A 72,089-nucleotide genomic window follows, 5' to 3' on the forward strand; every position below is an offset into this window, starting at 1 on the left:
CCTGCATGGTTTAACTTGCACCAAGGGTGGGCCCTATTGCACAACATCGGGGCTCTTTTATACTGGATTACTTCATCTCCATTGGTCTACCTGCAGCTAGAACGGGTCCTTATGCACAATTTCCAGGACTTTACAGAATCATGATTCACTGTTCTCCTTTATGGATGATGCTTTATATTCCATAATCCTATGCATGTATGTTGTGATATGGGAAATTGCAGAGTTGGATGCCAAACTTTTACAGGAGCTGTAATATTTTTTTTTTCCAATCACATACCGCTCTAGACGATTCCTTTCGGTTACATGATTCAATCCAGCAACACTTCCCTATTGCTTTGCTCTGTCTGATCTATTGACATGTCCTGATGACGTCGCCTATCCCGAGCCCTTGTTACCATGGCAACCGTCAAGAGTACTGGTGTCTTTTATATCATAATCAAGGTAATACTGTTCCTACATGAAGGAATTGTTGAGAGTACTGGGTACGTGAATACTTGGGACTTAGCAAATCAGTCAATCTATTTTTTGTTTGTTTGTTTGTTTGTTTGGGGAGAGGAATTTTTCCTTTCATCACCGCCTGGGAGTGGGACGAGATGACTTGGACGTGGGTGTCTTTGATCTGGCCGGCGAGGAGTAGCTTGCCGAAGTTGGAACATCCTGCAAAGGTGAAATCACAGAAATCATAGGCTATTTCAGGTCATGGTACATTCAACAAGTTACAGTTGATTGCAAAACTGATTTATTGGTCCTTTTTCACCTGCAAACTGTGCATTGAAGAAACATACATGTACTAACAAAATGCAAATCTTTATAATTCAGGGAACTGCTGATAAAGACATTATTATTTTCACATTGGCATGTCAGTTTAATATAAAATAAGCATATGATTTCATTACTTTTCACATATTTTGCGCTGCTTTTGGCTAATATCAATTCTATAATCCCTGAAAAATATCTTCATGATTTTCTCTGCACATTTTAAATGGGCTGAAAATTGTGCGCTTCTTCAGTGATGCCTTCCTGGTAGGAGTATGTGTGTGTGCTTGTTATGCCTCCGCCAACGAAGTGGCCGGAGGCATTATGTTTTCGGGTCGTCCGTCCGTCCGTCCGTCCGTCCGTCCGTCCGTCCGTCCCGTTTTGTTTTTGTCGATATCTAAAGAACCATGAGGTGGTTTTGCATCAAACTTGGTATGAGGGTATATCCTGGGGGGATAATACTTTCTTTGGATTTTAGGGTCACAAGGTCAAAGGTCAAAGGTCACAGGTTATTTTGTGAAAAAAAGGTTGAAATTTCATGTTTTTCTCCATATCTCGCAAACGGTTCAAGGTATCTTCATGGAACTTAGTATATATGCATGTACCAATGGGCAGTGATTATCTAGGGAAGTTGGGGGTCATGGGTCAAAGGTCATGGGTCAAAGTTCAAGGTCAACTCCTCAAAATATCACTCCTTTCCTTATATTTATGCAATGCCTGAAGGATTTTTTTAAAAACTTGATGTATGCATGTATAACCCAATATATATTGTGGGAAGTTTCTTGCCAAAAGGTCAAAGGTCAAAAGGTCAAAGGTCAAGTGAAAGTGCTAAATTGCACTTCTTCCTCCATATCTCAAAAGTAACTCAAGGTATTATCATGAAACTTACATATTTATGCATGTTCTACCTAACAGTGATTCTCTTTGGAACTGTGAGGTCAAAGGTCAAAGGCCAGGTTTAGATAATACTATTTTACCAGTTGATACTGAAATTATACTTTTTCTCAATACCTTGAAAATTACTCAATGCATAAACTTATAAAAGGGTCAAAAGTCAAGTAAAAATCATCAGTTCCCCCAAATACCTGCACTCTGACATTTTAATCATTCATCCAATTGAACCTAGTTCTAGGAAAGTGAACATTCAGCACATTTGTGGCAAACCTGTCATTTTAATATTTTGCCAATTGTGTGAAACTGTCATCACACATTGTCAAGACATTGTACTATAGACCTATTAGGAGAACCATGCATTATTGCGGAGGCATACACCTGTCGCCGTAGCGACATTTCTAGTTTGCTCATGTGCCCTAGTTAGTAGTAGTAATCATTTGAATGCACATGTGTACTGGTATGCTAGTAGTTTCTGTGCAAGCCGTGCATTGGAATGGATCAGACAACACATCAATTTTCATGCAGGGAGTCCTTTTTTTTTTAAATTGCATGAAAATGTTTGAGTAAGCAATTGCGCGGCGTGAATTTGAAGTACCCACTAGTATGTTTCTGAGCCACTCAGTGCAAAACATCTATTGCGCATAAATACTGAAGTTTACAGTGATTGCTCAGTGGTCGCACAGAGCACGGATAATGGATCGTGTCCTCACCTCATACTGGGAGAGTCGATCCTTGAGCGCCGCCACCTCGGCGCTGTCGGTGCGCTTGGTGGCAGCACCCAGCTCCACGCTGCGCACCCTCTGGGCGAAGCTGAGGCTGCAGTGGGACTCCCCAGAGTTCTTGGCCACGGGGGAAACTTGGACCACCATCAGTGTCTTGCTGTCACCACCTACGTACACAGAGATTGAAACATTGGGGGGGCGAGGAAATGAGAAGTTTCCCTTAAAAGTGCAACTCCATTTCACATGAAAGATCACAAAGTGCACAGAGTGAAATCAAACATGCAAAACAGACATTAAACAAGAACAATTAAAACAAAGATATGGAATTTCATAGAGTTGCACATTCAAAGTAAGAGTGATGCCAAAGAAAGTGATATTCAGCACACAACACATGCATGTTAGACACAGTACTGATATCACAACAGATACAAATCATATATGGTGCTGATGAAATTGCCTCTTATTTTAGAAGGAATTGGTTTTTGGTTTTTATCAAATACTTTATCTACTCTCCATTGCTTGGTTTAAACACAGCACATTGGAACTTCTACCGTATGTCTCCCCAAAAATTACAACGGGACCCTCCGCGATGGTAACTTTAGAAATTGTGAATCAATCCAACTACAATTTCAGGATATGAAACTATAACTTATTACCCACATCTTACTGAAAACCCCATCCGATTTGCTTCAGTGGTCAGAGAGAAATTAGGAGTTTTGTAGAGCATGTCAGGAATCCCTTCCCTCCAAGTTCTGTCCATTGTGTCCACACATTATGCACTACCAAGAACATCCATGAGTGCTATATCTGGAAGAATCAGACCCATGACATGTTTTACAAAGATCCACATTTCTCTGTGACAACTTAGCCAAACTGAATGGGGTTTTGTGCAAAATATAGGTAAGATGTTATATTTTAAGACCCTGAAGTAGCATTTAGACAATTCGATCATATTGGAAGTTTTCAATGCAAAAACCTAATTGTAAATTTTTTTGAGACATACTGTATATCTTTTCTCTTTGAAAAAAAAAAATTCAAAAGCTAAACAGTAGTGAATTATAAGAAGAATTTTCCCTGCTGGACTGCATTCAGCTGGAGGATTTACCAAGTGATTCCTGGAGGAGGTAGGTCAGCTTGGAATTGCGGTACGGGATGTGGCCCTGCTTGGACCGCAGGGCCTGGATCACGTCGCCCAGGGCCGACAGGGACTTGTTGATGGACTGGGCCTCCTTCAGCCTCTGCTGGTCAGTGCCAGACCCTGATTTGTTGACCCGCTCTGAGCCAGCCAGATCAACCAGGTTTAGTTTCCCTGGGGAGGTGAATGGAAGCAAAACGAAAGTCTTGGAGACACGTTGTACCTTTGGCACTAGATTATTCTTCATATGTGAACAAGGGTATTAATATTCCATTTTAACTTTTACAGAGACCCCAATAACTATCAATTTATTGCATATGCAGCTAAGCTCATCTACTAGTCTTACTTCAAGACTTTCAATAATTAAATAGATTACAAAATCTTTGTCTACTAACAGTGTCGATTGCTAATACTTTGTAAAGATTTTACTGTTGCAATACAGCAGGATATATCAAACTAAATTTTCAACGACATGTAACTTATTGGGTACACTTCAGGAGTGCTTTCATATGACTCTTCTTGCGAAGTGATTCTGGATTTCCAGAGTTGAATCAAACCACGCTGAAGTACATTTGCATGATATATAATTTTAAAGACTTCTCCTTAGCATTGTGACAAGAACATAACATTCAACCTGTAAGATCATCTCTTCATCCACTACTGTTAAAGGACAAGTTCACCTTCATAGACATGTGGGTTGAGTGAATGCAGCAATATTAGTAGAACACATCAATGAGAGTTTGAGGAAAATCGGACAATCCGTTCAAAAGTTATGAATTTTTGAAGTTTCTGCTCAGTCACGGTTGGATGAGAAGACTACTATAGCTTGTGATGTCATATGAGTACAACTATATAAAGAAAGTATAAAGAAAATTCAAGATATCCTTAGTTTTCTCACATAATAAAAGAACACTTGACTTCTCTCTTTCAGAAGTCAGGGGAAATAATATTACCCCTAACATAAGTCAGTAACATGTCGAGGAAATGTGCACTTTATTCAAAAAGTCAAGTTTTGTGAAATTCTCTTTTTATTTTCCTTATATTGTTGTATGCATGTGACATCATGCACTGTAGTAGTCTTCTCCTCCAGCAGTGATTGCACAGATACTTTAAAAATTCATAACTTTTGAACGGATTGTCGGATTTTCCCCAAACTTTCACTGATGTGTTCTACTAATATTGTTGCCCTCACTCAATCCACATGCATATGAAGGTGAACTTGTCATTTAAATACCAGGTACACTCTAAGTTTGTTGAGTAACAACACAATTTTTTTTAACTTGTTCCTATTGGAATTGGCGACCATTATAATACCACAGGAATGCCATCCAAAATCCTGGTTTTGGTAAACGTAGAAGTCGCCTCATTGTAAAGGCTTCCTGCTTCTATTTGAAATAAATTGAAACCTTTCATCTAAAAAAGAAAGAAAGAAAAGAGAAAAACCTACTTCCGAAGCATACTCTTGAAGACTGCACAAGTTGTCAAATGTATGCAAAGGACTGAATTTCAAATCCTAAATCAAATTTTAAAGTCTCAAATATAGAAACGTAGAGCATGAAACATCTCATGGCACTTACCAACTGATCGCTTTTTAGTAGCTTTGTTGGTCCCAATGATGTTGACACAGAGCAAGGCGTGCGACCGCGAGCTGTGCTCGTTCATGTCAGTACAGGCTGTGGAGCGATTCTTATGGCCAGTAGCAAAAACCTGCAGAATTGGACATGGTAAAAACACCATTACATTTCATTACAAATTAACAATTGAACTCATGTCTATTAAGAAAAAAAAAAATTAGAGCTTCACCCAACCTTTAACTTGGACTGGCTAGCATGCATCCACTACTGTGGGCTTTCTCAAGTCAGATAATTCTCATCACACCTCTGCTGCCCGTCCAGTAATACAATGTACTTTGGGATCACTGGAACAGAGGCAGGTGATAATGCACATCCACAGTTCCTATTCAGTGCTAAAATTTTTCTGCTGTGATATACATTTCCCTAACAGAGAAAAGTTGTGTGTAACCATTCACCTTATCTTATAAACATATCACTCTGCAGCACAAAATGTTAAGTCATAGCTATAGCTACTCTTTTGCTTTATCGATTCATTGGCTAATACCATAAAACAAAAAACAAAAACCCAAACATTTGCAGCATGAAACTTCAGCAAATTGGAGCCGATGACCTTTTCCACGGCACGAAACTTCGGCAAACTGCCACTGGCATTCAATAAATACATTGTGAAGACAAAAATTTTGCTGTGCATTCAACCTTGAAGTTTGCAAATTGTTGCTCCTCAAGAGACTTGCTGAAATTTCATGCATGCAAAAAATTTCTGGTTTTAGAGTAGTCTTCTTTAAGGCAGAGACTTGCCTCATTGATGTCGTCCACCGAGGAAACCTCCACTTCTGTCAGTCCAGGAACATAAAGCCCTCCCTCTGTTGACATCTTCACATCCAGCTTGTTGGTTGGGTCGCTGCTCAACAGATCTCTGCAATGGCACAAATAACAATGGTAGTCATAGTAAGATCACAGGGCTTCAAATGACGTATGACAACGTTGATGGAGGTTTCCTTATCTATCTGCATAAACATACACTTTTGTTGAAACTTCAAGTCTCCTTGCTCATTGACAATATCATCAAGCTCATTCATCTCTCTCAGTATTTTAGCAACCAAAATTCCTCCTTCATCAAACTTATCAACATTGAATCTATCCAACTATGAAAAAAAGAGCATGATTTATATCTGGATTTTTTTTTTTCAAAGAGGAAATTGAAAGTTTGAGTATGAGAAAATGGGACATTCAGTAAGCAATAACATCATAATCTCAGCTCATTCTGTGTTTTGTGATTGGTGATATCGTGGTATCTTTTGGGATATCACCCAGGGTACCACAACTCCCCCAACCTCCCACAGGATGCTTGCCTATTTAATCGACATGACACTAAACTTGCCCAAATGCCTATTCAGACAAGTGTGTGAATACAGCAATATGTTTTTTTGTGATGATGATCTGTCAACAGTCATTACATCATATGAAAATAAACAAAATATTCCAAGACTTTCATGCTCTAGCAAATTCTGATGAAACTTGCTCTGTTCCATTTGATCTAACTCCATTTATCAGATCAAATTTTAACATGAGAGTGGGGCTTTTCTTTGTGAAGATTTCATGAGGGGGTAACAAAGAGTACCTTAGCATCTCATTATAGATCTCCATACAGGAGACGGTGATGGAGAAGGTAAAGTCCGAGCGGGCGGCAGTCTCATCAAACAAGAGGTGGAGTGCCCTTGGATTGATGCCTGGATTCTTAGCTGGACCCTGGGAGAAAGATAAGACACAAATGATTAGGCATGGTATCTTTGAAGTTAAAATGTGAAATGTCCCAAATCTTCCCTACCAACCCCTAACCCCCACCCCACCTCCTACCCATCTGCATTCACTCCCTCAATTTCCTTTCCCTATCTCCTCTGTTGTTCTCCCCCCCCCCCCCCCCCCCCCCATCTCTCTCTCTCTCTGAGAGCACCCTTGTCCTTTAATATGACATGGCAGTTAGTTTTTGTCTTTTTCTTAGTTTCATACACCACAGGTGTGATCAGGAATGCCAAAGCTGTCCCCAAATATCGAGATCTACTCTCACTCATCATCCTCACATCGGGAGCAAAGGGTGGACATAAGTGTTGACAGAAACCACCAGAGGTCAAATGCCAGCATCACATCTATTTAGCTGAAAGTAACTTTTTTCAGGCTTGAAAATTTACTCGTTGAAAGTGACGCTTTTCAGAGTCTCTGAATTAAGGCATGATTATATCTGCATGTCTGTTTTGTGTTAATTGTATTGTATGGCTCTGTCAGCTTTAATACCTGCATAGTGAATGTCTTCCCAGATCCTGTCTGACCGTAGGCAAAGATGCATACGTTGTAGCCGTCGATGCTGGAGATGATCAGAGGCTGGACCTCATTGAAGACCTGGTGATATAGAGAGAGAAAGAGATGTTGGGGACAAAATTGTGTGAATGCCTGAAAAACATTGGTGTTGCTCCCTATAGCATAACTCCAATGCAGCCTATTGATGTGCAATATCCTCAACAAACACCTGTGCATCACTAATGCCTGGGTGTATGGGTTATACATGATGACAAAGAGTAGACAGCTTGTGGACGTCAACGACTGCTTTCACACTAACTTTCCAGAAATTATACAATTATACTTGTAAAATCAACAATGACAATGAGGAGGTCCATAATGACAGAAGCTGTAACACTTTTTCTTTCTGTTAGCTTCAAGTACGTGCAAATTGACAGTAAGGATGTGAAGACTTAATGCATTCCCTACTGAATTCTGAAATGCCCATAGACTTAATGTACAGGCTACCAGGTTCCCGCAAGGAACGGGTTAATAGAGTGAGATTATCATCATAGGACATCACTATAGAGGCATTAGAGAGCTGCAGATTATTGGTCAATGGCATTTTCATATGGTGTGCTGCTCACCTGATCCTGGGTGGAGGACATGTCAAAGACCCTGTCCACCTCAAAGGTGGACAGTCGCCCCTTGTTGGTCAGGTTCAACAGGCCGTCATCGTCCTCGTCGAAGGTAACCACCGGCTTGGCGGCAATGCCGCTCCCATCCTCCTTGATGAGGGGCCGGACGCGGGCGAAGACACGGATGTTGCCCTTGAGGTCGATGAGCTCGTTGTGGTACTTCTTGCGCAGGGCCAGCTCACGCTGGTACTTCTTGTGTAGCTCTTCGTTGTGCTTGGCAACCTTGGAGAGCTTGGCACCAATCTAACAAGGAGCATGAAGAGGATAGTGATGATGACATTTGAGAGTGACTTTGTTGCTAATGTTACTACAGGGGATATCAACTGATTTTCTTCCAGTTGCGAACTATTCGGTACCTTTTCCTACCTCTTAAAAAAAGGCTAATAGTAATTCTGGTAATACTGTGGGATAATGCCCTGTAAATAATCCCTATTTCATCCAGGAGTGCCAATCGTGGCACATGTCTGCATCATGCTCTCCCTGATTAACAATAGCTTCTACTATTTTCGTTCCTATGGTATTCAAATTAAAAAGAAAGAAAGAAATGGTGAGGCTATTTCCATCCATTACATTTCACAGCCCTGTCTGCAAAATATAGCGTACAGTAAGGGTACCGGTTTTCGACACTTTAGCACATTTCCTTGTTTACCATCAATACTGCACCGTCTTACCTCGGAATTTTGATATGAAGTTGAGCTACAAAGGCCAATAATAATATGCCTTAAACGAATTCCCATTTGAATGCACTCGCGTTCAATTTTTAAGCGATTTCCGTCACGCCTTCGCTGGCATCAGATTTCGACACCCAGCATCATTTTTCGACACAATCACAGCACGCATCACACAGAAATCACATGGCACGTACAGTACGCGAACACTGCCTTGTGGACGCAAACTAGCAATTATACCGGCGCAAGAACTTGTTATTTCCTCTATAACGTGTCTTGATATGGGAATGTCGAAATCTGGTGCCACATTCTCAAAGCCAACTCTTTCTACAGGTTTGCTCATTTATCACGAATTCAGCCATGAAATTACTAAAGACGATTATGAAATCAAACATCAAGATTTGGCAAACAAACTGATACTAAAGCAAGATAACCGGCACGGGTGAATTTAATTTTACGGCGATGTATACAAAATGCGTCATATTGTTTTGAACCCCTAAAAATGGCTGACATTAACATTTCTGCTGACACTGTGTTGCTTTTCTCCTAAATATTCTACCGTCGGATTATGATGACAAGTGACAAATGGTGTTTATATAAGACTAGAAATGTGATTGATAACTTGGTTGATTGCTGAAGTCAGACGTTTGTATTGAGTATAAAATTTTATAAGAATTATCTGCTGGGTGTCGAAATCTGGGTCCTGTTGAAAACTGGTGCACTAACGGTACTATCGCTAGGGTGACAAGACTGTGTATCTCACATTTTGGTGAAACACACTTGTTGGAATTAATTGTCAGACATTCATTTAAGTGTTCTCTTGTCCAAATCCTAGCTATCTTATCCCTAAAATGAAGCCACCAAGACATGTCATAGGGTAGGCGATTCCATATGTAATAGTGCTTTGGCATCCATGTTTTGGGTTTTTTTTTTCTTGCTCTCCTGAACATTTAACATTTCTGAGATACATGGTATCATTGCCCTAACAGCGATATGATATAATCTCCAGCTGGCTCTTGTAGGTTGCAGTTAACTAATAACTCCACATTACCAGGCTATTTCTCCATCTTGCTCACAGAGGCCAATATGCTGTGAAATTAAAGGGACTGTACAGTACTGGTTGAGGTGGGGATTCATGGTTTTAACATTCCTAAGTGAGATAATGAGAAACATCTTATGAAATATGAATGAGCATGTAATTTTAAGAAGGATTCAACGTTTATTTGATGAAAATTGGTTTTCAAATGGCTGAGATATCAAAAAAAGTGATAATAATAAAAGACTACATGCCCCAACTTTATTAGGATCTCTTTGTTTCACCTTGTTTTTGGATATCTCGGCCACTTCAAAACCGATTTTCATCAAATAAACTTTTGATACCCCTTAGAATTGCATGCTCTGTGACATCTCATAGAGTGGTTTCTGAATATCTCAAAAAAAGTTAAAAGCTAAATCCTCACCTCGACCAGAACTGTACACACACTTTAACACTACCAAATGCAGAGTTAAAATAGATTTCTAGAGGGGGAGACAAAGTTATATAAAATTCAAATCTTTCCCCCTCTCTTCCTCCCCCCTCTCCTCACCTCTCTCTTGGTATCCTCAATGGCCTGGCTGAGCATGGTGGGGAACTGGCTGCACATGGAGCGCAGCTGCTGGTACTCCTCCGCAATCATCAGCAGGCCCGGCCGCAGCTGCTGGAAGCGGGTGCGCATGGCCGTGTACTTCTGCAGGAGGAAGCTGCTGCGTTGCTCCGCCTCCTCCCTGGTCTGCCTCAGCTCCTCTTCCTTGGTCTCCTCCAGCACCCGGATCTCCTCCTCCATCTGCTGCTGCACCTCCGCCATCTCCTGCTCCCGCTCCTCCAGCTGTGAGGGGTGGGAGGAAAAACAACAACCCTCCAATGCATCATCCTTACATCAATATGGTAGTTCATAACATGTGGATTTAATTTGTAATCATCATCATCCCCGCGTGATGGTTAACATCAGTATGACAACCTTCAAATCAATAAGTTCACTGAATGAAGCTGTTGCAAATATTTTGTGTTAGAGTGTGTGTGTGAACTAGTAGCCTCTCTGAATGCCACAGGCATCTTCCATTGAATACAATATTGAAGCACTTTCTCAAACAGGCTTTGAAACTAGTATTGTGACGTCTCAACCCATCCAGTCTGTTTTTTAACCACTCCACACATTCCTTTTCTATATCCATCACAGGACGATTTAAATCTCAACCCAATTTCATTAAAGTTGCTATGACAGCAACTCTGGCTGCAACAACAAGTGTCACAGTAATGACAAGATTCCTGCTTTCTGATTGGTTGTTGTTACGAGAGGTTGCTATGATTTTAGCAAGAGTAGGTATCCTAACGTACATCTTTTATGAAATGGGACCCTGGACTCATTAAGGGTGGGATTTCATGGAGCACGCGAACGATTTGCAAAGGACGCGAATGACAAAACCCAACATTCGGAAAAGTTTTTCTCCGAATGCGTTCCGACAATGAAGCCGAAAACTATTCTTGCGCAATTTGTGCGAAGTTTCCATGACGTATGTGCGAATGTCGTGTGTATAATTGCTAAAGTACAGCATGTTACATACACGAAGAACACGCGATGGAAAGTACAGCATGTTACATACACGAAGAACACGCGATGGAAATGCGAACAACGAAAATTTTTTAATAATCATGGGATAAAATGTACCCAAGGAGAGGTGGAAGCTGTCTTGAGTTGATTTTTTTTTTCTTTCCTCTATTTCTTTCTTTTTCTCTCATTTTTCTATCGAGTGCTTGCCTACATTTTTTCCCCTAGGACCTATCTCCACTAGTAAAGCATTTGATGTTTTTTTTTGCAGTTCCTCCAACACATAATCTCTATAGTTCAAATGAAATTTTGCATACTTTAGATTAATATTAAGTGTATTCTGCGATTTTTTTGTATCAAACATTTCTTTCTCTTTGCTAGTCTTTAATTTCTTTTGTTACTGTAGTTGTTAATAATTGTTTGATGTTTAGATGTATGGTACGATTTTTATTTGTAAAAAAGGTATAGGTCATACATCCCCCAAACGTGCGCCAAACGTTCGCGAGAATGTCTCAAAAGGTACGCGAACAGTTTGCGATTACGTCGTAAAATGATTGGAAAAACTTTGCAGATTTCGCGTAACATACGCGAGACATTCTCCAAAGTTTCGGAGTCTGTTTGGGGTTTCACGAACATTTTGCAAACATCGCACGTGTCTTGCGAAGGTCTTGCGCATATGACGAGGCTTTAAAGACACACTTTCGAGAACAATTCACGAGAAAATCATGACCAAGTGTGCGGAAAAGGTTCGCAAAAAATTTCAAACTTTTTTGAAATTCTCGCCGAAGTAAAAACGACATTCGCGAACAATTGACGACGCTTCCGAACCCTCACGTTCGTTTGGCGATCTTTTGCAGCCTAAAATACGAATGCTGGATTTTGCCATTCGCGTCCTTCGCAAATCGTTCGCGTGCTCCGTGAAATCCCACCCTAAGAGTTCAGAGTCCTGTGCCCAATTTCATAAAAAAACTGATATGATAGTAACTCTTGCTGGAATGGCAAATTGTCACGGTAATGACAAGAATCCAGCTTTATACTGATTGGATGTTGCTATGGGGAAGTTGCCATTCCAGCAAGGGTTGTTCTTCTCCCATCTTTCATGAAATGGGGCCCTGGACTCTTTACGAGTGAAAACTAGATTCTGGACAATGAATACAAATGACACCAGACCAGGGTCAAAGGTGACAACCATATACCTTCTGTACAAGTGAATCCACCTCAGTCTTTGACTCTTCCAGCTGCTTCTCAGTGTCTTTGTGTACCTCCGTCAGCTCCCCAAGGTCCTTCTTCAGCTTGTTGTTCTGAAGCTTGAACTGCAACAGCGCCCTCTTTGCCTCCTCTGACTCGACTTCAACCGTCTTGGTAACTTCTTTGATCTGAGCAGCAGAAGAAATGTTTTTTCTTGTTTGTCTGATTTTGTTTTTTGTATTTTCAGTGATTTGTGCCTGTTGACTAAACTAACTCCCAACAACAAGCACAACTACATTCTACAAGGATGTTTGTTTGCTTGTTTGTTTGCTTGTTTTGTTGCAGAAAAAAAGGAAACAACAATCTTTCCAACCATCGAGAAATTCCCTATTGAAAAAGGCACAAGAAAATAAAAGGTTCGCAGGCAAAATTCAATCATGTGCCTATGACTAACCATGACTAATCATGTCTGCTAATGTATCCAAACATGTATGCTTTTCTAACTTAGTAAACTTGCTAGTCATTGTTATCCAAGGCACTTTCTAAATCTGCTCTGTCCATACTAGAAAATAATTTGCATTTACAATCAAGTCTATGCATATCTTTTTTTATCCTCTCTGATATCTGCACACTACAACAACACATCAAAATGCATTCTTCAAGAGAGAAAGTATGGGGAAAAAAAAGGTAGGAAGTCTTGTGCAACTATTGGTTCTCTGAGTACCTAAGCATTGACCATGTGGCATACATAACCATTTACTGTAAATCAAAAAAAAAATTCTGCATGCATGAAACTCATGTGAATTTGGCAAGGAGGCCAGATTTACCAGAAATAAAATGCAAACAAAAGGTTTTTGTCTACACAATGCATTCACTGCCAGTGACAATTTGCTTAAGTTTCTTGCTGAGAGAAAAGGCCGTCAGCTCCAATTTGCGAAAGTTTCATGCTGCAAATATTTCTGGTTTTACAGTACCATTCTGTGCTTTTTCAGAAAAAAAGCTTTATGTCAGACGGGACGATACAGGTGACGACCTCTCACCTCTGGGTTGGCCTTCAGCTCCTCGTAGTCAGCACGCATCTTCTCCAGCTGCTTCTTCTTCTCGGTGAGCTCCTCCTCCAGAGATTCCTGTACCTGGAGCTGTCTGTTGGCTGACTCCAGGAGCTTCTCTGACTCCTTGGCTAGTCTCTCCTCCAGCTGTTTGATCAGTTTGCTGTTGGACTTGTTGGCCGACTGGAGTTTCTGTTGGGGTTTAGACGGAAGCATCGCACATTGCTCACGGATACATGATATTATTGGTCTATTCTCCAAAAGGCAAATACAGGCACATAACAGAGCAAATGTCAAAATCATGCGACACTGCAGAATCATCTACACACTCTTTCATGTGCTGGATTTCAAGTGGAGATATCACGGGTGTGTGAAAGACTAAGTAGCAAATCTCATATGACTTTTACCATCTTTTGTTTTAGTTGAGGGTGAAGATCAACCCTAACCCTTTCAAAACCTTTTGATCTACTTAAACTCAGTCAAATATAATTTGATCTGCATAACCCATTAATACCATTTAATGAAATACAGTATTTTGACCATAAGCTGATGCACGGTTTCCAAACACACCAAATTGTGGTATCTCAGGTATAGGATGGTCAGTGGTTTAATACCTTGATCTCAAGCTCATAGGTCTCTTTGCTGCTTAGAATGGTCGACTCTGATGTCTGCTTGCTCTCCAGCAGCTCTGAGTTGAGTCTGGACACCTCCTCCTCCAATATCCCCGCCTTGTCCCGGTAGGCCTCCAGCTGGGCGATCTGTGCCGACTTCTCCGCTAGCTGGGATTCCAGCTCGCGGATCTTCCGCCGTGCCTCTGCTTTCTGCCGCTCGACATCTTCATTCAGCCCTAGTCATTACCAAGGGAAAAAAGACGCAGAGATACACTCAAGTACAGAGGTAACAGAATCCTTATGATTATTTCACATTTCAGGTGTCATTTTACATCTTCATTGTACGTTTCTTGAAAACATTTTGCCTTATGCTACTCATTTCTACAATGCATTGAGCAAAACAAGCACAGTCACATCGCTAAAAGGTAAAGCTTTGAATTAAATTTTTATGTTTTCACTTGACACACAAAATACATGGCGTATCTGGGCTCCACACTAACTTTTATTTTTGTTGGCCCAAAGGCAAATATCCGACCTTTTTTGGTGGCCCGATCATGCCACCAAATTCTTCATTTCTGAAATTTTGGTGGCCTGACGTGCGTTTTTGGTGGCCCCGGGCCACCGGGCCACCGTTAGTGTCGAGCTCTGCGTATACAGTATGTCGTCTGGCATGGAGTAGGTGTAAATTCTCACCTGCTGTGAGGTTCTGTGCTTCGGCTTGGCTGGCCGACAACGCTTCGAGTTCCTTGTTCTTGCTGGCTATCTCTGCCTCAAGTTTCATCACCTGCTTCTGAAGTTGTTGGCGCTCCTGTTCAGATTGCTGAAAATCCAAGAACATACAGGAGAAAGACTTTTTGAGATGCAGTGCAGAATTGGTCAGCGAGCTCAGTGAATTTCCCTTTTTTCGTGGCTAAACAGTCAAGCCTACTTTGCATTTCCTTCATGAATGTCATCCACACTGAGCAAAGTATCATTTCTGATCAAAGATATACTTTTGTGCTTTTGATTTCAAGTGATGTCATGTCAGAAACACGTTATAATTATTATTATCTTTCTTTTTTTTTTTCTATCATCACAGGCATGTCCACTATCCTAGTTTACTTCTTCTGTTTTATTTTTTTCTACTGCAAGTCTTGAAATCCATTACTCAAATTTGGCCAATTAACATATGATCACAGAGTACCATGCAGAAATACTACTTTATGCACATCTACATGTCACATACTTATTTCTAATATGGAATGCAGGGTACTCAAATTCCATGAAATAATGAGTGGCTTCTTGGTAGGTTTCCCCAATATGTAATGGTGCAATTTATCATCCCCTACATTGGATCCACGGGAGACAATGGGGACTTTACACAACTTTCATCAACTGGTCGAGGCATCATATTAACGCAGTTTCCACAGGATGGGGAACAGGACTTGCATGGTTCATTTAATAAACTGTTAAAGTGCAAGCAGGGCAAGATGGCTTGAGGAAAGGTACATTGGGTCAGTGCCACTGCACATAGTGGATTGTTGAGAAGATTCTCACATGGCATTGAGTGCTTTGTTCCACAGGACAATGACAGGATTAAGGTGAGTAGGCTTCACTACCCCAGATGACTCAAATGCTGAGTTGGGGTTCATGTTTTGTGGCAATTCCTGGTTTCAAAGGATTTAGCCTTCCTCTGCCTCTTACTGGCACATGTGGTCCCCATTGAGTGCGTACCGAGAATTACTGGAGAGAGCCCTTTTGCTTAGTTCAATCCCCCTAAAAATCCAATGAAAATACCACCTGTGAGGTGTTAGGAAGAGCGGCAGACCTGAAGGAAATAAAGCAGCTTTAAAAGCCCAGTCGGGGACATACCCTTTGTAATGAGAACACAAAAGATTTACCCATACTTTTCCTCAATGGTGTTAAAAGTCAGGACTAACACTCCCTGTAGGCCTACACGTGGCAAATACATTGTATGCAATGACTTTAGGTTGACAAATAAACATATCTCAGGCTGACACAGTCAGTTACACGTGTATGTACACCTGATGATGGCACTAATTTTCCTGTTGACTGAGCATGCTGTCACACACACAGAAATATACGATGCATTTGAGTACACATGCGCACACACACATATATACACAAACACATCTACATATAAGAACACAAACACACACACACAAACACATCCACACCCACAAATATACAAAGATACAAAAACACCCATTCTTGCATACGCATCATTATACAAATACACCCAGCACATACACACAGCACATAAACCCACACAAAATAGATACAGCAGGCATAATACTCTGTTAGTCGGGTCCCATTCACACCACAAATCATATGAGGGCTCGGTTCCCACCTCCCCTCCCCTCCCCCCACATTCCTCCTCCTCCTCCTCCTCACCTTCAGTGATTTGGACTCCCTCCTCCGGACCTGCTCCTGGTGCAGGGCCTCCTTCTTGTGCCTGGAGCAGTCCTCCTTCAGCTTTCCCACCTCTTCCTTCAACTGCTCCACCTCCTTCTCGTAGTCAGTCACGCCGCTTAGCTGTCTCTACCGGAGTAAAAAGGAGAAGAAAAGGAAAATGGACGAACAATTCATCAGGGGGGAAAAGGAAGTGTTTCAATCTGCATGTTAAAATACTGTTTGGAGAGCCATCTCACTTGAGGCTGCATTCTCGAGGATAAGAGAACACGAGAAGAAAGGGAGATAGAAAGAAAGAGAAGAGATCTAGTGTGAGGGCATTTCCCTTTGTCCAAGTTTTGCAAAATAAAATTACATCACAGGACAAGACTAGGATTTACGATGAATGAGGACAAGACAAAAAGCTTCAAGTGCATATAACAAGAAATATTGAAATGAAATGGAATGAATCATATTATGACAAAATTGCCAGCCTAAAAGCCAAAATACAAAGCAAATTGAATATGAAAATAACTTGCTTTTTCGATGCTAGCAAGTTTGCTAGCATCAAGCAAGCAATAAGCTTGGCACCTTGGGTGTTGGGGGGGGGGGGGTTAGGAAGGTGACATAAATATGGTCTGTGTATGAAACTAGGTGATCACACAGAAAAATAACACTAGGACCTTAACACTTATGAGATACATATTTCACATCAAAATTTTTGTCTTTTCGTTTATGAAAAAGATGAAACTTGTCCCACATATATAATGAGAAACCAAAGCTGAAAGAGAAAGAAAAATCACCAACAAACAAGAAACACAATGTCATTGACTGAAGTACAAACTGACTGGAGTTTTATAGGACTCCACTGGATCTTCTACATCCATACTCACTTGCTCATCTCGTAGTTGTTTGATCATCTGATTAGCATCCTCCAGCTGCTGTCTAAGCCCCGCCTCATTGTTGTTTGTCCCACCCTTGGGGTCGGCCCCGTCTCCTCCCAGGATGTGGTAGGAGTCGAGGGCGTCACCTCCCCGGTCCAGGTGGCCGTTCTGCTGCTGCTGCTCCTGCTGTCGCCGCTGCATCTCCTGCAGGGCCTCCTCCGCCATGAGTTGCTTCTCCCTCGCCTCTGCCATCTGGGTCTGGACCTGCTCTAGGGCATTGATGAGTTGCTCGAGTCGCTTTGAGATGCTTGGGGACGGAGTCGATGGGATGCTCGTACCTGCGGTTGCAATGAGAGAAGCGTTTAGGCTTGATCAACAGATTCATAAACAGCAGCAATGAAAATGACGCTGATGACAATGACGTTAATGATATTGATGATGCATCTAATAGACTGTGAGATGACATTGATAATGACGATTGAGTAGTAAAAGCAACAAAGTTGCATCTTACTGATCTGTTTGTCTCAACCTCACACCCTTCTTCCATTCCTTGAAATCCTTCCTCATTTTCTTTTTAATTCAGTTTCATATTAATCATTCGTATGTCAATTACTAGTCACTGCTTCAAAAAAGTGCCATATCATATAGCCCACATACTAGTGAGATAGTGTGAAGCCTGTATCTGCATCTGATCTCTTCATCTGCTTGTACTGGCTCAAATGTGACACTCACTGACCACAAGTGGTATTGCATGTGTGTGTGTGGTTTTTTTTTAGCAGCAATGTTTTCTTGATGTTGCAGCCTGCAACGATTATGTAACTATACATGTTGTACTTCATTTTGCCATGCACAAATAATAAATCAACTCAACTAAACTCAACTCAACTCACATCTCAACCCTCCGCACCTGTTCTCATTTCAACTCAACTCAATTCAACGCACCTCATTCCCATCCCACTCTCACCCAACTCATCGCAATGCCATCCCCTCCATTCCACTTTGCTCCACTCCACACAACTCAACTCAACTCAACTCAACTCAACTCAACTCAACTCAACTCAACTCAACTCAACTCAACTCAACTCAACTCAACTCAACTCAACTCAACTCAACTCAACTCAACTCAACTCAACTCAACTCAACTCAACTCAACTCAACTCTACTCTACTCTACTCTACTCTACTCTACTCTACTCTACTCTACTCTACTCTACTCTACTCTACTCTACTCTACTCTACTCTACTCTACGCTACTCTACTCTACTCTACTCTACTCTACTCTACTCTACTCTACTCTACTCTACTCTACTCTACTCTACTCTACTCAACTCAACTCAACTCAACTCAACTCAACTCAACTCAAATTGGAGACAAGGCTTACCGTTTGCCGCTGCCTCCAGCTCCAGGATCCTGGCCTCCTGGTCATTGATGATGTCCTGGAGGTTCTCTACCAGCTGCCGCTTCTCCTGCATGTGCAGCTCGTGGGACTTGCGCAGGATCTTGATCTGTTGCCACTTGCTGGCCTTCTCCTTCTCATAGCTGGATCGGTACTTTTGGGAGCTCTCTCTGAAATTCTGGGCGGGCCAAAGTTTAGGGTAATGGGATGAGTTTGGGTTTTATTTTGATGCCACTTGCTCACATTTGCAGATGAAAAAAAAAAAATGACAAACAAACAAACCAAATGAAAAAAACAAAAGTTGTAAAATGTGAGTTAGGGATAAAAATAATCAACATTAAAATGTTAATCACTATAATCTTTTACATACTGTTAAATATACAAAATGAGAACAAAATTATTAAAAACTGTTCCTAGAGCAAATTGTTGCTGTAATGGTTTATTTAGAAAATTAGTGGTATCTCCTTCAATTTGTGACTTTATTGCAAAAATTTTGTATGGTAGGGTGTTTTGTGATACAACTGAACTATACATATGCATCAAATGTGATAATTAAAAAAAATTGTATCACTGCTCCCAATGTTAAAGAATGGCTTTGAAGTGATCACCACGGAGAAGTGTATTGTTCATTACAAGAAAATGACTACAGGACCAATAGCTTTACAGTCCTTCAGAAGGACAATCCAGTAGGTGATTGATTTAGAAATGTTGGTGATTTGATCAGACATACACATGTGTAAACCATGTGAGAGTCAAACATAACAACCAGATTGCAACAGAGGGATATCTTTGCCTACAAAGGAAATAGAATCGATATCCAACTTGTTGGCTTTCAATTCACTTTGTGATCACATTGTAATCACTTCGTAAAATCACTTTGTACGATACACAGTCAGCTACACAGGCCGGCAACATAACTAAAATAGGGAAATGATGAATGGTTCTAGTACTGAGCATTGCACATAAACCTTCAAGTGAAACCTATTCATGTTAATCATACAAGGGGAACAACACAATGCATTGCTTTTATAAATATAACCCTTAAATACAATGTAGAATACCACAAGACAGTAACATGAACACATGACACACAGCAGATATTTCTGATGACTAATTCCTACAGCAGTCATTACATTACATGAAATGGGGATGAATGTCTGTAGTACACAAAAGAATCATTTCACATCAGTACCACTGTGGGAAAAACAACTCCTCATATACACTGTTGTATCTACCTCTCTCTTTCGTAATGTCTCACCTTGACTTTGAGTAAGAGCTCGTCACGCTGCAAGTGAACCTCTTCTAGTTCTCTGCGTAGGGCGTGCACGTTTGCCGCCGACACCATTGCTGCAAGATTTGGAGTGCAGACGAAATCAAGAAACATTGGCACTGACTTTCTTTACTATGTTGCTCAACCGACATTAGAACACCGCACATGATTGAGTACTACTACTAACAGAGTTTTAGAGGCTTGCAGTTGGTGTTTAAGTAGGTCGCTACGGGATGTCAACTTGGCCAGACAAGCCAGCTGCCTTGAAAAGAGGTTATTGGCATTGATACGGAATATGATCATTTCAAACATGCCCTCCACAGGTGTCTGAATCAACAAAAGGGATTGGGCTCTGCATGTGGTCTGAATAAACATGGCACAGGTTTCACTTTTGACAGTTCAGCCATGCATTGAAAAGTCAGGAATGAATAATACACCGCCATTCTTTCAGCAGAACAAATGTTGCTAGGAATCTTCTCAAAACGTCCTCACCCGAGAACAATCCCAGCCACATGTGAGTATATTCTCAGTGATATTTCTAAAAATATAACAAAATTGACTCTCTCTTTCAAGTGAGGGATAGGCTTAGACATAAAACATTATAATTGTCAATGTGTGAACAAACAGATCAATTTACATTTTGTACCACCACAAACCAAAGACACAAATCTTCTAAGGTATGGCAAATAGGGTTGTTCAAACAAAAAGACATGTAATTCATTCTATTGATTTGCACTTTACATTTTGATGAAGATCTTTGGTGAATTATTATTTTCAAATAAGCTCACTACTTTGATGATATCTTTTAGTGGCTGCTTGCTGGAAACTTTAGGTCCAAGTTCAATTTTGGAAAGCTACTGGAGAAAAGACTCCCAAAATCAAATGTAATGTAGAAGCAGAAACATTAATAAATGGGAGGCGACAGCCTTTTTTCGCATGATGAAACTTTAGCAAATTGCCACTGGCATGCAATACATTGCATAGACAAAGACTTTGTATGCATTTTACCTATGTTTATTTTCAAGAAAGTTTCATGCACACAAAAATTTCTGGTTTTATATACTGCATCTATGCAGGCAAGGTTGAGAAAGCCAGTACATAGCACAATTTCAACAATTATATTGACAGGATTTTTTCTTCAGTTTTGCTTTCAGATTCCTTGTTTTATGAATTTTTGCATGCTTGTTTTGGTAGTTAAGGGCATGAATAGTCAGGAAAAGATTCTTTAATTTGCATCTCTTATTCTGTTTCAATTTAGTACAAACTGGTAGGCCTACATAGTTGTGAGAGAAAACATAAAAAAATTACCTGATTATTTGATTTAAAAAAAACCAAAGCATTATTTTCAGTTACTATATAGCTAGTAAAATACCACTTAATAGCCAAGAGCAGTCTCAGAGCTGAGCAGAATGACCACATTTTATTAGGTATGAATTGACCTTGATCTAAGGAACTCAGTGTGAATGATGTAGTGGTACAGTTAAAAGGACCACTGTGAAAGCAGCACTGCAAGAGAACGCTTAGTTTCTGATCGATCTGCTACTTCTGATAGCAAGACAACTTTAAATGCAGTATTTTAAATGTTGATATTAGACTACAGTCAGACATCAAATGTAAAACGTGATACCTATTATGATTTGTGATCATAGATTCTGTGGCAAACTCATAACCAACCAAGATATAATACTGCATTAAAGAAAACATAATTTGTGATAAACGAATTGGAGCACACACTTTTATATTTTGTAATTGATGTGGGTGGATAATTTTACTTGGCTAGTAATAAATACATGTAGTGGTAAATCATGGCATATAATCTTTGAATCCATGAGCTGGATAAGCACCAAGAAATGCTTTATAAAGGTCCCTTACATGTAAGTACTTCTGTAGTTTTAATATAATACAGAAAGTGTATGCACACAAACATACAGTACATACAGCAAGAGTAGAGTGCTCATCCTCACAGGTGCATTACACAATAGATGAAGTAAAACACTATTGGATTGCCTGGAATGTGGCCATTAGTCAGGAACAGCAACAACACAAAAATAAAATCAATCAATAAAATCAATAAGCACTTCAAACCCTCCATCAATCCAGATGGTCTGACAGTGGAATTACAAGTGCAGCATTGATCTGTGGAATTCACAATAGAGGGTGCTTTGTTAAAATTCAATAAGTTCAGTAAAGGCATCAGATTAAAGCAAAACCAACTCTTAGGAAAACAATACACACTTAATAAACACAAACACACACACACACACACACACACACACACATACAAACTAACACACACATTTTAGAAGTAATAGTACTTGAAAGCATATCTACTGAAGATCTATGGTAATACCCCTGAAAGAACATCCCCCCCCCCCTTCTCATACATACAAATTATTGATATCTGAAACATAAAATTGGTTATTTACCTCTGGGAAACAATGACAACCCCTTACACACACACACACACACACACACACACACACACACACACACACACACACACACACACACACACACAAACAAACAAACAAAAACATAATGTACACACAGGTACAGAAGTATGACAGTGCTCACATAATACTCTCAACAATTAATATTTTAGCTGTTATTCACACATGCACACAGGAAAATGTGGGAAAGAAATAAAAGAACAACATACATGAGAATTCCTTCATCTTGCTGACTGCTACTGCTTTTTCAATTCCTTAAGATTTGTGGAAGAAATTGGGATAAAAGACTTGTTCAGAACATCAGATCCTACATGGAGAGTGATTTTCCTGTATTGTATGTAACCCTTCTGGAGTTTTAACTGTGCTGTCATTACAGTTGTATTTCCCATTGTCCAAAGTTGCCTTGTACTATGTGACCACAATTTGAACCCAAATGCAGTTCCACTTGACTGGGCAAGTGTGAAAATGCCACTCCAAGATCCTGTTTTGTTTTGTTTTGTTTTTACGTAAAGCAACTGTGTCGAGAGCCCCAGACAACAAGCGGTGTGATTGTTCAAGAGCCGCATTCAAAGGGGAAAATAAAAAACCTTTTTTTTTTTCAATAAAAACAGCACAACACTTGTGAATACAGAGAATACAATATGTTTCAAATACATTCATTTTTATGAAGAATGAGCTTATCATTTTGTGTCCGAGTAGCAGTGCAGTACTGCGGAGCTGCTAGCTCTCATGAAATCTTGAAATCTTGAAAATCTTGAAAAGTGATAATAAAAGTACATTTTAAAAATCAAACAAATTAATAACAATGCATTCCCATATGTCTAAAATTGAAGGCTCTGTTCACAATTCAAAGCATGCATCCTAATACACATAATCAAACATTCCACTATACAGTTGAATTTCTGCTCAGTGTACATGAACCATATGCTCACCCGTTCAATCGTTGTGCATTTTCAGAAACAGTGTATTTGTTTACTACAACTTCTCCTTTATTCTGCTAACTGATAAAAATGAACAATCCAGTATAACCCCAAACAAGACCCTTTTAAAACTGTGTATGCTCAAAGTACACAAAATGCACAAATAGTGATACTAAAAGTACATTTAAAAAATCAAACAAATTGATAACAATACATTCAAAATATGTCTAAAATTGAAGGCTCTGTTTGTGTTTTTAAGGAAAGTCATTTAAAAAAAGTATATTTTACCCTTATTGAGTGCTGGAATGCCGGAGTACACATGCCAAAATACAAACCATAATTTAGCATTTTATATGATGGGACAGTTCTCAATCTAGAGTTCAAAGGCTTCATAAGATTGGGAAGATAATGTAAATTAACATTCCATACCTCAGATGAGTGGTCATGTGATTAACTGACTTAGCCCTGGCACCAGACTCTATGCACTCATCTGTACATGTACCCCTCTCTTTTTAGTCTGCATGGCATGAAACAGCTGAACTGGGGGGTAAAAACATTCATCTCAAAGAGAAATTTCACCTGGTATCCTTTCAGATATTTGCTAGTGCTCTATTTATATCATAGGTGAAACTATTTTCCAGCTGAAATTTGATAAAGATGAAATATCAAACAAACACTACGGTGAAATCATAGTTTTGTATCACAATTGAGTATAAAAGAGAAAAGCTACATAATTTGAAGTTTCATATGTTTTCATAAAACAGTGATATCAGCAACCATTTGAATATTGTTTAATATATTGGATGGGAGATTTGATGTGACCTCACAAATAATGATACAATGGTTTTGTTTGGTGAGTAATCCAGCGAATACCTCAGTCATAGCTACAATGTGTATTATTGCAACTCTACGATAAATTGATGTGCAGGATACAGTTTATAATGGTACATTATTTCATTTCCAAAGAAAGTTGGAATGAAGATTCATTGTATGCAAGCCAAAGGGCAACTTGTGAGGTCATGATTCTATCAGCTCATCTGATTACCATGGTTATAATTGTGCCCAATATCAGAATGTTTCATGAAATCAAGTAGGTACAATCGTGTAACTCATATGTGCCTCGTAGGGATTCCGTACATAACTACAATGTACATTCCTCTCTGTATTTAATACTTCCACTGTTTCGGTTGTTTGAACTACATAAACATCTGATGTGAAATTAACCAGGGGTCCATTTCATGAAGTCAGCACATAAAAGTCTGTACATAAATCTCAGAATGGCCATAGTCGCTCATCATGAAGCTATGAGAGACTTTCAAAGAGAAGTAAAATTCATTTCACGGGGTCTCTTGTAAGTGTGTCTTATATGAGCAAGAAGGTCTCTTATATGACTTTCATGAAATGGACCCCACAACATGGGGTGGCATTACACTTCCAAAATGACAAAAACAATCCAGAGACTGGGGACGAGGCTAGATCTGACAGCTGGTGAAAATGTGACAAGCCACATGTCGACTACATGCATGTATGCCTGATCATTAGGAACTAACAAGGCTTGCCAGCATACAAACACTCTTAATTGCTGTATACAGCAGCAGACAAAGCATCACAACCATACAGCAACTTGCAAGGCCAGGTGCATGAGTTATAAAATATGTGAACAGGGTATTTCTCTCTGTATCGTAGAACCATTGGTATCATCTGCTTACATAAGGGGTTAGCTAATCTTTTTTTCCAGCCCTGTTCACATCTAAAATATAACACATTTTAAAATATTAATCCCATAAATATAATGAACAATATACTGTTTGATAACTCGCAGACTTTAACAATAAAGCTTTCCTCAATAATCATTGGATTTCATACGTGGGTATAGATTATCAATGGGCATTTATGAATATGTTGTTCAAAATGTAAATGACATACATTTTGGCTCATTTGTTTTCAAAATCCCAACAGCGATTTGGAAGCGATATTATAGCTACAGAAGACCTCTTTAATGCTAACTCTGCTCAAAAGACAAGGTAACAGTTTCCGTCACAGTGCCCTCACAGTCCCGAAATTATGACATCCACAAATTGACAGTCCAGACCTCCTTGATGGTTAGACGGTATAACATATCCCCAGCTGACATTTCTTTCACTAAGATTCTTCTCATACCAAGGACTTTCATCAATGATGCACTGTTGGATGAATTCCTTTCCTCTCATCCCCGAGTTGTGAGTACACAGTCACACACATGACTGTATAAAAGTGCACACAGAAATTCTTTTGTGTTACATAAACATATAATATGCACTCATACACCATAAATCACACACATGTACAGTATGTTTACACCTTTAGCACATCATACACACACAGGCACAAGCATACAGATCTCCAAAAACCCTCACTTTCATGTTTGCTGAATATCATACATATTCTCGCCATGTTGTATACGTCCAGGTTGCATGACCCAGGATCTGGCCATTATATTAATATGGCAAGCACAAAAAGAACATGCCAATCAGGCATATTCTGGTGTTAGATTCATATTGTTGCTATCAAATGCAAATCACATTCAATATCTAAATCATTTTTTTCTTTTGTTTAAAATACAAGTATACACACAAATATGAACTCATGAATAACTCTTTCTTCTCCTCTCTTATTCTAATGGAACATGATTAATTTCCATACTGCAACTACATGTGTACTTGTACTGTGTATGCTTTGCCCAACCATGTACATAAGTATAATGTATGTGTCCTCTGCAATATCTCACTATTCCACTATAGTGTGAAATTAATTAACTGCAGCAAAACTGGAGGGGAAAAATACAATCATGCATTCAATTTACCATGTATATAGGCAACTTATTCTGGACTTCATACAATGTACATTGGCATGCTAAGGTACTTAATATATAACAGAATGCTTTCAAGAACACACATAGAAATATTTGGTTTGTAGTGAGAGCTATATAACAGAGACTCCTAGAGCAACACTGTAGCAATGGCAGGCAGAAAACAAGTGTGGCTGCTCACATCTGCAAAGAATTCTTCATCATGCCAGTTCTAGTCAAACAGCACCATAATTGGCATAAAATCCCCTTGTAGAGACAATATCCTCATTATACACTCATCCAGCCACACAAAAACATTCACTGACCACAAAAAGAGAGAGAGAAAAAGGAGGAGAATCCCACCTTTTTTGCCTCCGACATCGCCATCTGCCGAGTCCTCGCTCCCATCGCTGCTATTTCCGTCCTCGTCACTAAGGAGGTCACCTGACGCACGGGGAGAGAGTAAGCGAGAGGGGAGACAGCATCTGATTATAATCTCATCTATGTAAATGAAGCACCCTGGACGTGCGTCATCCCTCAGACTCTCATGGTCGAAATCCCCGGGAGCAGTAGACGTCTCCTTGACAAATACTTCATTACTCCATTACTCTGGATCCACTTCCACCTTCAAATTCCTAGATATCTTCTGATCGCTTGAAGTAAACAGTTTGGAATATCCCGGGGAATTGATGTTTGCTCAGCATCCCATAAACAGCATATATTTCCTACTCGTCTTGATCAGAGAGCTGCTTGGGCGGAATTTTCATGAATAATGCACACCACGCTAGAGCAATTGCGAGCATGCAGCTGCCGTTCAAAGTGAACGCTACGCATTCATCATAATTGGTATCTGTGTATTGATTTGTGGTGCATGGCCATGAACTGTTTGTGATTAATTGTTTAGCTGTTTATTGGCATTATGGGGGATGAAATGCTTCCAAGAACAACAAGAAAGAATGCTGTGAATGCAGTAAAATTGTGCCTCTTCAATCGTACCACAAATTGGACAGGCAGAATAGGATCATCGACATTGGAGAATTACTGGGAGATAATAGAACTTGTTCATTAGTATTATGATCTTCTGGGTATCTAAAATGCCAGAGGGGAGAGGATATATATTTTATAATGTACTTAAATGATCACTTTATACTATGAGATTAGATGGAGTACCTCATATCTGAGTACTACTAAACTCTTGCCTTGTTTTACTGTTTACAACATTAGAGTAGTGCATGTATGTTGCACTGATGCATGTTGTGTCTTTTTTTCTGCCTCAAAAGCATTTATTTTGGCTCTATTGACATCAGAATCAACGTAAACCTCATCTTATTCAATCTGCAATCATTTTTTTTTTAACGGTACAGCAAGAGCATATTTGGTGATCATACATCAATCTATTTCTCTCATAAATATCTGAAAATTTTTGTTAAAAAATCACTTTTCCTTGTTTAATCATAGAAGTGTTATAGTATAGAGTATACAAGAAGGTATTTCACATCTACTTTAGAGAAAGCACTGATACAAAATAACTTTTACAGTAGTACAAACTGCACAATGGCTCCTTGGGTGGCAGAATGACAACAATACAATTCAGGCAATGAGTCATACACACATAAAATAATTGTAATACTAATCATTTCTTCTTCTTTTTTTTAATTACGTCAGAAGTAGGCAGAAAATCAATAGATACTGTAAACACACTGTACAGCTGTTGCAAATTAGATCATTGAACACTGGCTGCCTAGCTCTGCTGGAATTCTGCTAATGGTTAATCTCCATAGGCGGAAACACAATGCTGAGTATAGATTTTAGGTAATTAGTTTGGTATTAGATAATTTTGCAAATAATTTTGATCTCAATGTCAATTTTTACTTTGATAATCACTCAAAAAGGCTTTTCTCATGTTTTCTGTGTCTCTTGCCTATTTTTCACTTTTGTTTTTGTTTTTCACTTTTTTATCTTTTATACAGAGTAAATTGCCTAATCAGGAGACTAGTAATACTGTTGTTTTTTAATCCTGTCAGACCTAGCACAATACATTGCAGGGCCCTGTTTTATCAAGAGTTAAAATTGATTATATAGTTGATTTCAACTGTAAGTCTATGTCAGCCTGTGTAGTAAGGAAATTTAAAATCGAATCTATCTTTTGATAAAACAGGGCCCTGATCTATCAAAACATTCATTTCTGTTTGGTACTGTGGGAAAATGTCTCTTGAATGTCTTTCAACTTCCCTTGATTGAGTGCCTGTCACTTTCCAAAGGCTGGAACTGAAAATATACATTAGATCTTGTTTGTACGTTGTACTACTTAATCAAAAATCCTCTGATATCATTCATGCTGAGACCATTATTGGATTTGAGATGTGAATTTTCTTCAATTTGTCTTCTTAGCTGCAAATGAAATTTATAAGATTGCAACTGTTGATATGTAAATTAACAGACATGTCAGAAAAACGAAACCACAGGACTTGAACCTGTCATCTACTGCAGAGGGATACAACTTCAAGAAAATTCACACCTCAACTTTCACCCCTCTGATTAATATTCTCTCTCTTTCACCATTGGATTTTATGCAAAAATTTAGCGCATATTGGGTTGCTTTTTATAACTCACATCCGTTTACCATAAATACAGATGGGAGTTTATGACTATAAACATACTCAATCATTCGGATACAAAACATTTTAAAGTACATATTAATTACCAAGGAGTTCCTCCTTGATGAATTACGTTGGCGGTCATACCAGGCTTGACAGTTTCAAGCCTAATGTACATAATATCCAAGAAGAAGGCCAGATCCTGTCTGAAGTCTGGCTGCTCATTCAACCAAAGCACATGTACAAACTTGTACAGGCTTCTTCAGTTTCCACTTATAGCTGCTGAAGGAGCACTCAGAAGAGGGCATCTATTGTTAGCATGATGAAGGAAGGTCTTTGCAGACCGGGAGCGCAAGAAAGTGTCTGGACACAAATGCGGGGTCTTTTGGGCTGGGTGTAAATGAAAGTGTTATGAGGCTCCATGGGGAAGGGACCAACAATAGTCCTTTATTCATGACCACAGGCATGCTTGATGGGCTTGTTACTGTCTATTGAGCTATTCCTGGCAAAACTGCTTCTTCTTTCATCTCTCTCTCTCCCTCTTATACTCTTTATCAACTTGCTCTGTGAACCCTGTATAATATGTGTATCTATAAATGGAAGGGACATGGTCCTCTACCATAAATTGCAAATTAACAATTACTGGCAGCAGAATGGGCATAAATACTTTAGTGTGAACCGCCTCCAGGAGTGGTTCTACAAGAATATGATGGCATTTCTGGAATGTGATCACTTTGTTTGTAGTGCCTGCATTTTTCAGTTTCCTAGTAACAGTTGCACATCCTTTCAATACTAGTGTGTCAATATGATTTTCATGGACACGCAGTTATTCTCAGTGACTTATCATTTTCTACTTGCTTTTCTAATTCTCTTTATATGAACATACATCAACATATACATTTGTACCTGGTACTGTAAAAGCTGTTATTTTTGCGAGGGTTTAATTTTCATGAATTTTACAAATCACTATAATGAGCCCTGAATTTAACAGCACACAAAATTATTGCGGACAGGCATCAGTGCACTTTTGTTAGTCTTGGCATCAAATCACAAAAACAACATCTCTGTCTGTGACCGCCTCATTCCCACATATCTGTACATAAAAATAACTGAATGCCAATCTCTAATCCTACTACTTAACAAATTGATTTATGATGGAAGAATGGTACCACACAGTTGTGCTAGGTTCTCTCTAGATCGATAGATCTACAACCATGACATCTATCCATCATTTCATCATTCTATCATTCATCTATAACAATGCAGCTATCAACTGGTGTATACATCTACATGTTTGTATCTATCCATCTATCTACATATTCCTCAATCTATTACTGTATAAGCTGTTATTTTCGTGTACAGATATCTTCGCGAATGAGGAGGTCATGGACATTTTGCCGAGATGTTGTTTTCGCGAATAGACACCAATGCTAACATAAGTGTACCTTAGCATATCGCGATATTTTTGCATGTTGTTGAATTCGCGGTCCACCAGTGATTCGCGAAATTCGTGCAAATTAAACCCTCGCAAAAATAACAGCTTCCAGTATCCATCTTTATACCTTGATGTCTTCCATCTTTCATCTTAATGACCAGATTTTAACACACATTTGTGTGTACCTCTTCATGACCCCTCTAAATACTCTCTTACTAATACTACTCCCCTCATTTGCTTGCTTCTATTTGCATGGTCAATATCTGAGCTACTCATAGAGCACTACACTTCAATGATCTACACTATATTGTTTTCTTGCCTGCCCTATTTTAAAGAGTGGGTGTGACTCAATGGACCTGGTAATCAGTAGCAACAGCCCAAGTGTGTACAGCTGGTTGGATAAAGCTATACAAAATTATGGCTAATTATTCTTTTGTTGTACAGATCTACTACACTGGAGATATTCAACAAGTCCAATGAACAAGTTGAAAAATGAAAATGCTAAAGTCATCTGGATAATGCAAATGTCAAAGAAAGAAGTTATCAGCTGTAACTTCACATTATGTATTACTGTAAAAGTGGATATTTTCGCGCGACTAATTTTTCGCGCTTGGCCGTGTCAGAAGAGTTTCGCGTGTTTTTAATTCCGCGGAATCAAGACATCACACACAGGAACAAATGGCAAACAAAAATATTCGTGTTGTTTTTATTTTCTGGTTGCACGAAATGCGCGAAAATTTCAACAACGCGAAAATTTCCATTTTCACAGTATATGATTTTCAGTAACAGTTACTAGACACACACTGTTTGTCATTTACCTTTTTCTTAATTGAAGTGTGTGTGTATTTTCTATGATGGCATACACAAAGAAATCATTACCCTCTCATATTCTTGTCAGAAATTCATGCAACACATCCCCTGTGAATTTCAATATAATCATTTAGAAATTGGTCAAATACTCACAAGAAAAGGAAAAAAGACACCATTCACACCCCAAACTATTCAGGATGAGATTACTTTTCAGGACAGGTCCCCAACTTCTTCAATCAAAGACACGCTATTAAAACAGTTCCCTTCTCCTCAGTAGCAACCTACAGCAAATCAAGGGAATCCTGTTTAAGTCAATCTCTTATGTTGTAAGTGTGAATAGGGTTTGATCAGTCATTCACTTACTGTTGTCAAGTCCTAGTTCTTCCATCATGGACTCTGCTCGCGATGGGGTGGGGGAGGGCCTCGTCACCCGCCCCCCTGTGTGGTAGCTTTTTGGTGTCTTGAAGTTCATCATGTAATTGTCTCTCTCCTGGAAAAATCAATGAATAAATTACTGTAAAATGACCCATGTGCACATTTTGTTCTACATTAATCAATGCAAAGTGTGTCGATTGCAGAAGAAAATTGTGCAAACACAAATGGTACAAATGAAGAGTTTGTTCACAAAAACCGATAAGTCCAGATTTGCCAAATGGAGATATTTGCGATTAAAGGTCAAGAAAAATAAAGAGAATAACACAAAAAAAAATGCTTCTTTTGACCATAACTTCAAAAATGTACCTTTATACGTAGTGGCCAATATATCATTTTAAAAGGTATTATTTTGTACTTTATGACAGAGACCGTACTTCAAAATCTTCAAAAATGGACTTATCGTTTTTTGCGAACAAACTCTTCAAATGCCACAAGAAAAGCTCACAGAGATACTGAATTCCTTTTAAATCCAACCCAACTGTTGAATATAGTAAATAGAGTCATTTTATTCCCTAATAAATGGGTATATCAGTATTGCAGTCTGTGTGTATGTATGTGTGTTTGTCTGTATCTGTGTATGTGTATGTGTATACATGTGTGTCTGCATGTGTGTGTGGTGTGTGTTCACAGCAAAGTTTGTTTGTTTGAAAAGATTTTATTTTCTGCATTTCATATTTTCTTTCAGAATACAAAAATAACAAAGGCAGGTTCAATTACACAAATACAATTCTGAAAATTATTGACATATTACATAGTAAGTCATATTTTGTATATAAAGACAAATGAAACGTTAAATAACATACAAAATGTTTATATGGCCAATAATGACTTGATTCACAGTACAATATATAATATATACATATAATGCAGAGGGCCGCCGTTATAAGCCGTGCTTGAACAGACGGACAGCCAGAGTTAAATTACCATTTTTTATTGTAGTACTTGAACACTAATACGGATGGGCCATGTTAAAATGCGTGTAAATCCAGTTTTATACAATTACTTGGTAAACAGGAGTGGTGCCTGTGAGTGCGTGTGCAGGTGATGAAGCGCGAAAGTGTTGATGGTCAGCACTTCTAAGAAAATGATTGAATATGTTATAATACGGGCGAAGGGTCAAGCAGCAAAGTAAAAGAAAGGGAAAAGGGGGTGGACCAAAATATTGCCTTGTTGTTGAGTATAAGAGGTACATGTTTAATGATTACTGTACCGTATGATATTGTGCCAAGAAATATTTCTTTGTATTTGCCTTAAAGGAATAGAGAGATGTGCACTGTTTTATGTGGAGAGGGAGTGAATTCCAAATATCAGGCCCGTTATGCCGAATTGATTTTTGAGCTAATAGGAGTTTAGGGTTATTCAAATGGAAATCATTACGATGGCGCGTGGGGTAAGCATGGACATCCCTGTTAAGGGAAAATGCGTTGTGGAAGAGTGGGAGTAGATTTTGCGTGTATTTGAACATAAATATTGCTGTTTGAAATTTGTGTATATCGTCAACTTTAAGAACTTTTAGTCTAAGGAATAATGGATCAGTATGTTCTAAATAATGTGAGTTAGTACATATTCTTATTGCCTTTTTCTGTAAAAGAAAAATAACATTTACTTTGGTTTTATTACAGTTTCCCCAGACAACATTACAATAATTAATATACGGTAAGATTAATGCATTGTATAACATAGTGAGTACTTTTTCCGTTACAAAATATTTTAATCTCCGAAGTATTCCAATGACTTTAGATATTAATGTGGTTATATTATCAATGTGGTTATTCCAATTTAAATTGGAGTCAAGGGTTACCCCTAAGAACTTGGTTGATTTTTTTCCAATAATGGGCATACCATCAATAATAATGTTATTAGGCATTATCGGTTGCAAATGTGAAGTATTGAAGTTTATGAAACACGTTTTATCTATATTTAGTGATAATTTATTGCATTTAAACCATGTAGAAATTTTTGCAAGCTCAGAATTAAGTATATCCACTAGTGTGTTTAAACAGTTGTGAGAGTAGAAGACACTGGTATCGTCCGCGAATAATACATAGGTGAGAAGGGTTGAGGAATTTATAATATCGTTAATATATATAAGAAAAAGTAGAGGTCCTAAAATGGATCCCTGTGGTACACCGCAAGTATGACTTAAACGAGGTACTTGAATGAAATGCTACGTATTGCTGACGTTGGGATAAATAATCTCGGAACCAGGAAAGAACTATTCCTCTTATGCCATAATTATGTAGCTTTTTTAATAAAATTCCATGGTCTATTGTATCAAAGGCCTTGCTCAGGTCCATAAAAACTCCTATCACGTGCTGTTTGTTCGCAATAGAATCGATAATTTTGTCACAAGTTTGAATGATTGCAAAATCTGTAGAAAAACCTTTTCGAAAACCAAATTGGTTAGGATTTAAAATGTGGTTATCAACTAGAAACTTATACAAACGTTCATGTGCAATCTTTTCAAGGATTTTGGAAATGACGGGCAATAATGAAATTGGACGATAATTCTTTATTTGGGACGCATCATCTTTTTTGTGAATAGGGATTACTTTCGCAATCTTTAAAGAATTTGGGAAGATCCCAGTAGATAATGATAAGTTACAGATATGTACTATGGGGGTTACTAAAAAATATATTATTTGTTTTAGTAAGTGCATACTTAATCCATCGTGGCCACATGATCTACTCGACTTAAAAGATCGAACAATATTCAGTATTTCATTTTCATTCGTGGGAGTAAAAAATAAAGAATTATTATTACTTTCAGGAAGGTAATCTGTAAAATTTCCAGCGTTTGGAAGTATTGTTGAGGCGAGATTGGGGCCTATGTTGGTAAAGAACTTATTAAAACAATTTGCAATGATTTCAGGGTCGTTAACATCTTGGTCATTTTCGGAAATAACGGTCGGGAGTTCTTTCTTTTTATTCTTAATAAGGTCATTGATAGTTCGCCACAGTTTGGTTTTACTGTCCTTATTTGATTCTAATATGTCTGAATAATATCGCTTTCGAGATGCCCGGATTAATGTGGTTAATGTATTTCGATATGTTCTGTATTTTGCTTTGTTCTGTGGTGTTGGTTTACGTAAGGACATTTTATATAAGCGATTACGGGTGAGTATAGAACGCATTAGCCCTTTGGTAATCCATGGTTGTTTTATTTTTGCGCGATTGTTCTTATTAACTAAGGGAATACGATTATTATAATAATAAAGAAATTTATGCAAAAACATTTCGTAAGATAGATTCGCGTCATTGACCGAAGTCACATCTTGCCATTGTTCGCGTGATAAATCAGATATTAATGAATTAATATTTTCGTGAGATTCTTTTCTTCGCGTTCTATAGCATTTTTGTTTTGGTTGAACGTTTCCAATCTGCTCGTGAATGGTAAATATGGGAAGATGATCAGATATATCTGAATAAAGTATGCCATTAGTATAATTTTTATCAATAATATTAGAGAAAATGTTGTCGATTAAAGTCTCAGTTGACGTGGTGTTACAGATTCTCGTAGGCTTATTAATGTGAGGATAAAGACTACTTAATGATAATGTGTTATGAAATCTAGAAGAATTATGGTTTGTCGTACTTAGTAAATCAATATTGTAATCCCCCATTAAAAACAAACTTTTATTTTCATGAATAATTGTATTTGAAAAAATTTCAATGCTGTCTAAAAATAAATCTATTTCGTTATTTGGTGGTCTATAAATAATACCTATAATAATATTTTTAGTTTTATCATTTATAATTTCGACGAATAAGCTTTCAACACCATTTATGGATAAGTCAGGTCGGAGTTTGTAACGAAGTTGATTATGTATATACAAGGCTACTCCACCTCCTCTTCCAGTCCTTCTATCTGCACGAATCATATCATAATTTTGAATACTAAACATATTTGGGGAGACATAATGCAACCAAGTTTCAGAAATTCCTATTACGGAAAAGGCAAAATGGTGAAGAGAGTTTAAGAGCGTTTCGATTGATTCAAAGTTCTTATTCAAGCTTCGTGAATTGATATGAATGAGGCTGAAGTATTTATCTATGGAAAAACTGTGAACAGATCGACTATCATTTCCAGTTTGGGGGCAAAATTCGGAATTGAATTCGTCAATTGTGAAGTATTCACTATGATGATCTGTTAAATATTGGTCCACAGCTTCGTGTGCAGGTTCGTTATTCATTATTCAAAGGAGAACACGACGGAAGAAATGGAGGCCATTGAACACAGACGCGCGTCGTACTGTGGGTGAGTGCAAGTGAATGAGTGGAAGGTTGCCTATTGTGTGTGTGCATCTCGCGTGCGAGAGGGAAAGATACAAAATGTTTAGCTTTACTGGATTCGGACAGTTATAGCAGACTATCTTTGTGAAGTGCAGGAAATATTGCAAGTCTCTGATAAATATCTTTCTATGATAATTTAGGACAAAACTTGTTATTTTGTTCAGTAGAAGTTTGTAGAAATTTGTAAATTGGAATAATACGAGGAAATAGTTCAGAATTAATGAATACTAAAAGTCGACGAATATGACTGTAATTGTTCGAGAAATATATACATCAAAATTCGCGAGAAACAAAATCTGGCATAAGATACTGTAGCGATTCTCAAAACTAAATTCACGATAGTATGAATGCGAGAAATATCAGAAAAAAAAATATAGTTATCAATACAGTCTCACTAATTCTTAATTTCCGAATACCCCAACAGATAGTTGTTGGAACAGGTTTGTGACTTGTTATTATGTAAATAAACATCTTGGGACCGTAAACATTTGAAAATTTCAAGCTTCTCTTGAAAATTGAAAATGACTCATGCATCTTGGACGATCGGGTACAACAAAATTTTAGTGATGCATGTTGCCTATGCTGCATGCATAATAAGAAACAATCAGTAAGGTGCATGCATCTAGTATCATGCGTTTGAACAAAGACATAAAATTATCAATTGGAAAGTGATAGAAATGTGTGAAAACAGATATCAAGTGGATCTCTTCAAAGTGCATCTCATATCCTTTTCACTGATCAGTGAATGATTGTAAAAATACTGGGAACAGGAGGGAAAACCCCATGATTACTGCTTTAGGGCAAACCTTTATGGTACAATGAAAAATATGGTCGGGAAATAGAGAGATCTGATGAAAGAAAATACCTGACGGTCACCCAACTTTTACACCAAGCTCTTTTCTATGATTCCAATGGGCCATGCTCTTTTCTAAGCCACATAGAGATCCTTGGTATACATACAGGATATTTGGTAAAAAGAACTGCAATACATGCTGTACAACAAAATGTTTGATAACTTTTGCCACAAGCTCCTTTCTTTCAGTTCAGTGGAAATAATTCGTTGTTGTTGTTTAATTGTTGTTGTTGCAGTTATATGACTCAGCAGAAGACGCTACACAAATCTCACGATGTGCAGCTTTTTTAAAGTGAATGTCAGAGAAGATAAGATTACAAGAGGAACTAACGAAGCCATGTCAATTTTGTTCACTATGTTCCATCACCATGGACACTGACACGCATCTATCACCCAAGTCAACAAACAGCAGCTGAATAGGATACAATAAAGGCTGACTTCGTACTGTAGCAACATCATTCCCTTGCATGGTTGTCCCTGGCAATAAAATCTGTTTGTCAGATTACACGCTGCATACAAAGAAGCCACCCGCAGAGGCATTATAAACATGAGAACCCCCATCCCCTATACATACTGTAAGCCTAGAATGGAGGCCAGCTCTGGACAGCAGAGCATCAGGAATTTGATGGCTAGCAGATAAACAAGCAATTGAAGTCCCAAGAACCCTCTCTGAGCCTTGTGTACAAACTATTTAAGTGGCCTGACTTTGCAGCAAAATCAATTTCTCAGTCTAACTTTGCTGCAACCCCATTTTTTCCTCACAAAGACACATAAAAGTAAATGATAAGATGGTACACTGATTATGTGATATATGTACACAAATACATCACAATTATTGAATAAATGGTGAATTTGGCTTCCTACTGCATGCCACACATTATAGATTCTTTTCTCAGGACTTTCCGTTTCATTACTTGGCTGCTATTCAACTTTTGTCTCACATGGTGAAGAAGAATTTCAATAAACCTAGGAACACCTGCAAATTCAGCTCTAAAAATTAACATTCTCTTGTCAATCCAAGATTGATCTTTTTCTTTTCTTTCCCATCTACTAAAAAGTGAGAAATCTCCATCACTCCTCTTTGCTGTTTGCTGTTTGCTAAATATGAGTACGTTTACATATACATATGTATCTCTGTGTGTATTTTTTTTCTCCATCTACTAGTATCTCACTTTTTCTTGTTATTTTTTTCTTACTTTGAAGACTGGTGCTGAATAGATCACCAGGTGAGAAGTGAGGCAATGCTACTTCACTCCACTGAGTAACAGTGAAAGAAACCAGATGGTCCATCTGAATTTCTCATTGAGAGAGCCCTGACCTATGTGTAGCAATTGATCAACACACAAGACTGGCAAATCCATACAAATAAAACTTAAGATTAGATTACTCCTAAAAAGACACTTATTTGGCTCAAAGAACTTTTGTCCTCAAGTGACAGATGCTGCTTTCAAATATTTTGAATAAGTGGTGAATATTGAATCAATGTCAAATTTCAGTTCGTGAAGATTCCAGTATTGCCTGTTGTGTTAACATACAGAGCAACATGGTTGTTATCACCGTCAGATATTTTCTCTTAACCCGTTGAGGACGGGCTGATTTTGCTATCACACGCATTTCCCATAGACGCTTGCCTGAGTATACTCGGGACATGTCCTCATCAGGTTAATCACCTCCACAGGTGTAGATTGAATTCTCATTGCACTAGCTAGAGTCGCTATAGATTAAAGCATAGTAAGATACTATCAAATGAAAACAGACTGATCAATGATAGACAGACTACAATCAATTTTTCAATCATGAGAAAATAAATGTAACCGCAAAACAGCTTGGTTAATGAAGAAATTAATCATTCTAATGGGAGCATAAATGCATTAAAAAGAGAGAAAGAGAGAGAGAGAGAGCGAGAGAGAGCGAGAGAAACAAAACTCAATGGGACTGGATCCTGGATATCAAAGACTTGCCATCAAGCTAAACACAGAAAAACAAAATCCTGAAGAATTTTTACAAGAAAGTCTCTCAGATCTCATTAAAATTTCTGGCCAACAGCTTCATCAAAGAAGCCCCGATGGCTTGTTTGGTTGTTGGGTTTTTTTTGTGTTTTTTTTTCCAAAAAATTATTTGCAAGTAAAAATGTCTGTACATGAAAATCTGTTGAAATGTCATTTGTTCTCAATATCTTCTTTATATGAGAGCTAAGCATCATGCCTTTTCAGAGAATCAATATGTATTAAGGTAATTTCTGATCAGGCACAATTAAATCAAATATTTACAGCCTGTTACAAAAATGTCCTCCAGAAGCTCTGATCACCACCAATTTCACAGCAATGCTGCTAAGCTTCGTACCCAGGTAACCTCATTTTGCCAATTAACGAATCAGCATCCCTGGGACTGAAGAATCAACAAGGGAAGGACACTGTGCCAATATTTTCTATTCGCACAGCTGCAACACATAATGTGGGCCACTTATTAGAATTACTTCCAGCATCATAATGACCAAACATTCTAAGGTCACCGCACACAGTAATGGAATCAGGAACCTACACTGTATATTGCTTTGCCTTGGCTTTTTCTTTGTTTCTCTTTATGCTAGAATCATGCCCTTGGAAATAAATTGCAAAAGTACCATTACTTAAAGCACAATGGGTACTCACACTTATTCATTAGGGATAATGCTTTCCAATCTCAAGTACTGTAAAAGTGGAATTTTTGCGCGAATACTTTTTTTGCGCTAGGAGGGGTATGAAGAGTTTCGCATGTTTTTAATTCCGCGCAATCAAGACATCAACTGTTGGAACATTATGGCAAGCAAAAATATTTGCGTGCTTTTATTTTCGCACTAGTTTCTGGTTGTGTGAAATGCGTGAAAATTTTAACGCCGTGAAAATTTCCACTTTTATAGTACTAGACTAGTACACAAGAGTAAAAAGATGATATTATTGCAACTGTATCCCGTCAAGCAGATTGCAATTAGAACAGATTTGATACAGTGTACACGGCATACAAACTTGAAAAAGCTATCATATAAATGATACCTGAATGCAAATGACCACAAATGACTTTATCTCACATCTCAAACATTTATCATTACAGGTTATAACAAAGTATGGGATGAAACAAATGAAGGGGTCGGTGCAATATAGTGCTAACCCACACTTTTGTCAAAATTGAGTTACATGCATTTTCATAATCCTTATCCTTCACTCTAACCTCCATGAGAATATCATATTTGAATTCAACCAACCCGTAAAAAATGCATGCATTCATGTTTTATTAATGTACAATGTATGGACTTTCCAAACATTCAACAGCGATTATCTCAAAATGACTATTGTGTGGGTTAGCACTATATTGCACCGACCCCTTCAAATATAACATTGTTAACAGCAGTATGGAGTGGTAGATGGGGGGGGGGGGGGGGGGGGGGGAGGGAGAGGAATCTACTGTAAACTTACTTCAATTTGATACATAGTTGATGGTAATTTTCCCTGAAATCTTGGGGATAATAAATTCCAACCATCAGTGAGTCCAGCTCATGCTCATTGACTGTCCCAGAATTGTCAAATGCAGGGATGGGTTGTGGTTCCTGATGAAAGGAAACATACAGGCCTAATCCGAGTTTATCTTCAGGATACAAGTAGACATGGATGCCAGAAATGGCAAATGAGTATTGACTGATGATGAGGATCATGATACTGCAGCTGTTCATCAACAGTCATCAAACCACAACAATTATAATATGGCTATTTTGCTGATTTACAATTTTGCAGTGCGGCTGCAGTGAATAAGGAAAACATTTTTTTGTTGATTCGAACTGCATCTTACTAAAATTGTGTGAAGAAAAATGTTAGACTTCCAATTACTTTTAAAGCATATTCTCACTTTCCAAAGGTATGGGGTGTCAGGAAATTGCTACTTATTATTTCTTCTTGACTTCTTCTTAACTTCTTCTTCTTTTTCTTCTTCTTCTTCATCATCATCATCATCATCTTGAAAATGAACTTGGGGAGTTGACTTTACATGCTTGTTTTGAGGAAGAACAAGGTCATACTTAAGAGGCTTTTGTGTGGGCTATATAAGATCTGGGAATTGACATCCAAAGTAACTTTCAAATCAAGTATAAAATCTCAAAAGAATACCTTGGTACTACAAAATAGAAGACCTTAACTATTGTGGTTGAGGCATGATAAAATGAAGTACAGTGTAGACCACATGCATACTATGTTATCAACCACCTAAGTCACCCCTGGGCAATTCCGCGAAAAATGTTACCTTTCCTAACAATCATAAATCTGCAATAATTTGAAAAATATATGAGCTACAGGGACAAATTTAGTATCAAATGCTAGAACTTGTTCAGTTCTTTCATTACAGTGGTATTTTGATACAATTAAATGCAGTGCGGCTGCAGTGAATAAGGAAAACATTTTTTTGTTGATTCGAACTGCATCTTACTAAAATTGTGTGAAGAAAAATGTTAGACTTCCAATTACTTTTAAAGCATATTCTCACTTTCCAAAGGTATGGGGTGTCAGGAAATTGCTACTTATTATTTCTTCTTGACTTCTTCTTAACTTCTTCTTCTTTTTCTTCTTCTTCTTCATCATCATCATCATCATCTTGAAAATGAACTTGGGGAGTTGACTTTACATGCTTGTTTTGAGGAAGAACAAGGTCATACTTAAGAGGCTTTTGTGTGGGCTATATAAGATCTGGGAATTGACATCCAAAGTAACTTTCAAATCAAGTATAAAATCTCAAAAGAATACCTTGGTACTACAAAATAGAAGACCTTAACTATTGTGGTTGAGGCATGATAAAATGAAGTACAGTGTAGACCACATGCATACTATGTTATCAACCACCTAAGTCACCCCTGGGCAATTCCGCGAAAAATGTTACCTTTCCTAACAATCATAAATCTGCAATAATTTGAAAAATATATGAGCTACAGGGACAAATTTAGTATCAAATGCTAGAACTTGTTCAGTTCTTTCATTACAGTGGTATTTTGATACAATTAAATGTTTTTAGGCATTCTTTTCTTTAAAAAACCATTTTGGGAAAAAATTTTGATAATTTTTGGAAAAACACAGAATCTTTGACTCTCATTATTCCATATTCAGAAACACTTCAGCATTTGTTTCAAAGTAGTTTACTGTTAAGAATGAACCAAAAAATACTAATATTAGCCTTGTCTGAGATATGGACTGAGTTAATGTCTGAGATATGGACTGAGTTAAAGTCTGAATATTCGGAATTTAAAAAGTGGACAAAGTTGTAATGTCCGTAACGCTAATAATGTCCGTAACTCTACATTTGTGACTCTGAAGAGTAAGTACTGAATGTGTTGCACACCATGATCAATCTACAATCTCTAAATTATGTAATGTCCATTAAACGTTGGAATTGCCCCCCCCCCCCCCCCCTGTATTACAAGAGATATCTACAACATCTTAACATTTTGTGTATCATTATTAGTGTTGCTTGGAGGGCTGGGGAAGGGGTACAGTCTCGACACCTGCCAGAGTCTTGTTCTAAAGAGTCTGGTGCTATAGGCCAAGAAATTGGCTGTATCACTAACCCACACAATTCAACCTGAGGAAACACACACATAGTCACTATATAAATCTTTGACTCAGGTCTAGAGTCTAGATTCTATACACAACTGGAAGTTTGAAGTTTGAAGTTTTATTAGCAGCAACATTTTGAAGTACTACTGCAACCAGCCTGAACGCAAAGCATACGGCCACTGGCTGTAGGCCTATGTGTACAATGGAGTGCCCCGGGGGTTTCACACTGGGAGCAGCATTGAAAAGAGAGAGGCTCTATTGGCCTCAATGTTTTTAACAGTATCAACGCCACATCTGATGAACCAAAAAGTAAGCAATGACTTGTCTAAAAACTCAACGCCAATATTAAACACCACGTCCACATATCCAGTTAAAATTCTAGTGGGTGTTTCCGAGACACCAAATCAATCCAAGATCCAGGCAAGAGTAGACACACTGTCACTGAATGGAGATCATGGTCTACCTACTAAAAGTTTTACCTCACTGACGTGACTGACACTGAGCGTGTGACTTCAGCTTCACTCAAGTACATACACAGGCCAGCTACAGCTACAGCTACTGCCTTAAATCACCAGTACACATACACATGTGGTCATAGTGAAACTTCGCCGATAAAATTTGGCTCCAGAGCACGACATACATAAACACTTATACAAAAGCCATAGATTTCATACCGTAGGACCCTAAATGTTATGTTACTACACCATCCAAGAGACAAGACGTTAGATTCTGCATAGTTGTGAATATGTTAGTTTAAAAACTTATTTCGCTTTAGCCTATAGGGCCGTCGTAGGCCTATATTATCTGATCTGACATAAAACTAATTGTTACAGGATGACACTCACCTTTTCGCTATAAACTGGACGACCACAGTGAGGTCCACGAGGGGTTTTAGCATGTCGCTGCGACATGCTAAAATTTTTGCGCGACATCCTTCAAAACTTGCGACATTCTAAGCGCCATGCCAATAAAACTGCGACATGCTAAAAGTAACTAACTCGCAAATGACTTACGAGAGTGCTCCTTGTTGAAAGGAGCAGCAGTTTACAAGCGCCAAAAGTTTATCCACAGTCACCGCACCGATCACAACACAACGCGGCTCAACAACCAGCTATCAGTACAACAGTCTCGCACAACACCACATCACACACTTGCTCACTATCTCCCTCACCTCCCTGCTCACATGTGTATGCTATGGGATTGCGCTCTGATTCGGGATCCACACACACAGCAATTTGTGTGAAGTAACACCTATGCAGCGGCACAGACAGCCGCCTGTATGCATGTGAGAGGGAGAGAGAGGACGGAAAGAGAGGGTCGGAGGCCGAGGGAGGCTGAGGAAGGCTGACACGTGCTCGCTTGTTGTCACGCTTGTTGTCGGGTTACGCAAAAACAAACGATATGAAATGCATGCCCCCCTTCGCCAAAGGTTGTATTTTATATATATATATATTTTTTTTTTTGCTGCTTTGGTTTGTCTGTTCGTTTGTCTGCCTGTCTGTCTCTCTATTCGCAAAATAGGTCAAAAGTTGGGAACAGATTAGGATGAAATTTCAGGAACGGTTGGTTGGTAAAATGGCGCAAGGAACAGATGATTAAATTTTGGTAGTGAGAAGGATTTATGATACCACTGGAATTCAACGTCAGGATATCCAGGATTTTTTCTTAGACTTTGTTTCGTATATTTGAAAGGATTCGTATCAATTCTATAGGAAGCTTGCCATCGGCAATAGCAATTACGCAAAATTAGATGCGTTCAAAGCATTGCCGCAGAGAGAAAATTACCTCCATCTTTCGTTAAAAAAAAATCAAAAACAAAAACGAACGATGGAGTAAGCAAATGCAAATTGTTTAATCTTTTTTTTTTGGTAGATTCAGCGGGTTAGTTTTTCTCTAAAAAGCCATGCGTTCCATTTGAACCTTTAGTAAGTTAGATTTTACTCGAGCGCCGAAGTTGAATTTATCCCAAGGATCTCGTCGCAATACCGAGTTTCCAATGTGTATTCATTTTCGCGTAGCTTTCGGTGCTGCAAAATTTTGCTAGGGCCTAAGTTTACTACTAAACTAATTTCTGTCGTTTCTCGCACCTCGTTTGGTACGATTTCTTCCCTTTTATATCACTTTATCCGTTCCCTTTATACTTTGAAGTAATTAAACGTAATTCCGTGTCTCGCACTGTTATTTTTGTAACGGCGATTTCTCCGCTTCGCTGCAATACTTTTTCGAATCGAAGCGACGGAGCTCGGAGTTTGATCCCAGCAGCCGCTTCGATGTGCTGTTTGTTGTATTTTCTAAATAAAAATGTTTGTGTTGTTGGGAGGTGTTGATACTTTGTATTTGTTATTTATTTTCCTAGGTATTTATCTCGAGGGATTAGGGCCTATGCGTGTTTCTTAATGTTGATAGGAAAAGGCTAAAATGATCTTGAGTGATGTCTGATGGTGATGATGATAACTATGCTGGTGACTGGTGTAAAAAGACGGATTCCTGTGAATGCTGAGCGTACGTGACGTTTGTTTATTTCCCTTTCCCTCTTACTCTTCTTTCCCCCTTACTCTCCTTTCCCCTCTCAAGAATGATAAAAAAAGAAATTACATACACCTCACAACAAAAAGAACCACGTGCTATGGCAACCTTCGTAAAGTTCAATCTAAATGTTCAATATCAGCAAAGAATAAGGGGAAAGCACGAATGACAATAAATAAAAGCGAAGAGATCGTGTATGCAGTCTCTTCGGCTAGAAGAAACTTGACACCCCACCCCTCTCCCTTGTGGAAATTTCCACAAAAGCAGGTGCCACACCCAGGTGCGTGCCAGACGAAAGAATGCGCGCACTGGAATAAACAGCGTGTAAATATCCTGGAAATATCGATCGAAGAACCAGCTCATTAGTTGAATTAAAGGAATCATTGCAAAGATATCATGATTCTATTTCTATAGCCTTTCTTTTGGCGCATAGTAGGAAACATCGAACAGTCGATTATAGTGTACTTGATCGAATATCTAATGTTCCCTGAACAATAAAAAAAGGATTGATTATTCAGTCAATTAAAAATGCAATCACAGAAATACATGAATTAAAGGTCTCGTATGACCAGACAAATTCACTACGAGTACAATTGTAGGTCCAGTGAGATGCAGTCATCACCTGGTTTAATACAACGTGTAATGACAATTAATTCCAGTTCACGCTCATCAAAACTGCTTATTACTTTTCAAAGTTTTGGCTATCAACATTCGTTCGTGGGTGTATTTTGTTTGTTTATTTGTTTGTTTGTTTGTTTTGTGTGTTTTTCTCTCGTGAAAGGCGTAATGATTTCTTCGTATCGAACGTAAACTGCATGTTTACCGTAAACAAGCCATTCAGCTCAGCTCAGCTATGGCGCATTCGATCCATCGAACTTGCAGTAACCTCTTACAGGCAGGATCGAGCACATGGCGCATTCCTTTAAAGTGAAAACTAAGTTTCGGTAAGTGCTGGAGAACCCGTCTAGCACCATTTCATTTTGAACGTGAAGCCACGTGTTTGCATCGGCGCTTCCACACACAGCGCGGCATTTTGCGATCATCGTTATAGCAGAATTTCCGATTCCAGTCAGGGGAAAAGGAATTGGAATACTTCTGAAAATACTGATATTTAAAATCCAATAAAATAAAAAAGCCTGAAAACAACGCATGATTATGTTTAGATAGTAAACAATAATTGGAAACACAGAACAGAGTTTTGCATCCGCTCACACAGAAGCTCTCTTGAGAAGATGAAAGCATTCCCCGTCCCCTGCTAGATAGTGGAAGCTTCCATAATCAGCCCAGCAAGTTTTTGGAGGTACATACAGTTGTACTTGCACTTGTACACATTCATTGCGAGAAAGCAATCAATCAACGCTGAACATTGCGTAGTTTGGCATCTTTATCGTGCTGGTGACCAGCTCGATCCTTCGGCATGTGTCATAACGTTATGTTTAGAGCCTGTAGGCCTCATAAGTTGACAAGTTTAATTCAAAATAGCAAAAAAGAAAAAAAAAAGGAGATTGAAAAAATATGAATTCTGGTGGGAAAATACGAATTTTGCAGCTGCTGAGTACTAATTTTTGCTTCCAAAGGTTGGCAGCTCTGTACTTTGGAAATTTAATTTCTCTCTGGAAAGGCTTATTGTGGATAGAATTATCTAGATCTGAGTTTTTGTTAAATGTCATTCAAGTTAACTAAACGTCTGTTTACCAGTAGGCTGCAAAAGTGCAGTTCTCACTTTTCTACACTCATCTCATCTACTTTGTGAGTACACAGTTATCTTGGCATTTCAATGTGAAACCAGGGAGGTGGCTCCTCCCTGGTGAAACTGAAAGTAAATAATATTAAAGACAGTCAGTGTGCTGTACTGTAGTACAAGTTCAAGATGTCCTTGTCATTTATCATAGCATCCCCATTGAGGAGTATATCTATTCAAGATATATTCAAAAGGTCTTATGAGTAAGGAGTAGGACGATATATTAACATTTCAAGAACAATTTAAAATCTTATGTCATAATCAAACAATTAAACATAATTTTTCAAATATTAATGATTTTTATCCTGGCATTGCAGAGTGATCATGGTGATCAAAGTGTTCAAAATAAGGCTAAGATAGCACCAGAGAGCATCTAGAACCCCAGAGCTTCCAGGGCCCTTAAGCGGGCCCTGGACCCCGGCCGCAAGGGACTTCGCGCTTCGCGCTCGTGATGTGCGCTTCGCGCACATACTTTCATGCGCAATATCACTTTTTTCCCCCTGCAACATGCTAAAATTTCAAGTTGTGGACCACCCTGGACCATATACCGGTAGGGATAGTTCTAAACTTCTTCAAAGGAAAATTAAAACGTAAGATTTCAATCGACTCTCCTCTAGCCTCTTCTCCTTTCCCGGTGCAAGCCCTTCGCTCGTACAGCATTGATTAACCTACACAGATTTTCATTGTACCGTAAATAGGACCGTATTATCTAAAAGTGTGCGGCATCGCACCTTGTGGATGGCGATCGCATGGTCGACACAGGGGCCGCGGTGGCGTTCCTAGCAATCGCAGTTATGGAGACGAGACGCCGAGTGGTACCATGGTACGTCGTGCATTCATGCATTGCTAGCTGCGGCTGCAATCAATGCGGATGCGGGCAGCAGCTGTTCGCTGAGGGCGTAATCACATGACCACTAAAGAGATTTTTCCTCGAGATGACCTCATCGCTTTCCGTGTACTACTCCACGTACCTGTGGAGAGCATTACATAAGAAACATAGTCTCAGAAATAAAGATTTGTTGAATAATTTAGGGTTGCACAAGTGCAGTAGAATTGAAACAAACGAACAAATAGATCTGTTGATGAGTCAAAAGCGAAGCAATTATACGCAATTATATATATTTTTAATAACTGATAAATCCCCTCAGAGGAGAGGATGACGGACGGTATGACAACGAAAGAAAAAAACTGTACTAGTATCCCAGACTAAGTCAACAACACGCAGATGACATATTCGATATGGTATGCAGATTTTTATTTTTGTTTTTTCTAGATGACGTAAGTCTGCAAAATGGACAGGCTGGGAAAAAGAAGAAAGAACCAATACGGTAAATAGGATAAAGGTGTATTATCAGGAGCATTAACCTGCATACAAAGTTTCCCTTTTTCCTCTTTCCCTCCTCCTTGCTCACATGTTTTCTGTCATACCAAAGACTAAGAAAAAAAAAACCCACAAAACTTTATACGACATAATTATAATTTTACATTGGTCCCAATTTTACAAATGACCAGGATAAACGAAGTTGTTGGCTAGTCAGATCAAACGTCTTATCAGTTTTGGCCGATTCCATGTGTTGCCCTCTAAGTACAATTCGTGATATCACATTAGCTGTGTAAAGCTGTTTAAAGAAATTATGCAAAACAATTTACATTATTACTCTTTCAGAAGAAGCGAAAATTCGAATTCCCTTGAATTCGATCAAGGGATATGTCAAGGCAATTTTCTGTGCCTTATGTAGGAGCAATATCTAGAGTGTTCTTATAGAAATATGCTGACTCTTTGAAAATGTCCAAATATTAATTTAGAAGAAAACATAATTTGCAGATTCACTCCGTATTCAAGAGCACGTGATGAATATAGGATAGCATAGTAAATATTAGCAATTAAGTTTCATAGAAATCTGACCAATCGAGTAAGAAGTTGTGAAATTAAGATTTCTACAGCATGCAGCACTACGAGTACCACTCTCATTTTTTTTTTCTCTCTCTGGTCATCTCCATCTTCTTGGAACTGTTTCTGAAAATCTTCTCCATCAGCTTGTTTCAGTGACCGCCTCTGACCTTTAATGTCCGTTCATGGTTTAATTCAAAGAACATTTTTACGATCACTCGACCTGTCTATCAACTGTTTCGTGACCATTTTAGTTATAAAAAGCCTCGCGAACAATGTCACTTCATAATGCAGACCGCCGTTCCTTGCATTACCATCTAGGCCTAAAGCAACGGGAGATGAACAATGCTTTCAATTAATGAGTCAGTTCGTAATATTGGTAACGCCATACGCATGCCCATTACTGGTGCAAATATCATGACCTGTATTCTTCTTCTTCTTTTTTTTCAGTCGCAGGTTAGGCACTTCACTCTTGGAAACGACATGATAGACTTGCCCGACATAACAATGGCATTCACTCACAAAGATATCAGCAAGGAACTTGCGTAAAACAGAGACAATACAATGGCTCGTCAATAAAAAAAAAATGATTTGATTTGATTTTGATTTGATTTATTATCTGTATGGCATGAGCCTACAACCGTCCTTAGCAATTTCATTCACATTAGATATGGCATGGGGTGACGCAATAATATGACTATATATTTCACAAATTTTCGTTACTTTTATATTACAATTCTTGCGTCGAGATGGTATTTCTTTAACTGATTGACAAATACTGCCCTTCACCGACGTAAATAAACTACAAATATCCAGTGTCTGGATAATAGCCATGAATAAAAAAAAAGAAGAGGTAAATATACACATCCTAACCGAGTATAAAGCTATGATACATAATAAACCCTTCAACAAAAGTTTGGAAATATATGAAACTATATAAAGGGTCTATACAGGAGTTTCGTGCGGAGGATTTTTCAGTGGCCGCTATAGACAGGTGGCCGCTAAGACAGGACTGACTGTGGGTCAATTCTCTTCAAGCAGGTCCTGTTCGCAAGGGGGAGGGTCACACCACACCCCCTGGGTGTTTGTTGTAGTTAATGTGGCGAGGTTATGTGAGATAAAATGGTTTTAGTCATGGTCGTGTGTGTGTGTGTGTGTGTGTGTGTGTGTGTGTGTGTGTGTGTGCGTGTGTGTGTGCGTGTGCGTGTGTGTGTGTGTGTGCGTGTGTGTTTGTGTGTGTGTGTGTGTGTGTATGTGTGTGTGTTTATCTGTTGAACGCATAACATGTTTCACTCCATTAAAATGCTGATGTTACAGTAAATGAACACCAAAGAAACAACGGGTAACTTACTCATAACAAGGAAACTCCATTAGGAACGTCAAAAATTGGGCCATTTTGCAGCTTTTAAATTTTGACTTTACCTCATATATTGTAAGCACTGCACCTCCATGTATACGATAATCATAACAAGTATGATGGTACATATTCACAAACAATATTGTAAATCCGTCTCCTTTACTCTTATACATAGTCATCACTGCGGAAAGAGAATAACTCTATAGAAAGAAAAACAAAACAAAACAAAGATGAAGTGATTTTTTTCCCCCGTCCAATAGACCGTTTTAATGTATTACAATTACAATAGATGTTTTTTTTTCCTATATAACAACCTAGTAACGAAGCATTTCACTCACCTGCTCCCTCCCATTAAAGTTAATAGTTGGAAGGAATTCACTTATAGTTATTGATAGGTAGGGCAAGCCTCCGGCAAGTTTTGTGGTTGTTAAGGACAATTTTTGTGAACAAAGCACACATGGATTCTGAATACAGAACTGTCTAATCATTATGAGCAAAGAACAAAAAACATCGAAGTTTTCTGTACAATGCCCGAGAGGAACATCTTCTCTGATTCGTATTTATGGCTGTTCATTGGGACTATGATAGGAAATATCTCTTCTGGTTCCAAAAGAATTTTTTTTTAAACAATCCCTAAAATAAGGGAACGCCCACCCCCTCCCCCCTGGGGTACTCATAAAAAAAAGAAAAGAAATGAGATCATGATTTACCGTAAGGATGCTGATATCTGGCAAGTTTTGTGAAAAACCTAGTGGGTTTTCGAGAAGAAGCTGAAAATGTGAAAATTCCGCCTCCTAGATCCCCCTTTTGAGTATCCCCTCTTCCGCCATAAATGTATGGCAAACTTGAATCTACATTCATACAGTAGCAATAATAACTCTATATCACTTCAAACAGCGGCCCGTTGCATAAAAGTTACAATTATGGTAACTTTGCCATCCAATGGTAACTACCATGGTAACAATACTCAACAGCCAATCAAAATCAAGAATTCCATGGAAGTTACCATTGGATGGCAAAGTTACCATAGTAACTTTTATGCAACGGGCCGAACGGGCCCCAGGTTCTACGGTAACTTCCATGGAATTCTTGATTTTGATTGGCTGTTGAGTGTTGTTGCCATGGTAGTTACCATTGGATGGGAAAGTTACCATAATTGTAACTTTTATGCAACGCTATGGTGGGCCCGAAGTTGCCCTCCCCTCTCTCATCCGTGGATTTGGTGCCCTTTGAATAAATAATGAGATTCTATTAGTCTAATAGGAATGGATATACCTGTCACGTATGGTGAAAATCCATCATAGGGTTGTCAAGAAGGAGCTGAAAATTTGAGAGTTTTGTCCCAATTCCCCCCCCCCCCCCCTCCATGGATCAGGGAGGTGGGAAGTCTCTTCCCACCTCCCTGCATGGATCCTTTATCTTTTGGGGGTCAGCGGTTTGTCGACTCGCAATGCGTGGACTGGGACTGTTGTCACGATCGACAAGGCTTCGCGCTACCGCCATAATAGTCTAGTGGGATTTGGGGAAAATATGAATGTTAGAGGCATTTTTTAGTAAAATTTGGGAACCGGTCTATTTTGTATAATTCAAGTACGCTGAATCCAAATATTCCGGTTCCCAAGCGGAATTTTGAGTCTAAGAGCATCTAATTTGCATAAACAAAATGGCCGCCAATCCATTGCTTTTTAAGGTGTTTCGATGATCTAATTTTCATAAACTCTCCACAGCAATGCAAAAATAGTAATAATTTCAGAAATCAAGGTGCAGAGACAATAGCTAAGTCATCAATTGTTCATATCATTCCCTTATATATGCAAATTAAGAAGTACAATATGCAAATTAGGAGTTGCCGCTAATACAGCAATGCATTACCGCATATGCACATGCATAGTACTTGTTCACTTCTGTTTTTAGTCGTTTTAACTAGTTATCGGGCAAACAAAAAAGTACATGGTGTCATTAGAGTCCAATCAAAATTAGGTCCTGCGATCAATCAATTCAAAAAAATTGAATAACCCATGTGCAAATATCTATGCAAATTAGTATACAAGAGTATAAAGAACTGGCAGGTTTCTACATTCTACAAGGCATTGCCGCAATATAATGAATCTGAATCATAATCCTGATGATAGTTATCATTGTATCAAAACCGGTTCAAGATTCTTTGTGTGATAAAGAGATAAAAGAACCAACTTCAAGCATTAAAATAAAACACGCATCTCATTTGCATAATAAATTATGAAAATATTTTTCCATTTTCTCAACGTATTTTCCCTTTTAAAACAAAGTTTCGTTGTCAAAATGTACCTTGGCGTAGTGACAAATAGATAAGCTATTGGTCAAACAAAGTGTCATTGTGTCATCAGAGTCCGAGGAAAATCAAGTACTGGAATCAACAAATTCGGACAAAAAAATGAATAACAATATTTGCAACTACGTATGCAAATTGGTATGCAAGAGGCTAAACTACGATAGACTTCGAGATTCTACAACACATGCCGCGAAACTGAATCATAGTTATCATATCAAGACCCATAAGTTGATGATTCTTTTGTGATAAAGAGATACAAGCAAAAACGCTATTAGAAATACCTTGGTAATCTGATTTGCATAATGAATTATGCAAATAGTTGGCCATTTATATGAATATTTTCCCTAAAACAAGTCTTGCTATCAAAATGTACCTTGGCGTACTGAAAAACAGCTAAGTTATCGGGCAAACAAGGTGCACATTATAGTGTCGTCAGAGTCCGAGGTAAATCAAGTTCTGGAATCAATCAATAAAAAAGAACAGACTGAATAACACTTACGTAATACGGAAATATTTTTGCAAATTGGTATTCAAGAGGCCGTAGACCAGGCAGGTTTCGAGATTCTAGAACGCACTGCCGCAATAATGAATATGTTTCATAACAGTTATTACATCAAGACTTGTTTAAGATTCCTGTTATGATTGTGAGATACAAAAATTAACTGCAACTACTGAACAACACACCTCTATCATCTCATTTGCATAATAAATTATGGAAATATTTACAATTTTTTAATGCATATTTTCCACCAAAACAAGGTCTTGCTAGCAAAGTGTATCGTGGCGTCATGAAAGAAGGATAAGTTATTGGGCAATCACATCACTATACATTGCTCGATAGATTAGTGCAAGGTCACTTCACCTTTCCCAGTACTTTGTCGTTTTCATTGGATAAATTGATATAAATATTTTCGAATCTGCAGTTGAATGTAAAATCAAGTTTCATAAATGTCGTCTGCGAACATAATTTATGTCTTTTTTAATCTATCTCTTTACCCACTCTGCAGGCTCAACAAAAGAAAAATCCTGGAATATCGGAAACAGAAACGACAAATGACTTTGTAATTCTTCAGTCATTAACACCTTATATTTTGGCTGTCGAAGAAACATAATCTGAGTCGAAAAGTCTATTTCCCAATCGAGCTGAATTAATCTACATTCATGCAAGGTTTGCATCATCACATTGTTGCTAACATGCACACACTGCTGTACATCGTAGGCCTGATTTGTGACATTTGCATCGAAACGTTCTGCATTACTTTCGCATGCACATGAAATATAGATAAATCAGTACAGGCTGTAGGCCAGATCAAAACGTTCCCACCCATTGTCTACTGGCACAGTGAGCAGGTTTTTCTTCTTATTTTTCTTTTTTTTTTATACAGGAGTATTGTCGTTGAACTGTTTCCGCGAGCGTTCAGTTTACTTTTGTCTGTAAAATGGGCGGAACATAACTATATTTTGTGCCAAATGAGCATGATGCCTCTTTTGAATAGAATATAAGTTTATTCTTCCTGATTGATAAGACGACTGATAACAACTATGTTCTCGAAATCCTTTAGGTTTCTTCTCGTACAAGCAGCATCATTGATGATTGACAATTCTTGATCACTTGCTTTACTAAGAGTGCTGCTGTCAGTATCAGTCTGGCAGAAAAAGCACAACTCCAGTATCTATACGGAAGAAGGCCTCTTTAAGGAAGCTATCGGATCGATGTTATCTCTCAAGGGAACAAAAGTAACTTTATGTTTGCAAGGTGGTGGAAAACCCAGGTCTTCCATGAAAAGATCCATATCCTAATTCTTGGGCAGAAATTCAAGTTTTAACATGGATATTCAAAACCTATACTTGATAGGCTATTTGCTAAGAATGTCATTTCTATGATCTACATCACACTGGTGAGATTTATCACAAATGTGTCTTCTAGACTAACGTGGAGCATGGACTTAAGCTCGATATCTAAAATTGTAATGATCAACAGAAAACGACATAAATCAATAGAAGTGGATTTAAGGTATATCACTTCTCGCTGGTTAAGATGCATAACAATATCATTTTTCGAGGAATGGGACCGGATAATTTACCCATTTAGCAAAAGTCAGACAGACAAGAAGGAAGCGTGGCGTCCTCCAGTTAAGAATAAATTAAAAATGTATCAATACCTGGTGGTTATCACTGGCGGCATGTTATCCAAATATATCGAAAACAAAAAACAAAAAGGACCAGGAAGGTATGAACCCCTAATTTCGTAGATTGCACTGGCCGAGGTAATTTCAGAGTTCAAACTGTCTTGGAAGTTGACTAAGTTACATTCTTATAACAGATGTAGAACGATCAAATCTAGGTAGATGTACGCCACATTTCTTTCTTTTTTTTTATTTCTTCTCCCTTACTGCTATTCTAACATCGTTATTTAACTTTATGATGATAAGGCGCGATCAGAGTGGCAAAAGATCGCAAAGTTTAAGATCGCGAAGTCTTCGCAGTCTCAAGTTTTGTTGTCCGGTCACACTGGTAAGAGATCGAGAAGTTTGGCGGGGATGGCATAGGATGAAATATTCCTAGTAAACTTTGTATTTGGAAGTTTCGCCGAAAGTTTGCAGTCACAAGTACTTGTAAAACTTCAAGATCTTAAAGATTGCGATCTTAAACTTTTCGACATTTTGCCAATCTGAACAAACCTTTTGAGATCTTAGAGATCGCGATCTTAAACTTATTTATCTTTTGCCAGTGTGTGATCGCGTCTATTCTACAAGCTTTACTTCCCATCCCAATGGATCCTTCTCCAGTCTTAAAAAAGATATACATTGTGTATATATATATATATATATATATATATATATATATATGATTTCATCTAACGGACTTGCAACATAATTTTGTTTATTTATTGGGACAACAGCAATGTTTGTTGTGAAATTAAAGGTGTTTTTCTTCGACGTGCAAGAAAAAAAAAAGCCTCATGAGAAAATAATATAAAACCATCTATCCCTTTTCAACCTATAGACGAATGTTTGCGATATATATGGTATTATATATATATATATATATATATATATATATATATATATACATATATATATATATAGTATATATATATATATATATATATATATATATATATATATAGTATGTATATATATATATATATATATATATACTATAATAACTAAAACCGAAAGTTATTTGCATGACACTTGTGGTACCCACGTGTGTATTATGAAACATGATGATAATAATTAATGAATACTAATGTGTCATGATCACCATGCTCTTGTTCACTGGGAAATTGAATTTCCGTGCTGATGCTACAGATATGCATATTGGAACAACATCTTGCATATGAACAAATGCATTGACCGATGACATTTTCCATCCCCCCATAAAAAGTTGAGTCATGATCCGCGTAGAGAGAGTTTTCATCAATTCGTTTTGCGATTATAAACGCGATGTACTAGAAAGTATTTTTAATGTAAATAACAATTTGATGGCAATATTGCAGCCATTTTGTATATATTATGCAAATTAGGTGTTAAAGTTCATGCACTTGAATAAGAACCGGATTGCTTTGTTTGTTTGTTTGTTTGTTTGTTTGTTTTTAGGCCCTGGCGCAATCAATCTTGGTTAAGAATCGGGTTCCTAACTTGAATTCAAAAAGAAAATCCACAAGGACCTTTCCAGAGGATTTGAAAAAAAAAATCCCTTCAGGGTATATAGGCTATTGAATAAACTACAAGCACATAAAACTCATGAAGCTTACATTATGATTTGCATACCAATTACAATATTTGCATTTATTTTGATACCACTGAGAAGGAATTCTGATTTTTATCTAACCCTCAAAACCTTAAAGTCTACATATTTAGTGTTCAACTTCCCTCTGAAGAAAAAAAAGGTAAAAATTACTCCTCCAGTCTTGGTTATGCTTATTTCAGTAAGCCTATTTATTTGCATAATATTATGAATAAGATATACTATTTATCACCTGAGAAACGTTTATCCTTCAAATTGCTAATTCCATTGTATATACAAAGATTTCAAATCACCCAGCTCGTTTGGAAAGAATTTATAGAAAATGTGTGTCTGAAACTGACAATTTCTGTGGCTTGGCAGCCATTTTGGTTATGCAAATTAGATGGTCAAAATCGGTGAATTTCGCTTGGGAACCGGATTTTTCCTAACCCTCAAAACTTAAAGTCTACATATTTAGTGTTAACTTCCCTCTCAAGAAAAATTAAAATGTGAAATCACTCTTCCAGTGTTAACATACGTATATATATCATCTGCATATTTCAGTACTAATTTCCATGATTATGAATAAGATATACTATTTACCATCTGAGAAACGTTTATCCCTCAAATTGCTAATTGCATTCTATGTACAAAGATTTCAAATCACTCTTTTCCAGCTCGTTTGCAAAAAAAAAAAAAATATATAGAAAATGCGTATCTGAAACTGACAATTTCTGTGGCTGGGCAGCCATTTTGTTTATGCAAATTAGATGGTCAAGATTGGTGAATTTCGCTTGGGAACCGGATCTTTCCTAACCCTCAATTAAGGTCTACATATTTAGTGTTTAACTTCCCTCATAGAAGAAAAAATGTAAAAATTACTCTTCCAGTGTTGATATACATGTATATATATATATATATATATATATATATATATATATATATATATATATATATATATATATGTATATATTCACCTGCATATTTCAGTACTAATTTGCATAATTATGACTAAGATATACTATTTACCACCTGAAAAACGTTTATCCCTCAAATTGTTAATTCCATTCTATGTACAAAGATTTCAAATTACTTTTATCCAGCCCGTTTGCAAAGAATTTCTACAAAATGCATGTCTGAAACCGACAATTTCTGTTGTAGGGCAGCCATTTTGTTTATGCAAATTAGATGGTCAAGATCGGTGAATTTCGCTTGGGAACCGAATTTTTCGGATTCAGCATACTCAAATTAGGTAAAAGAGACCGGTTTCCAACTTTTACTCAAAAATGCCTCTAACACTTTTTTAGAGAGCCCTTTTTCAGAAATCCCACTAGACTATAAAGTGAGGGCTGAGAGAGGCAGGGATACAAGTACACACGTGTGTGCATGATCCTGATCCTACGGATCTTTGATGTACACCGCGTGTACACATTACACTGTAGTTATGTGTATACATTTTGCATAGCAGGGTACTAGTACCATACCGCGGTACCGCAAGAAAAGTAATGGCCGGGCTTGAGCTGCTCTCCGATGAGGGTTTCCGGCTAGATGGGCGCCGACCATCTGAATTGAGGAAGATTCGATGTCGACTAGGTGTTTTTGACAAGGCAGATGGGTCTGCTTACATGGAACAAGGAAATACTAAGGTCCTTGCTACCGTTTATGGACCACATGAGGTATGCATCTATTGTATTGGCTTCAGTCCCATACGCTGTAATTCATGTTGGTATAGTTGCTGTACCACTTGCACTTCACCCTTCACTTTCTTGACATGTCGAAGATAAGATACAGACAATACTACTAGTGTAGTGTCAGTACAACAGGACAGGTTAGACCTTCGATCATACGCCTGCAGATCCTGCTGAACTAAGTCCACTGGTGCCTACACACAAACCAGAATCAGAGAGTCGATTAGCGTTGCTCAGAAGAGGAGGAAGAAAATGCAGATGATGTCAATAATACGTCATTCACACAGAGTGATATTGGTTCACCACTTCATATGTCGGTAATCATGTAGAAATGCACACCTACCGTTCGCTTCGCCGTTTGTCAATCAAATTTTGTGCAACTCTTGGAGATGCTAAATTCAACCATATCAGAGAGTTTTCATAGAATTAGAAAGCCGAAAAGGGAAGAAAAATGAGAAATCGGAGTTGAAAAGTACGTCGGTCGCGATCATAGTTCCGACGTAGTAAGCAGTGCATCGATTTCACAGAGAACGATGTCAACGATTATAATTCGATTCTGGTAGTCTCTAATTAGCCGCTTACTAACAATATTAACACGACTTGTGCAATACGTGTGGGCCCTAGATCTACTTTCATTTTCGTATTTTTTCTCATTCTTTTCAGTGCCACTATCATGATTATCACTACTTAAATTAGTTTTTTCTATTGATACAGATTATTCATACCAGGATTTAGACGTCCTTCCTTTAGAAATTGTGGCAAGTATTAATGTTATCATGACAAAAGTTAATGATTTAATTTGAATAATGTTGAAGGGAAAAGAATGAGGTTGAAGGAAAAGTGGAAGAAAAGAGTAAGGCTATTAGAAGGAGGGAGAGAGAGAAAGAGAGAGAAAAGAAGATGAGGAGGAAGTTGAATTCGAAGGGGATTTGTTGTTTGTTTCTGGTGATGGTAAATGGTATTAAATTCATGTTTTTAATTGATAAGTTCAATTTATAGTATAAATTATTGTTTTTATGATAGTAACGCTATTCATTATTCCATTTCATTTTATTAATTATGTATACAAGAACTGCAACCCCAATATTTGCTTTTGTTTCGTAGTAAGGTCCATTTTATTATCTTTTATTGTTTTGCACACACATTATCCTCCCATCATTCAGTCAGCAAAATAAGTTGACAGATACAATGTTTTGTATACAGTCAAACGCAGCACGCAGGAGAAAATTAACTAAAACAACAAAAAACAGACGCATCGAGATCACTTTCTTTCTTCAACTTTTTACTGTTAAGCCGAAGTAATTATTGTGGTTAAACACCAAACAAGCGGCTGTATCACAGACTACAACGATCGATCATCATCATTATATCGCTTTTCCCCATAATCGATCATCAATCATGCTACGCTGATACAGCCGTCGGATCGGCGTACTTTTGAGTCAAAATTAGCTACTTTTCTTCTGTAATTGGCTATGAAATTTCATGAAACCATCAGATATGGTTCATCTTGACATTTCTGATAGCCACGAGAAGTTTTTATCGACAAATTAAGGAAGGAAATGGTAGGTGTGCATGGTGTGCATTTCTACATGATTACCCATATGTCTTCACCCAGTAGAAAAGTTGTAAGACCTAGGAAATCTAACTTCCGATCCATTAAGATCCCTAATGTCAACTGCCAAAGTATTCGCGCCAAAAAACAGTCTTTCCATCTCCTGATGCAAATACATGATCCAGAAGTTGTCATTGGTACTGAATCATGCATATGGTTATCGTCATCAGTCAATAATAATGAGGTATTCCCAACTGATCAGTATCATATTGAGAGAAGAGATAGACCTAATGACCCTCATGGTGGAGTATTTATTGCTACTAAGAGAGAACTTCTAGCTACAAGAGAAATTGAACTTGAAACAGATTGTGAAATTCTCTGGTGTAAATTAAATATGGCGGGATCTAAGACTCTACATATAGCTGCGTACTACAGGCCTCATGAAAATGACGAAGAGAGTCTTGCAGAGCTTCAACGATCCCTTTGTAAATTGAATCGCGATCATATGGTAGTCATAGGAGGTGATTTTAACCTACCTGGATGGGATTGGGAAACAAGACAGGTGAAAGCATGTCATCACCCAGCGCTTCATCATGCTTTTGGTTCTATGCTTGATGACCATGGGTTAACGCAGGTAGTTATGGAAACAACCAGGAAAGAAAACGTCCTTGATCTATTCCTAGTAAATAATCCAACGTTAGTCACTGATTTCTCAGTTGTACCAGGCATTTCAGATCATGATTGCCCAATTCTCACGATTGCTGGTTGTCCAACTCGCCAGAAGCTAGTAAGAAGGAAAATTAACATCTACAGCAAAGCGGATTGGGAGAAATTTGCTGATTTCATGCAAGGTGTAGGCAAGGAAATTGAAGATAAGCTTGACTTTTGCTCAGTGAATGAGGCTTGGGTTATGTTCAAGAATGGAATAGAGAAGGGAATGACAGAGTTTGTTCCACATAAGATGACATCCAAAAAGAATGACATACCTTGGATTTCAAACAAGATTAAAAGGTTGATCAAAAGGAGAGATAGGTTGAACAAAAAAAGTCCGAACATGAAATTGAGAAACCACGGGGTAGTCCCTTTTCAATTGGAGGAAGAGTTGAAAGCAGTTAAGAAATCACTGCAACAGGAGCTAAGGAGGGCTTATTGGAATTATGTGGAATCTCTTTTTTCTATCGATGAAGATACCACAGAATTTGAGAGTATGAAGAGATTTTGGGGCTTCATCAAACACAACAGAACTGATAATACAGGAATAAGAGAACTGAAAAGTGATGGTATTACGATCACTGATCCAATTGCAAAAGCTGAAGCATTGAACCAACAGTTCAAAAGTGTTTTCACCAAGGAAACTCCCATACCGAATGACTTACTACCGGAAACCCCAGACTTTGAAGAAATGGAGGATATTTTGTTTACATCAAAGGGTGTAGAGAAGTTGCTTTGTGGTTTGAAGACATATAAGGCCCCTGGACCGGATGGTATAACTCCACAAGTCTTGAAGCAGCTGGCAAAAATTCTGGCTCTAATTCTTTGCAATATATTCCGGTTGTCATATGAATCAAGTGAAATACCAAATGATTGGCGTGAAGCAAATGTTGTACCAGTCTACAAGAAAGGTAATCGATCTACTCCTGTAAACTACCGCCCCATTTCGCTGACATGTATTTGCTGTAAACTAATGGAGCACGTTTTAGCCAGCAAAATTATGAAGCACGGGGACGAAAATAACATCATTTTTCCCCTGCAATATGGCTTCCGTAAGAACATGTCATGTGAACAACAATTACTTGGTTTCACAAGCGATTTACATAGGAACTTGGATGCAGGACGTCAAACGGATGTTATAGTCATGGATTTTTCAAAAGCTTTTGACAAGGTTGGGCATAAGCGGCTTTTACGTAAACTGGACTACTATGGTATCAGGGGGAAAAATCTGAAATGGACTCAAAGTTTTCTCAATGGAAGAAGTCAGAGGGTTGTTTTGGATGGTATTAAATCTTCTTCAGTAGCGGTAGGATCTGGAGTGCCTCAGGGGTCGGTTCTTGGGCCTTGCCTCTTTCTACTTTACATCAATGACTTGCCTGATGGTCTCGCGTCAAAGGTTCGCCTTTTTGCCGATGATGCAATTTCTTACATGACCATCGACAATCAACATCATACGCAAAATCTTCAAGAGGACCTAAACAAAATTGGTGACTGGGCGAAAAAATGGATGATGGATTTGAACACAGATAAGTGTAAGGTTTTGACAATATCCAGGAAAAGAAGTAAGGTGCAACACGTGTATCATCTAAATAACGCCCCTCTTGAATCTGTTGAATCCGTGAAGTACTTGGGTGTAACCATCACTTCTGATTTGAAGTGGACCCAACACATTAACAATACTGTCAATAAAGCCAATAACGTGCTTGCATTTCTAAAATGCAATCTTCGCATAAAATCTGATGTTAAAGCCACAGCTTACAAAACGTTGGTTCGACCAATTGTTGAGTATGCTTCCACAGTTTGGGACCCATCTACCAAGAACCTAATCCACCAAGTGGAAATGGTCCAGAGAAGAGCTGCGCGATTCACTTTAAATCGCTACCATAACACCTCGAGTGTCACCAAAATGCTACAAGAACTTAATTGGACCACTCTGGAACAGCGCAGAGAAAATGACAGGCTAATTATGATGTACAAAATACACAATAATTTCACTCCTCTTTCAGCACAGGACTATATCATCAAACAGGCTACTCAGTTAACGAGAGCCTCGCAACCACACTCCTACCAGGTACCATATTCGAGAACTGAATCGCATCGCCATTCGTTCTTCCCAAGAACTGTAAGGAACTGGAATTCCCTGTCGTCAGAAATTGTTTCAGCGCCATCTGTGGGATCATTTCGAAACCGTCTAACGGTTGATCACAGTGGCTAGTATTTTCGTCAAATTTTCTATGTGCTTGTAAATATCTGTAAATAAATTGTATTATAATGTAAATAGCACCAGTCTGCAAGAATCTTCAGTCTATTGAAGGAGGCAGACTTAATCAGAAGAAGAAGAAGAAGAAGAATCTCATAGCCAAGTTAATTAATGTAGATCTAGTAATCAACAAACTTGGCAATGAAGACATGGAGACAGGCGACGATAATAAAAGTAAATAAAAACTAACAATGTTACTTGTTTAATAGAGGGAGACAAATTGAAGAAAATACACAGCTCAATGTTAAATGTTCTTTCACATATACGTTCCAAGGCCACTGTAGAAAAGCATATGAATTTATCAAATTCTGCAAAATCTATCAAATCGCACCAAAATCACTGGAAATAAAACACATTGATAAATAAAGCATATTTCCAGTCACCTACCCATACAAAAATTTGAGCCTAATCGGTTGTCAGGAAGCGTTGATATCAACTTCTACTTTCATGTCATCTCTCATCAGAAAAGACATGATAATCAATATATCACTTGAGTCACTCTCTCTTTGCAAGGGATTGCAGCGCACTCTGCCTGAGTGCACCATCTGAAACTGAAGTTAGCTTAGCCATTTGATATTAGGCAATGAATCTTTCAAGTCAAATAGATGGGGAGCTAAAAACCAGTATTTGTGGCCTATGTGGCAAGATTAGAAAATGTCAGTTGAATTGAGAAATGTGTGTGTTCAAATGTCTGCCTTTGTCTGTCTGTGTCAATTCATGTGTGTTCTTGTGCGTTTGTAGGAACTGCATTTCTCAACAGATTTCTTTCAACTTGTCATAATTTTGTACATTGATTTTTTTTAGCTTCTTAGGGGCATTTCATGAAGTGTTTTTCCGACAAATTTATCAGACAAATTTGCATTCAGCCAATCAGATGCAAGGATTTCAGTAGCTTATACAAGTAACAGTTTGTCAGAAAAAAATCCAACCAAAAAGCTTAATGAAATGCCCCCCTGGTTGCTTGAAAGATACACTGCATAATGTTAGATGACCATCTTCAGTTTCAGATTGCAATCGTTTGTAAAGAATGAGATGTTTTGAGCGATGACATGAAAGTCAATGTTAAATACTGCTTCCTGATAACCTATTTTTTTCAAATGTTTGTGAGTGATTGGAAATGGGCTTAAAGTATTTCCTGTGATTTTGATGCAATTTAGGCGTGTGGAATTTGAGATACAATGAAGGATACAAAAGTGCACTGATGCCGTGAATATGTCTGTTGACTGGTGGTAGAAACAGGTGACAACAATTTGTTCGATGTTTTGGATGATCAGTTTTTGCAGGACACATACTGAAATCGATACTGCTATCAATATGATGTCCTACCAGTACTAACAGATGTAATACCCTTGCTTCTATGATATAAACAAAAGGTTTCATATTAAACTGTACCAACTCAACTGCAGATTTAGTTCAATATCATTGCTTTAACCTGATACCTTGATATGATTAGCGTGAGTATTACCTGATGTTGCTGATATCTTTCATATCATGTGCATTTCTATTTTAGGTACTGGGAGGGAGAAACAAGCCCCAACATGACAAAGTGACCATTAACTGTCAGTACAGCATGGCTACTTTCAGCACAAACGAACGAAAGAAGCGTCCAGCAGGGGACCGCAAATCCATCGAGATGTCACTGCACCTGCAGAGGACGTTTGAGGCCACCATAGAAACACAGCTCTACCCTCGATCTCAGATTGACATCTATGTTCAGGTATAAAATCATTGAGTTTCTGCCAAATGTTTGTGTGTATTTTCTCAGTCTAACTTGTTTTTGGTTTTAAAATATCTACAGGCTTTCACTTTGATTGGACTTATTTTTTCAAAGGGTAAAAAAGCCACCCCCCCCCCCCCAAAAAAAAAAGGGGGGGGGGATAAGAATAAATTGTCCTAAAGCCCTTGTCCCAAAAAAGGAACAACTACTCTCAAAATGATGTCACATTTCATTTTTGTTTGTTTAAAACTTGATATTGGTATAAGGTGTGTCACTGAAATTCATTTAGATTTTCCCAAATTTGATGTGTCTGAGTTTGTTTGGTAGTACCGTAGTGGTCAATGTCAAATTTCATGAATCCCATTTCACAAAGAAATTCAGTTATTGTACAATGTAATGTACAGTATTTGCAGCCTCCATGATTAAAAAAGAATGAATAAATTATCGAAAATTCCCTGCAGTGATAAGTTTTTGTCATGCTGCTATCATACTAATTGCCATTATTTGAAGTTAAAGTATGGAATAGTGTTTTATGAAGTGTGTCACACAACATACATTGTACTTTGTATTATTGAAGAATAGCATGAGCTGTGATGTAACAGATGTCAATGACGAGCAAATTCACTCGTTCATACTTCTGGCTTTCTGTCTCCAGGGTCAGAAATCAAAGCTCACTGTGAAGCGTTTGGAAGGAATCTCACTGCCCTACTGCAGAAATTTGGTCATTGTCAGATTACTAGTGGCTACAGGATTGAACATTGCAACATACCTGTTAACATTATGCTGTCATGATGCATTATGCTTATAGATATCACTATTGACAGAGAAAATAAAAGCCGATCTTGTAGAAGGCACAGAGAAGAAAAGGAAATTGAATTTAGTGAATTGTATGTGTATAATGTAATATGATGCAATGTCCAGAGTAACATGTGAAGGGAAAAAAAAAATTAAAGAGCTTTTATTTTTTTAAACCCTGACTTGGTGTGGGATGCTCAGTTTTTAGACTTTCAATCATGGGTGAAAATCAGCTAGACATGAACAGGAATGGTTAATGTATACCATATTTCTGTGTCACTGTGGAGTGCACAGTGGAATATACATTAATGGTCTTTTCGTATGTTTATTCTGCAGATTCTTCAGGCTGATGGAGGCAATTATTGCGCAAGTGTCAATGCAGCCACGCTGGCCATCATCGATGCGGGCATTCCGATGAAGGACTACGTGTGCGCGTGCTCGTCCAGCTTCGTCAGCGACACGCCCCTTGCCGATGTGAGCTACCTCGAGGAGTCGCAGGGTGGCCCTGTGGTGACCGTCGCCATGCTCCCGAAGTCGGAACAAATCGCGCTCTTCAAGATGGACTCTCCGCTGCACGTTGACCACCTGGAAAAGGTGCTGGACACAGCGAGCAGTGGATGCAAGGACATGTACGCCGTAATGGACAGGGCAGTGCGGGACCACGTCAGCCAGATAGCCAGGAGCATGGAAAGCAGCAGTTGATACTGCAATATTGTCTTTCACTGTCTGGGGATGGGGTGTCAGGTTGCAAACTTGTGTCATCATATTTTGAACAGCTTCTAGCAGCTGTCGTGTAGCCAATGCACCTGCAAGACTGTAGCATTGCAATTTCTGCCCTGGAGAATGTAGCTTATGCAAGAAATGCATGGACAATGCGCTTGATAAGGGTGTGTGCATTATAACATGATACAGTGTATTTAGTAAAAAGGGTTGCAGATTTGCAGCTTATTCATACTTTTGGAGAAAACTAGAAAAATGTTTAAATAGATGTTGATGCGGGTGATCATGTTGAGGTATATAGCAAGTTGACAAAGTCACTCAGACTATGAAAATACACCTTCATAGGAAATTTTGATGTTTTGTTTTGATCCCCTGACTGCGTGTGTATGTTTACAGGTAGCAGCAATAACTTTAAATTCTCATTACAGTAGTTACTGCTTATTTATACAGATCTTTCTGATTTCCGAACTTAGATTAAGATAAGTTTATGACATCCTTGGCTTTTCTACATGTCACCACCTTTCAAAATACTACAAATGTATCTCTTTCTTGCAGCATCATTTCCTTGAAGGTGCAAATCATGGAGAAAATAAATTATGCCAGTACTCTACATTAGGCATGAAAGTTTCATGTGACAGCCTCATTTCTTTGGTTTTGTTTGACGTAGTAAAATACAATGTAAATCTACCGTGGAACAGGATAACAGATTTTATCATGTGATTACATAATTGCCTGTGTATGAGCTACCCAATACCTTTTTGCTTGTGGGAATACCTTCAAAATATTGGATACGGTTAATCCACAGTAGCAGCAGACTTTGTGCTGGCGTCACTACTTTTGATATTGTGTTTTTATTACCACCTACAGTGTATTTGGGTTTTCTTTTCTTTTTTTTAACTGTCATCACTATTCTATTTGGTTTTAACCAAATATGTACGGTACATGATTTAACCCTAATCAGGCCGGGCTTTTTTGGCCATGCTTAAACCAAAGGGGGGACGGATATCCCCCCCCCCCCCCCCCCCCCCACGTCATAATCTACAAGATTGTGTCATAAGATTTTTTGAAACAATCAATTTCTAATTTAAATTAATTAATTATGCAAATTATGCTCAAGATCATATTTTAGCCTAATTAAAAGCATTGAGAGTCTACTTTTTGGTCTGTATATCTGTTTTTAGCATATTCAACAATTGTACATCACAAAAACTATTAAAACTCATTTCAATTCTTATGTATTTTAATGTTTTCAGAATTTCTTATGTATTTCATTGTTTTTCAACTTTTGTTTTTCTTTGTTTTTTTATTGGAAATTGTCACTGACCACTTTTCTGCCATAATTAGCATAAAATTAATCAATGAAAGTGATTAATTGTAAAAATAATCCGGTTTTTATGACTTTCATGACAGAGCACTGTTTTCCATAGGAAATGTACACAAAATCACAAAATTGTGCCCGTTTTGGGGCGACATGCCGTTACAAAAATGGGCGTGGCTTCGAAAAAAAATGCGCAGACGTTGCAAATTTGGTCTCGAAAGTTGCACGAGACTTGAATGAAGAAAGTCAAGAAGCCTCGCGACGAGGCCTTCTCGCGTTACAGAATTATAGTGCGAAACGTCGAGGGGGGGGGGGGGCGGATTCTGCCCCTGGCCCTGTTAGGGTTAACATACTGAAGTACAATGTTATATATATATACATATATATATATATATATATATATATATATATATATATATATATATATATATATATATATATATATATACATATATATACATATAATATATATATATATATATATATATATATATATATATATATATATATATATATATATACTGTACTTCTTAACATGTTTGTGTGTGTGTTTGTGTGTGAGAGGGAGAAAGAGAGAAAGATAATTTTATGAATACATAAGTTTTTAGAGTTCTAGTAGTCTTGAATATGTGAACAATTTATCTAAGATCAACTTGTCTTTGTTGTCATGATTTTCTATCGACATCGGTATGGGATCACTTTGTTTTACTTTGTTTCTGAATATCTTAGCCATTTTAAAACCGATTTCCACCAAATAAAGATTGAATTCCTCTTAGAATTTCATAAAGCAGTTTCTCAGTATCGCACAAAAAGTTAAAGCAGGACTCGGCTTTTAACTTTTTGCGAGATACTGAACTAACACTCTATGAAATGGTAAATAGCATACAATTCTAAGAGGAATTGAAAGTTTCTTTGATGAAAATTGGCTTGGAAATGGCTGAGATATCCAAAAACAAAGTAAATCAAAGCGATCCTAATACAATGTAAAAGGTGGGTCCCACTTTTTATAAGGATTGCTTTCTTTTGGATATCTAAGCCATTTCAAAACCATTTTCATCAAATAAACTTTGAATCCTTTTAGAATTATATGTTCTTTCATATTTTATATGAAGTTTCTCATCTCAAAAAAATCATGATAAAAAAAAAAAAAAACACTGGAAACCTGAAACCCCATCTCACCCAAAACTATGAACCCTTTAAGAAGAGAAGTGAGAGGGATGAAAAGTCAAGAAAAGAAAGGTGGTGGGGGGGGGGGGGGGGGGGTTCCAGCAACATCGATAGCATATCAGTCTCTTTGAAATGTCGGCAGAATGCAACGTTCGCTGAATCATGTACTTTTGGATGGAAAGTAACTTTTACTATAATGTCCCATCTACTAGACTTTGTTCAATGATACAAGAGATGAGAATTACGGCCTCCTTTGAAGCAGGTTTCCTTGTCAAAATCTATCCAAAGGAGAGCATTTTGTCTCCAGGCAGGGAGGCAGTACATGTAAATATCTGTCACACTCATATGATGTAGTCTGACTTCCCGTGTTTCAGGGAAAGTGTAACACTATACAAATGACGCACAGGTCTGAGTGTGGCAGTCGGAATTGTGTGCATAAGGTAACTATGGAATGCTTCACTCACGAGGCAAAACCAAGTGGGTTTAGGCTAAATTCCATAGTAACCGCATGCACACTATTCCGACTGATGCACGAAAAGACATGTGCATCATCTGTGTTATAGAATGGGGACAATTTTCTTGCCAAAATTCCATTTTTCTATGTTACCCTATGGCAAATTTACTGGATGCATTTCCTTTAGGCTTGCCATAGATGAAAGCCCGAAAATCATGCATCCAGTACTTCAAAACCATGCATTCAGTAATTACTGGATGCATGGCAAAAGTACTGGATGCATGATTTTTCAGCCAATAGGCATCTCGTACTGAGTGCGCAAACGCTTGTTAGTGCGCGGAGCTTTGTTACAAGTGCGATAACATGTTTACCACTGTGAGGCAGTGTGTGGCCAGTAGAAAATCCACACACAGTTCTCGACCAATGAGATCGCAGGATTCTCGCTACCCATTCTATAATATCTTATATCCTTGATATCTCATGTGGCTGAAATGGCAATTTGACATACCCATGAGAAACCAATAATGTAAAGCCAACCTAAAATAGTCCCAGCATTCTCATTATGTGAAGAATCTGAAACATTTTTGCTTGAAAGTGAAGCCCTATAAAATGAGGTTTCATTCTGCAAGTACTGTACATACTTTTGAGTGTTGTCCACTAAACATGAAACAATTTTGAATTCATAGAATCACACCACACTCACAGACACAGAAACAAACTTCTTTTGAATTCTAGCTTGTTTATTTCACAAAATTCAACGGAACATTTTGCAGATCTGTCATCTGCCTGTACAAAAGAAATATACTCTCTACCTTGCTCACTACAAGATGATTAACATCTCTCATTTGAAGTCTTTTGAGTTTCTTTCCACGTTTAGCGCGCACCGCAAAATATCGTGCAGTCTTCTACACTTCTTCCATTAGCCGTCTTCAAATTCCTTGAATGCCATTAACTTGCTGCCCTCAAAATCGTGCTATCACTTCAAAATTCCTGTGTGGCAACGTTCTCCTTACTTGAACTTCTCTGTAAAACCCTAAAATAAAATGCAGTTAGTTAGGGCTGGTTACACCACTAGATGTGCTGCCCACGACTCTTCATTTTTTGGACACCCTTTGCCAATCCTTTCCATCTGAGAAGAGTCAACACCATGTTTAAGTGCCACCACACAATTGGGACTGCGCATATCACTTCAAAATGGTGCTCATGACAAGCATTCAAATAGCCCCTTGATGATTTTGGTCACAAGAAATTTCTCCAAGAGAAAATCATTCGACCTTCAGCTACATGGTTTTTCTGCAAATCCTATATCGTCGCTGGGGTGACAAGACCTTGTATCTGAAATTTTGGTGAAAATTACTTTTTCTGATAACGGTCAGATAATCAGTCAAGTGATGTCCTGTCCAAATCCTAGCTGTCTTACCTAAAAAATGAGGCCACCACGGCATGTCAAAGGAATGTCTATCCTATTGGATACAGTGCTTTGGCTGCCATGTTTTTTTGTTCTCCTGGACATTTGACATTTTGTAGATATGAGGTCTATACTTTGAATTGTGTGAATTAGAAAAAAAAAAGAAAAAAAAGATTAACTGACCGAGTCAGAATAATGTCTTTTTTTAAAATAATTTCATTAGTTGTTCTCCAAAAATATTCTTGTCTACGCTTACAAACACACATATAAATGATATCTCCTTTAACATGCTATGGTAATGAGAGCATTTCTACACAATTAACAGTAGCTTTCTGTTTGTTTCCTATTCCAATACAGGGACCGTTCCTGTTCCTATTTTACTGCTGCGAAATACTCTCATCATTGATACATGTTTCTCTGTAACTCCTGCCATCCAAATTGTGTGCTGGCACCCCTAGGAGCAATAACTCAACACTGTCTTTCATTCATTCATTAACATCTCCTAACTGTTCAAATCAACTTCATTCTCTAGTTTATGTATTATATCAAAGGAAAAGTACACTTGTTTTCTACATTTTCCACCTTCCATGGCAATAAAATGACTTTCCAGTAATACACATCGTTTTCTCAAATGATTCACAAATTTTTCATTCAATCCATTTGATTCAAACTCAAGAAATGATCTCACTTTTCCATTTTTTGTCTTCAAGGAAACAACCCAAGTCTGAATACAAAATTCTCAGTCGTATGACATTCAAGTGAAATTACATGAAAATGTTTTTTTTTTTTTTCCTAGGTCGAAGTTAAAGCTCAATATATGTATAGACAATTTACACACTGAAGTGCTTCCGGTGACAACCGTGCTGGTATCAATAATTATCCATCCATCATTTGGATGGGACTTAAATAAACTTGTAGTATGATCACATGTTCAGCTACAAGTATTTACAAAAATAACAATACCATTGCTTTCATGGCTTTTGTCCCTGGACAGTGGAGTTTCATACGCTGCTTCCTTGCTAAAAGAATCTCCCGTAACATTTGTCAGAATTACTCCGATGTCATATTGCCCAAGCCACATATCAACAAGACTTCAGTAGAACGAGGCTTCATCTCACCTCTCTGGTCACTTCTGTATTTTATATTCTTTGTAAAGCGCAGTGGCACTTGAAACACATAGAAAATTTCTAAGTGGCAATACAATCTATCTATCTTGCCAATGGCTTGGAAGTATGCGAACACTGGGAGGGTGTCTGCGCTTTCATTTGCTCAATTCAATACCAAGTGTTGGTGGTGACCACACATTGCACCGTTAGTCACTGATGGTCTCCCAACAGCATCACCATCACTTAACTTCTACATGGCAGTCCATCTGCTTCAAAAACAAAATATGCTATTTTTAATACTGACATGAATGACAACACATGGAAAGATCTGCTTCGCAATGTTCCTCTTTCTTCCAACAATCAACATGCATGTAATGTGTGCACAAGGGTGGTTAGACAATACATAAATGGAGATGCACCTAACTCTGGAAACTTTTGGTTGTTTTCCATCAGAAAGTTGGGAGCATGTGCAGCATTGCTGCTATTCCTAAACGTAGAATGTAGTGAAAGAGGGTTACATATCCCTTTAAAACTTCTTTCATTGGTAAGACGTTAGGGTGGACAATGCAACCACTGCCTAAATTCCATGATCATATCCAGTTGGCACACTACTATGTTACTCTGTCAAACAATAGGAGCGCACCAAATTGCCTAGAATACCTTTGAATATACACCTCTTTGCTTTGGGTGCTGTATTTTAACCAAAACTGGGAGGTTCAGTATGTCTTACAACAGTTGATTTATGCACTGATATAATGATGCACTTGACTTATTGCATAACCCATCAAATCATATTTTCTTCTCATTTTCCAAGTCACCCAGTTATGGCCAACATTAGTTACTGTATACACTGTTATTTTCGCGAGGGTTTGATTTTCGCGAATTTCGCGAATCACACGGCTGGACCGCTAATTTAACACGCGAAAATGTCGCCATACACTAGGCTATTAGTGTACTTATGATAGCCTCGGTGTCAAATCACGAAAACAACATCTCACGAAAATGTCCGTGACCTCCTCATTCGCGAAAATATCTGTACGCGAAAATAACAGCTTGTACAGTAGTGTTTTAAAACTGACTAGGTCTATACCAAACAGTATAATTTTTCTCTCTGCTTTTGCAAAATGCAGCACTTTCTCTCAGTTATTCATACTCAATTATCATAATACAAATTTACCTATCCACCTTTCTTACACTGATGGTGAAAATTGACAACCTTTGAGTTTTGCATGAGGGTGCATGTATATTTTGGTGTCAGAGATAGCACGACTGGCGTCTCTTTCAGCATGTATTATCGGGTATTGACACCAGATCAAATGTTTTGTCAGATGCAGAGGGCTACAAGTGAGAA

General features: G+C 38.1%; 2 protein-coding genes across 2 annotated transcripts; one reads left to right on the forward strand and one right to left on the reverse strand.

The window, feature by feature from the left end:
• Positions 1 to 544: 544 nt before the first annotated feature.
• LOC139709082 (uncharacterized) lies at positions 545 to 31,605 on the reverse strand. Its single transcript, XM_071621044.1, has 19 exons — positions 31,497 to 31,605; positions 26,655 to 26,735; positions 20,083 to 20,171; positions 18,810 to 19,002; positions 17,439 to 17,767; positions 16,549 to 16,695; positions 14,848 to 14,974; positions 14,158 to 14,390; positions 13,535 to 13,735; positions 12,503 to 12,682; positions 10,308 to 10,586; positions 8,003 to 8,296; positions 7,374 to 7,478; positions 6,703 to 6,830; positions 5,880 to 5,997; positions 5,085 to 5,214; positions 3,478 to 3,681; positions 2,361 to 2,539; positions 545 to 657 (listed from the first exon to the last, which is right to left on the reverse strand). The coding sequence occupies exons 1-19, from the start codon at positions 31,603 to 31,605 to the stop codon at positions 571 to 573; spliced, it is 3,213 nt and encodes a 1,070-aa protein (XP_071477145.1). The 3' UTR covers positions 545 to 570.
• Positions 31,606 to 57,347: 25,742 nt separating this feature from the next.
• On the forward strand, positions 57,348 to 65,571 carry LOC139709083 (exosome complex component RRP41-like). Its single transcript, XM_071621045.1, has 3 exons — positions 57,348 to 57,518; positions 63,564 to 63,770; positions 64,902 to 65,571. The coding sequence occupies exons 1-3, from the start codon at positions 57,348 to 57,350 to the stop codon at positions 65,265 to 65,267; spliced, it is 744 nt and encodes a 247-aa protein (XP_071477146.1). The 3' UTR covers positions 65,268 to 65,571.
• The last annotated feature ends 6,518 nt before the right edge of the window (positions 65,572 to 72,089 follow it).

This window comes from Diadema antillarum, unplaced genomic scaffold, assembly GCF_040938485.1.
Source record: "Diadema antillarum isolate AM-2024a unplaced genomic scaffold, OU_Dant_1.0 seq00001404_RagTag, whole genome shotgun sequence".
Classification (NCBI taxonomy): Eukaryota; Metazoa; Echinodermata; class Echinoidea; order Diadematoida; family Diadematidae; genus Diadema; species Diadema antillarum.

What these genes read in the sequence shown, in the direction of transcription:
- LOC139709082 (XM_071621044.1), bottom strand. Translation starts at nt 31,605, where the DNA reads ATGAACTTCAAGACACCAAAAAGCTACCACACAGGGGGGCGGGTGACG. An exon ending in GGGAGTCCAAATCACTGAAG is followed by an intron (nt 14,975 to 16,548) that starts GTGAGGAGGAGG and finishes TTGGATTTTCAG; the next exon opens with CAATCTGAACAGGAGCGCCA. An exon ending in CCTCCTCCAGGAATCACTTG is followed by an intron (nt 2,540 to 3,477) that starts GTAAATCCTCCA and finishes CTGTGTACGTAG; the next exon opens with GTGGTGACAGCAAGACACTG.
- LOC139709083 (XM_071621045.1), top strand. Translation starts at nt 57,348, where the DNA reads ATGGCCGGGCTTGAGCTGCTCTCCGATGAGGGTTTCCGGCTAGATGGG. An exon ending in CCGTTTATGGACCACATGAG is followed by an intron (nt 57,519 to 63,563) that starts GTATGCATCTAT and finishes TTTCTATTTTAG; the next exon opens with GTACTGGGAGGGAGAAACAA. An exon ending in AGATTGACATCTATGTTCAG is followed by an intron (nt 63,771 to 64,901) that starts GTATAAAATCAT and finishes TTTATTCTGCAG; the next exon opens with ATTCTTCAGGCTGATGGAGG.